Here is a 71,587-nt window from a genome sequence, read left to right as displayed (position 1 = left end):
AAAAGAGTATAAGCCATAAAGTCATAGCCTCATTTTGAGAAATAAGTTGGTGAGTTCAACGTGATTACCAAAAGCAAAAGATAGACCCTCGGAGTAATAGAAATCAGTATGGGCTAGTGAACAAGATAAACTAAACATGAATTAAGGATCGGAAGATTTGATAATAGTCGACATCGTGAGAATTTAAGAGATCGTGTTCTGACAATAATAGAATGAAAAACAGAAGAATAACCTTTAAAGGTCATTCAAGAAGACGCTTCCCTAAAACAAGCGTTGTGAGCAGAGTTAAGCTTAAGGGACTAAGTGTGCCAGTTACACTAGGTGTCACCCTCGTGTGAAAGGAATTCAGTTATCCTTGGTATAGAAGAGTTATCGTAAGGCGAGTAAGATGTCAGTGAAGATGTGGAAAAAAAAATGCCAAAGATGAAGAGGTAACTATGGAATAGTAAAGGAAGAATATGGTAAAAAGGCGAAAGGAATGAGATTGCATTTATTTAGATCCTACAGATATGTTACGACTCCAGAACATTATGTAAGCATGATGACGGGGAGAGGTAGTAAGGGCTCCATCACTAGATTTTATTGATATATAAGTGCAAACGAACACTTGATACATAAGGAGCCAGTATGCGGGGTAAGTTAAGACAAAGGATATAACCCAAGAGACATTACGCAAAATATAGATATGAGAATGGACTAACGAGTAGTTAGTAGTTGATTCAGGAAGAGCCTAGTCATGGCTAGACAAGAGGATATAGACAAATCAGCATATTGTGCAAGATAAACGTAGTGAACCCCAACATAGTGAATTCAGTCTCGCAGATATGATGTCGTAACCCTTGAGAAATATATAAATAGGAGTTGGGGTAATTATAGGTACATATAAGTATTATGGAAATAAAGGAAAGTGCCACTAGGAAGACAGTCAAAAATTTCATTTCAGAAGCAACCCTACGAGAACAAGGGCGCGGAGGTAAGTAACGAAGGATAATTATAGGCGAGTAACAATATCACAAATTCTTTCTAGTATACGATGTAATAAGCTTGCAGCTTTACAGGAGTCAAAGGGCCCCCCTATAAGTCTACAAAGAAAGACTAGCTGGGGAAATAAGGAAGAAGGCTTCAACTTAAGCATAGTGACATAAAGAAGAAATGGTTTTGTAACAACAGTCTCACTACAATATTGTATGCACTCCATAAGAAAGTGGGCACCTATCGTGGCAAATGAATGGGAAGAAGAAAAAAAATCAAAAGTTATATTTGAGATCATATGAGTTACTGGAAATTCCAGTATTCGTGGGCACTAAGGTAAGCCAAGTAATCATACAGCAAGTGGCAGAACGACCAGGAAAAGTAATTGCTTATGTTTAAAGGAAACTGAGAAGGCACAAAAGGAAATCTTTTGTGCTAGCAAGTTAAAGAAAGGTTACGAGTAGTATGAATATATATGTGTAGGTCATAAGCTAAAGTATCGTAGAGCGACAAGGTTTTAGGTAGATAGGAGTACGGATAAGAAAAGATGAGTGATAAGGTGATAAGAATAGGTAAGCCTGGGGATTAAGCCATCAAAACAAGAGAGCTGATGGTTTTCGAAAGTTGTAGAAAGCTCGGTACAGCCTGAATGAACTTAGAGGAGTCTAAGACTAGGAGCAATTAGAAGAGATGAAATGCCTCCCTAGTAGTAGAATAAGGGTGTAATGGTGATAGATAAGAGGATAACGTTTAGGTCTTTGATTGAGTAATAATTTAAAGAAAAGGGATTTCATGAATTGCATAGGATTAAAATATTCCCATAAGATGAATTACATTGGGATGCCATGAAATACAGTTATTGAAGTATAGTATCATCCCTAGGTGGATCAGGCAAATCACTTCAAATGTTCCCCGATGCAACGTGAGCCCTAGTGATAATGTATTACGTAAGAGATTTCAAGTTATCAGTGGTAGAATATATATATATATATATATATATATATATATATATATATATATATATATATATATATATATATATATATATCAATGTTAAGGTGAATCAACAATGGATGGATAAAAGATACAAAGTGTGAGATGAGATTAGGCCGTCATTATTAAGATGAAAAGTAATGAGGAAGCACTAAAGGACTTAGATTTATACATATAGATAAGCAGCGAGAGAGTAACCTGGAATTGGGTAGCAGACCCCGGTAATAATAAATCGAAGTAAGAGTTATGGTATAGTATGACTTACCTAGTTGTAGTAAAGACATAAGCATAGATAACCGAGGCTATGAAACAAGATATAGCAATAGTCGTAAGTTCGACAAAGTACCAAGTGAAGAACTTCAATATATCTATAGATTCCCATAGGGGCAGCTTGTCATAGTTCTGTATATGTTCACAAAGTGAGGCCTAGAGATTGGCTAAAATCTGGATAAAAAAGGAGAGAAGAGTCACATAGGCGCACATATAAGGACAAAGTCGTATAGGCTGCATGACAGAAGGTAGCAACAGTTAAGAGATTGGAAGAATTTCGATCACAAGTCATGGTGTGAGAAAGAGGCCTAAAGAGGGGATGCCCTGACCTTTGGATTTATTCTCAGAAAAATTACCTAGATGGCAAGGACAATATTAAAGTATTCGCAAGAGCTATAGGTTATGAGACTGTTAAGCACATCATTCAATATTCGAGGACGAATATTCCCAAGGGGGAATGATGTTACACCCCATGTTTTCTTACGTGAGAGTACATCATAAGTCAATTGATATAAGCTCAGAAATGAGATCATTTTTGAAAGTACATATGGTAAGTTAATCATGTTACCTTGGAGGTTACATATCTTTAAGATCATATATAACAAGTACCAAGAGGGTTGAAAGACTTAGAAGCAAAGCAAACTGAAGAATATAAGTTTCGTCGAATGTCGACAAGTTGGAAATGTTATAACATGTACTTTTGGGGTGATACTAGGGTTCTTACCATAATAAGGAGGTTATGTTATGAGTTATTTTAGTTGCATGATAGTCGTGTATTACATTTTTAAGTCAAGCGAGTTGTGGAACAAAAGTTGGCAAAGGTCATGACAAGTTAAATTCATAAATGTGCTGAAAATCAGGTCAAATGTAGTGGAGCGTTTCTCCCAATATAATTGGAATTACGGGATGGTACACATATCAAATTAAAGATATATGAGTCTAGTTTCTAACTCATTAAACCGTTTGTCGATACAATATCATAGTAGAGAGATATTTGCAGTTTCACAAGACGGCACAGACTGCATAGGTGACAAGTAGGTGTGTCACAAAAGCTTTTTAAGCAATAAATTTCGTGTGTTATATGAGGTATTTTTGGGACATATTATATACCAAATTAAAGGTCATGGAATGTAGTTTCCAACTTTCTTAACTGTTTATCCATACGATATCCGGATAAAATGATATAAGCATCGAAAGATGGGCCAATGAGAGGGTGCCAAGCTAGCACCTCTTTGACTTTTCCAAACTTGATATATATAGGTCTTAGGCCGTGTTTATCTTCATTTTGCCATAGAAAAAGACCTGAGAACATCCATAAGCTCTCTTCTTGAGTTTCAAAAGATATTAACATCTTGGGTACGAAATCAAGAAGCAATAACACTAGAACGATCCCTACGACGTAAGTATCACTATATCGCCTCTTTTTTTCTTTGTAGTTTGAGTTTTGAAAGGTACTTCATAGTTAAGAAAATGTATACTTTCTGTATTTAAGCTATAAATATCAAGGAAGGTTGATAAATTTATTTCCTAATATTTATAACTCACGGGACGGTGATCGGAAGCTGTGAGTTTGATTTATTTCACTTTTAGTGGACTGTTTTGTAGTCCACTCTTGTTTGCCTATTGTACTGCTGATTTATGTAGTTTGGAAGGATGAAGGGGGTGGATAAACGCCATATGTGGTAGGATAGTAGGCTGGTCGCTCATCGTTGCAATTTCAGGTTAATTGATAACTTATTGATTGGGTGTGTTATGGTATATTTGGGGGTTTTGTTGTATTGAAGGTCCCGAATAGTAGTTTGGTTGTTTTTGAGTTGCTAATTTTATTGTGTTTGTATCTCGCCTATAGTAGGCTTGAGGGAGTAGTGAAATCAGGGGAAATGCTGCCCGTTTTATTTTAGAATTGAGTTATTATTTAAGATATGTGATATACTACCGCCATCTAAGTTGTACATGTATTTCTTTGTTATAGGGTTGGCACGCTAGTTGTCATAAGCTTGTTGTTGAGTTGCATTGACGACTTGAGGTATGTCAAGGCTATCCCTTATTTTCTTTTGGCATGATCCATATAATACAAACGAAACGAGCAAGCACACAACTTTCATAAATGATTCTATTCTTAGAAGTACTAGGGTTGCCTATGTTCTGGATTCCCCATATGTCCTACTTTCATATCGTTTGTTCATGGGTCTCATGATATTCTGAGAGATCTTATTGACTTACTTCATTATGCATTGCATCCATTTATATATGTACACTAACCCATGACCAGATGGCATTATATACGCGTATAGTATATGTATATGGGATATGGGGAAAGGTTATGGCGATATATACGCACCACCACCTGATCAGCTGGTATGCGTTGATGATTTCGCCTACAGTGGCTGAGATGATATGATGGGATGCCCTCAGAGGATTGATGATGTTATGTACGCATATACCTATGCATAGTATGACATTTATACGCACATGCAGGACATTATAAATTTTTCATGATTCACAGAGCTATTCAGAATTACAGGTTGAGTTCTTTATTCCATGTTTCTTTCATGTCTTTTATATACTACCATCATGCCTTACATACTCAGTACTTTATTTGTACTGACGTCCTTTTTGCCTGGGGATGCTGCGTTTCATGATCACATGTCTCGATAGACAGGTTGAGAGTCCTCCTAATAGGCTATCAGCTCAACAGAAGGTGTTGGTGCATTCCACTTGCTCCGGAGTTGCCTATTTGGTCAGTATGATTTGGGCATATATTGATTGGTATGGTGGGGCCATGTCCTAACCTTTATGACGTTTATGTACTCTTAGAGGCTTGTAGACAGATGTCATGTATATGGATACTTGTATGGTCTTGTTGGCCTATGTTTTGAGTTTACAAATGATCATGTCGGCCTTATAGACCCGTATGTCACATGTATAAGTTTCTATATCATGCCGGGTCATCCTATGTCTAGTATTTCGTTATGTTTTATTCTAGTTATCTCATGACAGACCCTTTTGCCCATTTACCCATGATAGTATGATAAGAAAGATATATTATGTTGGTACTCAATTGAGTATAGTACCGGGTGCCCGTCGTGACCCTCCAATTTGGGTCGTGACAATGTTGGTGCTGATACTCCTACTATTGATTCTGTTTCGGTGGTGCATGATTTTTCTGGATGTATTTTATGCAGACCTGCCAGGCATGCCGCCGGACAGGGATATTGACTTTGGTATAGACTTGGTGTCAGGCACACAGCCCATTTCTATTCCACCGTATCGTATGGCACCAACTGAGTTGAAAGAATTGAAAGAGCAGTTTCAGGAACTTCTTGATAAGGGGTTTATTAGGCCCAGTGTGTCGCCTTTGGGTGCACCGGTTCTGGTTGTGAAGAAAAAGGATGGTACCATGAGGATGTGCATCGACTATAGGCAGCTGAACAAAGTAACAATCAAAAACAAGTATTCGTTACTGCGCATTGATGACCTATTTGACCAGCTTCAGGGAGCGAGGGTGTTCTCTAAGATTGATTTGAGGTCTGGGTATCACCAGTTGAAGATTCGGAACTCGAATATTCTAAAGACATCATTCAGGACTGGTTATGGTCATTATGAGTTCCTTGTGATATCTTTTAAGCTGACCAATGCCCAGTGGCATTCATGCATCTGATGAACAATGTATTTCAGCCTTATCTCGACTTGTTTGTCATAGTATTCATTGATGACATCCTCTTGTACTCTCGTAGCCAAGAGGAGCATGCCCAGCATTTGAGGATTATGGTGCAGCGGTTGAGGGAGGAGAAGCTTTTTGCCAAGTTCTCCAAATGTGAGTTTTGGCTTAGTAAAGTGGCATTCTTGGGGCACGTGGTGTCCACTGAGAGGATTCAGGTGGATCCAAAGAAGATAGAGGCGGTTCAGAGTTGGCCCGTACCATCTTCAGCTACGGAGATTTGGAGCTTTCTTGGCTTGACCGATTACTATCGTCGCTTCATGGAGAGATTCTCATCTATTGCATTGCCTTTGACCAAATTGACCCAGAAGGGTGCTTTATTCAGGTGGTCGAATGAGTGTGAGGAGAGCTTTCAGAAGCTCAAGACTGTCTTGACCACAACTCCAGTTCTAGTTATAGCTTCAGCTTCTTGTTCTTTTACCGTGTATTGTGATGCTTCTCGGATCGGTATTGGGTGTGTCTTGATGCAGGAGGATTGAGTGATCGCTTATGCTTCGCATCAGTTGAAGCCCCATGAGAAGAACTACCATGTTCATGATTTGGAGTTGGATGTCACCATTCATGCATTGAATATTTGGAGGCATTATCTCTACGGTGTGTCTTGTGAGGTATTTACGGATCACCGAAGTCTCCAGCGCTTGTTCAAAAAGAAGGATCTAAATTTGAGACAACGGAGATGGTTGAAGCTGCTAAAGGACTATGATATCACTATTATGTATTATCCCGGGAAGGCCAAGTGGTGGCTGATGCCTTGAGTAGGAAGTTAGTGAGTATGGGTAGCCTTGCATTCATTCCTATTGGTGAGAGACCTCTTGCAGTTGATGTTCAGGCCTTGGCTAACCAGTTCATGAGATTAGATGTTTCGGAGCCCAGTCAGGTTCTAGCTTGTGTGGTTTCTCTATCATTCTTATATGATCGCATCAGAGAGCGCCAGTATGATGATCCTCAGTTCCTTGTTCTTAAGGATATGGTTCAGCACGGTGATGCCAGAGATGTTACTATTGGGGATGATGGGGTGTTGAGGATACAGGGTCGGATTTGTGTGCCTAATGTAGATGGGCTACGTGAGTTAATTCTGGAAGAGGCCCACAGTTCATGGCATTCCATTCATCCGGGTGCCGCAAAGATGTATCAGGACTTGAGGTAACACTATTGCTGGAGGAGAATGAAGAAGGATATAATGGGGTTTGTAGCTCGGTGCCTAAATTGTCAGCAGGTGAAGTATGAGCATCAGAGATCGGGTGGATTGCATCAGAAGCTAGAGATTCCACAGTGGAAATGGGAGCGGATCACCATGGATTTTGTAGATAGGCTCCCACGAAATTCGAGGAATTTTGATGCTATTTGGCTGATTGTGGATCAGCTGACCAAGTCCGCGTACTTCATTCTAGTTGGGACTACTTATTCTTTAGACTGGTTGGGTGAGATTTACATCCGCGAGATCGTTCGCCTTCATGGTGTGCCGGTGTCCATCATTTTAGATCGGGGCACGCAGTTTACATTGTAGTTTTGGAGAGCCATGCAGCGAGAGTTAGGCAACCAGATTGAGTTGAGTACAGTATTTCACCCTCAAATGGACGGACAGTCCGAGCGCACTATTTAGATATTAGAGGATATTCTACGCACTTGTGTCATTGGTTTTGGTGGTTCTTGGGATCAGTTTCTGCCACTCATGGAGTTTGCCTACAATAACAGCTACCAGTCGAGCATTCAGATGGCTCCGTAAGAGTCTTTATATGGGAGACGGTGTCGATCTCCGATGGGTTGGTTTAAGCCATGTGAGGCTAGGCTATTAGGTACTGACTTGGTTCAGGATGCTTTGGACAAGGTTAAATTGATTCAGGATCGGCTTCGCAACCCACAATCTAGACAGAAGAGTTATGCCGATAAAAAGGTTTGTAATGTAGCTTTCATGATTGGGGAGAAGGTTATGCTCAAGGTTTCACCCATGAAGGTGTTATGAGGTTCGGGAATAAGGGCAAGCTGAGCCCGCGGTATATTGGGCCTTTTGAGGTACTTCATAGGATTGGAAAGGTGGCTTACAAGCTTGCCTTGCCACCTAGTTTATCGAGTGTGCATCCAGTGTTTCATATTTCTATGCTCCGAAAGTATGTCGGCGATCCGTCTCATATTTTGGATTTCAGCACTGTTCAGTTGGATGGTGATCTGACTTATGATGTGGAGTCGGTGGCCATTTTGGATCGGCAAGTTTGAAAATTGAGGTCAAAGGACATAGTTTCAGTGAAGGTGCAGTAGAGAGGTCAGCCAGTTAAGGAGACTACTTGGGAGACCGAGCAGGAGATGCGGAGCAGATATCCACACCTATTTGAGACTCCAAGTACGTTTCTAGACCTGTTCGAGGACGAACGTTTATTTAAGAGGGGGAGGATGTAATGACTCGGCCGATCTTTTCGAGAGTTGTAGCCCCGTTCCCCTATTTACTGCTCATTTTGTACTTTATATATGCTAATGTGACTCACCGGGATAGTCGGTTCGGGTCTGGAAGAATTTCGGAATGAATTGAGACACTCACTCTCAAGGTTGAAAGATTAAGTTGAAATAGTTGACCAGATGTTGACTTATGTGTAAACTACTCTGGAATGGAGTTTTGATGGTTATGTTAGCATCGTTGGGTGATTTTGGACTTAGGAGCGTGTCCGGATTGTGATTTGGAGGTCCGTAGTTGAATTAGGCTTGAAATGGCGAAAATTGGATTCTTGGAAAGTTTGACCGGGAGTGGACTTTTTTATATGGGGGACGGATTCCGATTCCGGAAGTTGGAGTAGGTCCGTAATATCAAATATGAGTTGTGTGCAAAATTTGAGGTCAATCGGACATGATTTGATATGTTTAGGCGTCATTTGTAGAGGTTGGAATTCCTTAGTTTCATTAGGCTTGAATTGGGGTGCGATTCATGTTTTTGATGTTGTTTGAGGTAATTTGAGGGCTCGACTAAGTTAGTATCATGTTTTAGGAGTTATTGGTATAATTGGTTGAGGGCCCCGGGGCCTCGGGTTGATTTCGGATGGTTTCATATCAAAGTTTGAGTTTGAAAGACTGTTGTAGCTGAAGCTTTCTGGTGCAATCACACCTGCGGAATATTGGTCGTAGGTGTGAGCTCACAGAAGCGAGCTAGGAAGCGCAGAAGTGGAGGATTAGACTAGGGACTGTGTAGCACAGATATGAAAGGTATTCCGCAGGTGCGGACTCGCACCTATGCTTGGAGAGTCGCAGAAGCGGAAAAAGGAGTGGTGAGGCTGGTCCACATAAGCGGATTGTTTGCGCAGAAGCGGCTGGTCGGCTTAGTGGCCTCCGTAGATGCGGATGATGGACCGCAAAAGCGGTGCCGCAGAAGCGGCTAAGGTGGCCACAGAAGCGGGAATGCTGGGCAGATTATTTAAAATGAGGGTTTGCGATTTTGCTTCATTTTAAACATTTCAAGCTCGGTTTTGGGCGATTCTTGAGAGGATTTTCGAGAGGTTTCTTGAGGCAAGTCCCTTGTGCTCATTTTTTATCAATAATCTTGTTTCCCCATTGAATTTTCTACCTAGTTTGTGTGTATTTAAGGTGGAATTTGGGAGTTTGAGGCTAGGGATTTGGAGAGTTTGATTGGGGGTTTTGGGTGCCGATTTGGTGTCGAGTTTTGGTAAATTTGGTATGGTTGGACTCATGGTTGAATGAACTTTCGGGTTTTGTGAATTTTAACGAATTTTGAGGTGTGGGCTCAGAGGCCGGCTTTTGAGTCGATTTTTGACTTTTGATTAATAACTTAGTATTTTCTTATGGAGTTGATTCCTTTAGCCCATGTCATTTGTATCGAATTGTTTGTGGCTAGATTCGATGCATTCGGAGGCCGTTTTGCAAGGCAAGGATGTGTTGGAGTAGAGATTTGCTCGGGTTGAGGTAAGTAACAGTTCTAAATTTGGTTCTGAGGGTATGAAACCCCGTATTATTTGTCATGTGTTTGGTTTTGAGGTGACGCACATGCTAGGTGAGGAGTGTGTGGGCGTGCACCGTAGGAATTATGACTTGGTCTATTCTATGGAACTATGTAGTTGAATAATCTGTTGTTATCCGTTCATTCTCCATGTATTAGAGAAATTGAACTATAAATCATGTTAGAAATCATGTTTAGACTATGTGTTGGCACTGTAGGGACACACAGAGGTCGTGTACATGTTGAATTATCTACTAAATTGTTGTTTTGTACTCAGTCATAGTTTTGCTTGCATATTACATCTCAGTCTCTATTGTTCATTATTGATGCATTATATCATTGTTGTTTGGGTTGATTATCATGATTTCTGAGAGCCTGAGAGACTGGAGAGGTTGATGACTGAGTGAGGCCGAGGGCCTGATTGTGAGGATATTTATGGGATCGGGCTGCACGCCGTAACATGTTTCATTGATTTATATCATGATTGGCTTGTTATAGCGCTTGGGCTGAAGGAGCCCCTCCAGAGTCTGTACACACCCCTAGAAAGTGTGGGTACCTACTGAGTACGAGTGCCGAGTGCTGAGTGTCGAGCGCTGAGTGATTGATAGGAATGAGTGATGGTGAGGTTGGAGTGAATGGGAGGACTGAGTGATTGTTGCTCTGAGAGGATGCACTTGACTTTCATTTTTGTTGCACTTCAGTTGTCATATATCACCGTCTTCTAATTTCTGAGAGATATTATATTCAGTTTCACCTGAACTTGACATGGATTAACCGTTATGGCCTAAATTGTCGAACTTGAAAGTATGTCTACTTTCCTATGTTGAAAAAACTGTAATTGAACTATAACTGTGAAGCTCGTCACTACTTTCAGTCCTTTATTTAGTCTTGTTACTTACTGAGTTGGTTGTACTCACGCTATACCCTATACTTTGTGTGCAAATCCAGGTATTTTCGGACACAGTAGGTGTTGATTCCTTTGTATAGTTGATCGTTTGGAGATTTCAAGGTAGCTGCCCGGCGTTTCACAGACATTGTCTCTCCTTCCCTATCTTTCCGCTTTATGTATTTAGTTTCAGATTATTATAGACAGTACTCCCAGATCTATGATGTTTAGATGCTCATGTACTCAGTGACACGCCGATGTTGGGAATTTCTGTATTGGTTTTGACTTTTTATCCATTTTGAGAGATTTGATGATTTAAACCTGTGCTATTCTTATTTTTCATTTTAAAATGTGGAAGTATTTTGAAGTGTCGGCTTGCCTAGTACCACGTTAGGCACCATCACGACATGATAAGTTTTGGGTTGTGACAATTAATCCAAACAACTCAAATCATAATGTGACTTGATTTATGACGCGCATCGCGCGGGTACTGATACTAGTTAAATGAAAGTGAAACAAGAGAATATTTGACAAGTATTTATCTTAAGACAAATTTTGTTCCAATTTTTGTTGTCTTACCAATGAGGTGAGAAACCTATTTTATTTATAGGAATAAAAACAATTTTGACCCCCTAGTAAACAACTTGATACCAAAGTAACTGATTGCTCATAATTTAATTAGATTGGTCTCCTAGTGTAAGCACGTAATTTTTGACCCACACATTAGAATTACCTTTAATAGTCCTAGTATTTTTTAGAATATTTATTTGAGTTTATTTCTATAGGATTTCACTTTATTATTAATTTTAATTCTATTTTTTAAAGCATAAAAATTGAAAAAATACAAAAATAGTTTCATTTTCTCTATTTAATTTAGGTATTAGTATTTTTACAAAGATATTGTTTTTATTATTATTTGAAAATACCAAAAAATAGTTTTTGTATTAATTAGTATATTTTGATAGTATTAGTATTTTTATTTTTATTTTTTGCTCAATGAGTAAGAATTGAATTTGGGCCAATTGGGAGCTCATTTTCGTATTTTGGTGGCCCAGCAAGACAAAGGCCTATTCTTCCTAATCTCTTTTAGCCCAAACCCTTTTCTCACCCATCAAACCCCTCCCTTAATCATAGCCATTGATCTACTTTCATCCAAAGGCCAATACTCACTCCCCACTACCATATAAAAACCAAATTAACATCCAAAAACCCTAGGCTAATTCCCCCACTTCAGACACAAAAAAGAACCAGCAGCCGCAACCTACACAAAAAAATAAAGCACCTGAGATCTAAAAAAATACAGAGGAGAAACGAGAGAAAAGGGGACTGCTTCTCCTTCCTCAAAGTAGCGGCTCCATGAAGTAGCTATAAACAGCTCTGAAAATCAGAGAAAACCACCCACCACCCTCTATTAAACCACTCTCCAAATCACCACAAATAACCTGAAATCAGTCCCCAAAATGCAGAAGTAAAGTGACCTTCAAATCTCCATGAAAACCGGCCATTTTCGTCCCTAAAAACAACCTTCAAGTCCAGCCCCCATCACCCATGAAGATCACCCAAAAACAGCCTTGTTTCCATACCAAAAACTCCAACAAACAAACACCAAACGCAGTAAAAAAATACCAGCAAAACGTCATCCAAATCTGCGAATTTCCAGCAGTAAAAACGCAGCAGAAAACTCTGTCAAAACCACCCAAAATTAGCTGTGTCTCAACACCGAACCACTGTTGAGTTTCGAGTTTTACCGGTAGGCTTCGAGGTCGCCGCTCGCCGCTCCGAGGTCCGGTTCGACGGTCTTCGCTCTTTTGTTCAGTATTCTTTTAGCGGCTGCCATTGAGGTTCCTTTCTTCCGATGTGCATTTAATTGAATACTAAGTTCATGGATATATGATTTTGTCTTTATGTGATTTGTGAGATTAAAATAATTCTCTTATTAACTTTTGTTCCATCCTATCATTGAGCTTTGCTGGTTTATTGCTTAAGTGGTTGATTTTTGGTACACAGTGGGTGTTAGATTTAGAAAAAAAATTCATGCTTGGCAATTGATAATTAGGAGCTAATTTATCCATTAATGGGACATATGGTATCTTTTGAGAATGAAGCTTTTAAGTTCATTTGGTTTAGGTAGAAACTGGCTTAACCTTTCAAGTAGTAAGTTTGGCTATTCAATTGTTTTGGCCATGGAGTGATCATTTTTCTTTTGGAAAATTAAACTTGGGTGAAATAATTTGATCTTTTTAAGGCTCAAAGTAATTGAAAAGGTTATTTTATCTCTTGTAAATTAATAGAAATAAGAATAACTTATCGAACATCGTAGCTTGCTTTAGGCGCGATTAATAATGAATCATCGTGGCCATGGGTACGGTTCCCGTGGCATGGTCCAGATACGTAAATCCCATTCGGGCGTGCATTTTATGTGACCCGACTACAACTTCTAATAATAATTAAAATAAGCATGTCGTAAATTGCGGGTCCATTTCATGTGGCGCGATTTGCGACGTGTGCCAAAATGACAAGTGTACGACATCGCGACTTGTTCAAACAAACTCCATAAATAATTAAAAGCGGTCAAAAGGCTAAAAAGCATAATAGGTTTTAAATATGTAATAAGTCAGATAATTGGGCCAATTATTAATAGTTGAGCGACCGTGCTAAAACCACGGAATCCGGGAATGCCTAACACGTTCTCCCGGGTTAACAGAATTCCTTACCCGGTCTCCTGTGTTCGCAGACCATAAATAGAGTCAAATTTCCTCGATTTGGGATTTAAAATAAACTGGTGACTTGGGACACCATAAATTATCTCAAGTGGCGACTCTGAATCAATAAACAATCTCATTTCGATTTATGTCACTTTAATTGGAAAAACTCCCCCTATCCCCTATCCCCTCGGGAAAAAGGAGGTGTGACAGCTCTGGCGACTCTGCTGGAGACAAGAACCCAGAATATCTGGTTCAGGGTTCAGAATTCGAGCTTAGAATAGCTGTTATGATTGGCTTTCATGATTGTCTTATTTTTACGTGTTTGAGCCTAATGTGCTAAATGCCATTTTTTTTATCGCTTTGATATTGTGTGAATTGTATATAAACTGCTACGAAACCCTTCTTCTCTCTGAGTCTTCTAAATCTTCTGGGAAGCGTGCGCTTCGCGTCGCTTCTTTTCTGTTAGAGTCATATCCTAATTTTAGAACGAGGTTCGGACAAGTTGCAAAGCCGGTGAAGCTTCTGTATTCCCGGTACACTGCCTCGCTTCCCCTCCCCCCTCCCCCCGGCTCGAGTTGTCCGCTCGGGTAAGCTAGGTCTAGAACAATACACCCAGGATTTAAACTTAGAATAACACAGCCTAATGCCGGATCCCTAGTAGGTACATTTGATTTCATCACGTGCATTTGACTTAGGGGACTCAACACAGGGGTTAGATCCGTCTAGAATAGGTGTACCCAAAATTAAAGGACCATTCTGATGCATTCTTTACGTGCTACTTGTGCATTAATTTGCTTGGCTTGTATGTTGACCGGCTTCTTGAGTTAGAAAAAAAAAATCAAAAAAAAAAACCAATAGAAGTGAAAAACCAAAGAGTGAGGTAGGATAGAAAAACGCCTGGTTTTGATAATCCCGGTATTCTAAAATCCCGTTACTCTGTTGAAATTTCAAAAAAAAAGGAGAATCATTTCAAAACAAATCATATTTTTCTGTGCATCAAAATTGGAAGAACTACGCGGGTCTGATTCTCACCGGATGTGAGATACGTAGGCAAACCTAATCGCTTCCGGCCCCTATTTTTTTTAAAATCCAAAAATATTTTCCTTTAATTCCTTCTTTAGGAGTTTTTCTTTAGAAAATCCCAAACAAATAAAAAAAGAAACTTTTTAAACCAAAACATATTTTATTTTGTAGGAGTCTTTCATTAGAAAAAGAAAACAAATGAAATCAAAATCCAAAAAAATATTTTTTACCTTTTTTTAGAAAATCTTTCTCCCAAAAATCTTAAAAACAAAAACCAAAATATCAAAAGCCAAAAAATATTTTTCTTTCTTATGTAGAAGTCCTTCTTTCGAAAAAAAATTAGAAAAAAAAAATCAAATTCCAAAAATATTTTCTTTCTTCTTTATAAGTCTTTCTTTCGGAAATTAAAAAAACAATCAAAATTCAAAAAGAGTTAGTTTATTTACTTTATTTATGATCTTTCCGAACTACGCAAGATCTGATTCATGTTCCAACATGATACGTAGGCAACCCACATCAGGTTCGATTGAATGATTTTGAAAAAAAAAAAAAGAAAAAAGTGACAAGAAAAAGAAAAAGAAAAAAAGAGTGTTCATTCTAACATGTTTGTTGTTTCGAAATAAAACCTAGTTTAAGGTGGTCGGTTTGTTGGTTTGCAATGGCGAGTCCAGGATCCCTCGGAAATAAAAGCATCTTCTCAACCAATGGAACAAGGACCACTGTTGTTGATCCAAAATCACGAAAAGGCAAGTAGGCAAATTGGCGGTGAAAAATAAAAAAATAGTGGCAAATGTGGGATTGACTTTACCAGATTTGAGAAATAAGACATGGCCTGCTCGGGATAATTTGATGATGGGGAGACATGAGAATTCTTCCAAGTCTTTTAGTAAATGAGTTGCTTTGAAATTTCACATGTCGTCAGTCCTGAAATCCGGCAACCAATATTGGGAATGTTTTGATCAAAAAGTCAAAATTTGAGTGCTGAATCAGAAGGAATAAAAAGGTTGAATGCCGTAGTAGTACTGATGTGCAAATTTGTGGCTAAGATGTCGCTTAGCAACTGGAAAGTCACTCCTCTTTTAGACAGGGAGGAGTCATGGTAGTTTATTTTGTCTTATTTTCTTCTTCTTTTTGTGCTATCGGACCCTTCTATCCTTTATTCTATTAAAAAAAAAAGCAGTCAGTCATTTTGTGTCCATTTTGTGCATAGTTCTTTTCACGCTAGTTCTAGTGACATGACATGCATGCGGAAATTTTAGCCAGACCTTATAAAACTGATTTAGTCTTGAATTGGATAACGTGAGATAGAGACACTTTTGAAGATGAATATAGACATGAAACTTTTGAAAAATAAATATGAGCCAAGTTTTCATGGAACCAAAGCAGTCAGGCTCATGGAAGTTAAGGATCTCTACCTTTTGAATCATTAAGAAGATCGGGCTTAAGGATGATCGAACGGGTTGAAGTCTGTTTAGCACTAAAAGACAAAAAGTGTTTTCAAAAGAAGGTGTATTTCAGACAACTTGAAATGGATCAGTTTAGTGGCAAAATGCATCTTCTACATCAAGATAAAATCCAAGAAAAAGTCACCTAAATTGACAAGAGTCATTCACTGCGAGGAAAGTATTGCTCATACAACTTTGCACTGAAAAGAGACCCAGAAAGCAGCATGTCCATCAATGTCGTGATTGTGAAGGGCTAACAAGATTGGCATTCTCGAGGCTGGAAGGCCCTTTTTCTGCTACCCAAACACTTTATACCCTTTGTTACCCTTTTTGAGCCTGTGTTATTTTCTTTGACCACCCTCTTTTGGAATCAAGTTTAGAGTTAAAAGTCCAAAAAAAATAGTCCATACACCAAGAGTACATACTGGGGCAACTCTTAGAAAATTCAAGTGAAAAAAAAGAAAAAAAGAAAAGAACAGTCAAAGGTCCATGCCCCCAGAAAATAAAAGCTGGGGCAACTTGTTTAAAAAAAAGAGAAGAAAAAAAAAAGAAAAAAAGAAGACAAAGAAAAAGAAAAAGAAAGAAAGATGAAAAAAAAGTTAGGTCAGATGTTTGAACTACGTTAGACCTGATTCCTTTAAAAAAGGGATACGTAGGCAGCCTTACACGGTTCGGTCCAACCAAATAAGAATTCAAAAAAAAAAAGAAAAAAAAAAGAGAAGAAAAAAAAGAAAGAAAAAAATACAAAAATCCCCAGTATCAGAAACTGGGGCAAAAAATTTATTTCACTTTTGAAAGAGTCGATTCCAAGAGTTGTAAAGTGTACAACCCATCATATTGAGTCTACTTAGAGCCTCCACGCCGACCCTTCTTTCCAACCCTCTCCAAAAATCTTCCAAATAAAGACCTCCCGATATGCCTTCAAGAATGCCAAGAGACGCATGCAATGAGCAACAGTTGTCACACGCATAGAACACTGTAAATTTGCTCACACTAGAAAGCAAAAGAAAAAGAAAAATAAAGAAGAAAAAAATGAGAGTCTTACTAGTGAAAACCCTCACGGGCACTGTAAGGCGACAGTAAGCAGAGATAAATAAATGAGAGAGGCTTGTTGGTGAAAATCCCTCGGGGCACTACTTGTCGAAAGTGAGTCATGAAGTTGATGCAAAGGATTGGCAAGAACAAGCCCGGCTTCAAAGTCATAAGAATGGTAAAAGGGAAGATTTGGTCAGTTTGATAGATCAGACTGTTAAGTCCAAAATGCATGTCATGATCATTAAGGCTAGCTACCGCAAAATAAAAAGAAAAAAAATTCTTCTTTCTGTCCTTCCGACAGGGGCATTTCTTGTTAATACTTGTTTTTTTGCATCATTGTGTCCTTCACTCTGAGTCAGTCCTTGTCAAAACAAGCAAGAAAAGATTTCAAAATCTGCTACCAGCTTTTCAGTTGTACAAAGTAAATTTGGTCAGCACACTTAGTCATTACTATCAACATGCCTTGAGGGTTCGTGAAAATGTTTGCCCCCAAAAGACTCTTGTCAACCTACTGGGCGCAAGAAAAGATAATTGGTGATTCTCTCTAACAGACAAATTGCTCAAAAAGTAGAAAGACATTCAAGACATTGAAAAGGTCACCTAAGCAAAGATCTCCAGTTGGGATAAGGCTGATTGAGCCACAAATACAAATGGTACTGGGTGTGAAACGATCAGGGTTGATGTAAAGCAAAAAGTCTCTTGAAACCGACTCAAGCTGATTGAGCAAAAGCCAAGCTGCCCAAGACTCAAGGCCACAAACCGACCACCACTTTTAAAACTGACAAAATTTTCTTTGTTTGAAACAGGAACAAAGCAGTGCAAGGAAAGTGGTTCAAAAGAAAAAAAAAAGAAAAAAGAGAAGAGAAGAGCCGACAAAGGGAAGTTTCTCAAATCTTTGCCTTTATTTGTCTTGCTAGTGTGCATAAAATATTGCCATTGCTCTTCACATTTTTCCTCCTAGGATAAAAAGTCCTAGTCTGATGGATTTTCTCCAAATAAAAATCTTAGTCTGATGAATTTTTCTCCTAAGATAGAAAACCTAGTCTGATGCATTTTTTTCTAGGATAGAAATCTTAGTCTGATGAATCCTTCTCCTAAGATAACAAAAAAGACCTAGTCTGATGAATTTTCTCCTAGGATCGAAATCTTAGTCTGATGAATCTTTTTCCTAGGATAGAAGACCTAGTCTGATGAATCTTTCTCCTAGGATAGAAATCTTAGTCTGATGAATCTTTCTCCTAAGATACAAAAAAAAAGACCTAGTCTGATGAACTTTCTCCTAGGATCGAAATCTTAGTCTGATGAATCTTTCTCCTAAAATAGAAGACCTAGTCTGATGAACTTTCTCCTAGGATCAAAATCTTAGTCTGATGAATCTTTCTCCTAAATCTAGTCTGATGAATTTTCTCCTAAGATAGAAATCTTAGTCTGATGAATCTTTTTCCTAAGATACCAAAAAAAGGAAAAAAGAAAAAAGACCTAGTTTGATGAATTTTCTCCTAGGATAGAAATCTTAGTCTGATGAATCTTTCTCTTAAGATACCAAAAAAAACAAAAAAAGAAAAAAAAAGAGACCTAGTCTGGTGAATTTTCTCCTAGGATCAAAATCTTAGTCTGATGAATCTTTCTCCTTAGATTAAAAAAAAAAAAAGAGGACCTAATCTGATGAATTTTCTCCTAGGATCAAAATCTTAGTCTGATGAATCTTTCGCCTAAGATACCATAAAAAAAATCTAGTTTGATGAATTTTCTCCTAGGATAATAAGTTTAAAAAAAGGGAAGTCTGGATTTAAAAAAAGGTTAATTTTTAGTTTTCTTAAGTTATCAATCTTTAATTTTCTTGAAATCAGGGGTCTCGCCTAGAGAATAGGGTCAGATTTTAGTTTAGTCAAGCTTATTTTATAGTTTTCCGCAAGCTCAATCTCAAATTTAGGAGACGCACTTCCTAGTATGGGTTTTTCAGATTTTTATTTCTTTAGGAGACGCATATCCTAGTTGAGTCTTCAATTTTACTCTCATCATTGCATCATTTATCAATAGCATAAGTGATTTATAGTTCTGCTAACAACTCACAAATCTTCCTAGTGCAAACTGGGGCAGAAAAGTTTCTTTTGTTTTGTCTATTTTATTGTAGTATCAGGCGCCCACCTGGAGAACGAGGGAATTCATTTCAAGTGTTAAGTCAATATCAGGCACCCACCTGGAGAATGAGGGAATTTATTTAAAGTTTTAAGTCAACATCAGGCGCCCACCTGGAGAACGAGGGAATTCATTTCAAGTTTAAGTCATCAGGCGCCCACCTGGAGAACGAGGGGATTTATTTCAAGTTTTAAGTCATCAGGCACCCACCTGAAAAACGAGGGAATTTATTTCAAGTTTTAAGTCATCAGCCGCTCACCTGGAGAACGAGGGAATTTATTTCAAGTTTTAAGTCATCAGGCACCCACCTGGAGAACGAGGGAATTTATTTCAAGTTTTTAAGTTAGCAGGCGCCCACCTGGAGAATGAGGGAATTTATTTCAAGTTTTAAGTCATAAGGCGCCCACCTGGAGAACGAGAGAATTTACTTCAAGTTTTAAGTTAACATCAGGCTCCCACCTGGAGAACGAGGGAATTCATTTCAAGTGTTAAGTCAACATCAGGCACCCACCTGGAGAATGATGGAATTTATTTCAAGTTTTAAGTCAACATCAGGCGCCCACCTGGAGAACGAGAGAATTCATTTCACGTGTTAAGTCAACATCAGGCACCCACCTGGAAAACGAGGGAATTCATTTCAAGTTTTTAAGTCAGCAGGCGCCCACCTGGAGAATGAGGGAATTTATTTCAAGTTTTAAGTCATCAGGCGCCCACCTGGAGAACGAGGGAATTTATTTCAAGTTTTAAGTCATCAGGCGCCCACCTGGAGAACGAGGGAATTTATTTCAAGTTTTAAGTCATCATACGCGCCCACCTGGAGAATGAGGGAATTTGTTTCAATTTTCAAGTCATTAGCAGGCGCCCACCTGGAGAACGAGGAAATTCATTTCAAGTTTTAAGTTAGCGGCAGGCGCCCACCTAGAGAATGAGGGAATTTGTTTCAATTTTCAAGTCATTAGCAAGCGCCCACCTGGAGAACGAGGGAATTCATTTCACATTTCAAGTCAAATGCAGGCGTCCACCTGAAGAACGAGGGAAGTTATTTCAGAATTCAATTCAAGTTAGAAGTACAGAAGCTCGCCTCAAGAATGCAAGTCGACAGTCCGAGATGACCAAAAGAAGAAGTCTCAATCCAGAATAAAAGAAAAAAAGTCAATTCAAAATGCAGAAGCAGATGAAAAGATATGGGCTGCTCAAGACATGACTGAAGTCGTAAGCTTTGCAAGCCCCGTCTTGATCCGAAGAAGCTGAAGAGATGAATCTGCACCTGCAACTAGCAAGCATCAAAGTTCAAATCAAAAGTCTGCATGAAGAACCATTCAAGACTCAAGATCAAGCTCCAGAAGACTTATAGATAGGAATCTTGTAACTCATAGCTGACAGGCTTAGTTAGTCTTTTTTATTTTTGATTTTGATGTAATAACAGGATCGCGGACCGGAACCTCGACGGAACGGTATCTCACTCGACTCTCTCATCCTCTCCACACACTCCATCACTTCTGAACTACACGTGGCCTGATTCCTTTTTAGCCAAGGATATGTAGGCAGCTCAGATACCAGGGCTCGGTCACAATCTTTTTGAATAAGTGTCGGGTCAGAAATTAATTACGTCTCTAACTTGTTTCTTTGCTCAAAAATACTTTGTGTTTCCAAGCAAAGATGGGCAGCTGTAAGCACGTAATTTTTGACCCACACATTAGAATTACCTTTAATAGTCCTAGTATTTTTTAGAATATTTATTTGAGTTTATTTCTATTGGATTTCACTTTATTATTAATTTTAATTCTATTTTTTAAAGCATAAAAATTGAAAAAAATACAAAAATAGTTTCATTTTCTCTATTTAATTTAGGTATTAGGCATTTTTAGAAAGATATTATTTTTATTATTATTTGAAAATACCAAAAAATAGTTTTTGTATTAATTAGTATATTTTGATAGTTTTAGTATTTTTATTTTTATTTTTTGCTCAATGAGTAAGAATTGAATTTGGGCCAATTGGGAGCTCATTTTCGTATTTTGGTGACCCAGCAAGACAAAGGCCTATTCTTCCCAATCTCTTTTAGCCCAAACCCTTTTCTCACCATCAAACCCCTCCCTTAATCATAGTCATTGATCTACTTTCATCCAAAGGCCAATACTCACTCCTCACTACCATATAAAAACCAAATTAACACCCAAAAACCCTAGGCTAATTCCCCCACTTCAGACACAAAAAAAGAACCAGCAGCCGCAACCTACACAAAAAAACAAAGCACCTGAGATCTAAAAACATACAGAGGAGAAACGAGAGAAAAGGGGACTGCTTCTCCTTCCTCAAAGTAGCGGCTCCATGAAGTAGCCATAAACAGCTCTGAAAATCAGAGAAAATCACCCACCACCCTCCATTAAACCACTCTCAAAATCACCACAAATAACCTAAAAAATCAGTCCCCAAAATGCAGAAGTAAAGCGACCATCAAATCTCCATGAAAACCGGCCATTTTCGTCCCTAAAAACAACCTTCAAATCCAGCCCCCATCACCCATGAAGATCACCCAAAAACAGCCATGTTTTCACACCAAAAACTCCAACAAACAAACACCAAACGCAGTAAAAAACACCAGCAAAACGTCATCCAAATCTGCGAATTTCCAGCAGTAAAAACGCAGCAGAAAACTCTGTCAAAACCACCCAAAATCAGCTGCGTCTCAACACAGAACCACTGTTGAGTTTCGAGTTTTACCGGTAGGCTTCGAGGTCGCCGCTCGCCGCTCTGAGGTCCGGTTCGACGGTCTTCGCTCTTTTGTTCAGTATTCTTCTCAGCGGCTGCCATTGAGGTTCCTTTCTTCCGATGTGTATTTAATTGAATACTAAGTTCATGGATATATGATTTTGTCTTTATGTGATTTGTGATATTAAAATAATTCTCTTATTAACTTTTGTTCCATCCTATCATTGAGCTTTGCTAGTTTATTGCTTAAGTGGTTGATTTTTGGTATACAGTGGGTGTTAGATTTAGAAAAAAAATTCATGCTTGGCAATTGATAATTAGGAGCTAATTTATCCGTTAATGGGTCATATGGTATCTTTTGAGAATGAAGCTTTTAAGTTCATTTGGTTTAGGTATAAGCTGGCTTAACCTTTCAAGTAGTAAGTTTGGCTATTCAATTGTTTTGGCCATGGAGTGATCGTTTTTTTTTTGAAAAATTAAACTTGGGCGAAATAATTTGATCTTTTTAAGGCTCAAAGTAATTGAAAAGGTTATTTTATCTCTTGTAAATTAATAGAAATAAGAATAACTTATCGAACATCATAGCTTGCTTTAGGCGCGATTAATAATGAATCATCATGGCCATGGGTACGGTTTCCGTGGCATGGTCACGATACATAAATTTCATTCGGGCGTGCATTTTATGTGACCCGACCACAACTTCTAATAATAATTAAAATAAGCATATCGTAAATCGCGGGTGCATTTCATGTGGCGCGGTTTGCGACGTGTGCCAAAATGATAAGTGTACGACATCGCGACTTGTTCAAACAAACTCCATAAATAATTAAAAGCGGTCAGGAGGCTAAAAAGCACAATAGGTTTTAAATATGTAATAAGTCAGATAGTTGGGCCAATTATTAATAGTTGAGCGACCGTGCTAAAACCACGGAATTCGGGAATGCCTAACACCTTCTTCCGGGTTAACAGAATTCCTTACCCGATCTCCTGTGTTCGCAGACCATAAATAGAGTCAAATTTCCTCGATTTGGGATTTAAAATAAGCCGGTGACTTGGGACACCATAAATTATCTCAAGTGGCGACTCTGAATCAATAAACAATCTCATTTCGATTTATGTCACTTTAATTGGAAAAACTCCCCTATCCCCTATCCCCTATCCCCTCGGAAAAAAGGAGGTGTGACACCTAGTAATTTTCATATTAACTAGACATCCACAAGTACTATTCTTATTTTACAACAAAAAACCAATTCTAACAAAAAAGCCCTTGCATAATATGTAAATTCGTTCGAAATCTTTGGTTTAATCCGCATTGAGTTCATCACAGATCTTTTATTGTTATAAAATTGTTCTTCTTTTCAAGTCTTTTAAGTATCATAATCGCAATTTTCTCCCTGCCCTCCCAAAATCCTCCATCTTTGGTTTGTAATTTTTTTAAATCTATTTTAATTGATCTATTCGACTTGGTGAAGAGCAATGTTTTAAAAGGCAGGGCATGAGGCGAGGTGTTTTACCTCTGATGAGGCGAGGCGTAAGCCTTGAGACATGGGCATAAGTCTCACGGATCTTTAAATTTTACTAATTTCAAGAATTTTAAGATAGTATAAGAAAATAATAAAAATTACATTAAAATCACAAAATTATAACAAGTTGTCTATTAAAATATTTATAAATTATACTTCAACTATGAATAATACGAAAAGTATTACATATATATGCAAATTAGTTGCAATGTCGTTACAACTCAAACATCAAAAGTAATGTATTCGATGTGAAATCTTACATGTATCTCTTAGGGAGTAATGAATCTTAAAAGAATTTCGATATTGTAATTTGATTTTTTAAAAATACTCCTTTTATTTAATATGCTTTCAATTTGAAAGAGAATTTATATAAAAATATAATTTACAATTTAAATATGATTCTCTAGCATCATTTATTTTTAAGTTTCAACAAGTTAATAAAGTGACACATAATTTACCATACTATACCATGATAACTAATTATTTGTAAATAGTTACTAGCTAATACTGAGCTATTAAATTAATAAGTATTGTATCTTGTAAACGTGAAAAACAATATTTAGGAAAATAATTATAAAAAAATTATGGACTATTATATAATAAAGACATAACAAAAGTTAATAAATAAATACTTTTAAATGAAAGATTTATTTAAAATTTACTATCATAATAGTCTTTAGTGGATAACGTGTAATAATTTTTGTTTTAATTATGACATAAAATACTCCCAATTTAATGATTTATGGTTAATAAAAAAGTAATTTTGAATAGTCAACGATTTATTAAAAAAATTTGAGGATTTACAATGTTAGTTACACACAGTTGCGTAAATCTCACGGAACTAAGCTCCACACATAAGCCCAGAGGTGTTTTACGAGTGTTCCACCCGTGGGCGAGCCCCGGTCGAGTCCCAATTCTGCCTTTTAAAACAGAAGGTAAGAGCATGCACTGTAGGGAAGATAGGAACTTATTAGGTAATTACATAATTAATAAGGTAATTACATGTAACTTTTTTAATAAATATTAATTGGTGATCTGGTAATTAAAATTATAATTAACCTGATATTAAAGGTTAAATTCACTAATAAAGAAATCTTTATTTCATCAACCAATATAACTTAAATTCATATTTTATTTTTATAGTTGTTGGTTAGGACAACTTGGAGGTAAAGGAGACCGGTGTAAAGGTAATGGATTAGCATTTAGTTTTATTTTATTGTTTTTAATAAATATTTTTAAATATTTTTTGCTAGAACTCGGCTAAAAGTATTTGTGCAGAATATTTTCTTCAAATTTGATTATATATTGCTTAGTTGGCCATTTGGCACCGTTTATCAAATTTTCATCCATTCATTAAATTGCTAGCTAGTCAATGATCATTAAGTAGAACTGGTTTTATCTAACCTTGGAAAAAAGATTCAAAATACTTAAGCCATAATTTCTTCTATACATTTTCATAACCATTCAAATTGGAAAGAGAAAAGACCAATCTCATGAACCCGACTATCTCGAAATTATGTTATTAAAAGAAAATCTAAGGTTGATTAGACTTCGCACATTCAATTAAAACATCTTTCAAAAAGCAAAATGATAAAATTTAATCTTGAAAACTAGACAACTCAAACTATTGTATTTGCAGGGATCAACGTTTCTGATATTATTAGCTTATTATGATTTGACACATCACGCAAGTCCAACAAAAGCCATAGACTGATAGCAACTCAAACTATTGTATTTGTAGGGATTAACGGTTCGGACATTATTAGCTTATTATGATTAGACTGACTGCATGTTTCGTCAAGTTTCTCAAAAGGTCAAAAGTAAAAAATATTTTTTTCCCAAGAGCAGAAGAAGAAGCAGTTTTGATTTTTTTTCTTACCAAAAATACCCTTAACAAAATATAATATATATCAAAATAACCGTTAAACCTAATACTTAGAATATTAATGTATAAATATTTTTTATTATTTTTAAGATAGCTTTCTAATATAGAGTGACTTTAGGGGTTAATATTTTTATATTTGTTGAATAATTTTTAATATATTTAGTTTATATTAAAAGAATTAAGTACTTTTAAATTTTATTTTTATATTTTACTTAAATAAAATGAAAAACTTTAATAATTGCATGTAATAACAAATTTTTAAGATTATTTATTTACTTATAATATTAACTATTAAGTAAATCTATTCATATCCTTATTCGTAATTTAATTATTGCTCAAAAGTATTTTTTAGAATAATTAGTCAAACATAAATTGTTTCTCTCCAAAAATATTTTTTCTCAAAAGCACTTTTAAGAAAAAATATTTTTCAAAATAAGTTGATTTATCCAGTTAGGCTAACCAGGCTATAAATGTGGATCTCTAAGAACTAAGCACGCTTTCTTCTAGGTTATTTAATAGACACTACATAGGAGTAATACAAGTTTCTTTTCCCAAGAAATTATTGTACAATATATTTTGTACTTGAGGTTGTGGCGTAAAGCTTCATTTTGAGCAGGTGGTGAATAATAGTAACGTGGACAAACGATTCCAAAAAACGTGGTCAAATTAGTACTATAAAATTCATGGTGCTTGGTGATACTAAAGACAGATTTTGAAAAGGATATAAATTAATCAGAATTTGTTTCTTCAAGAAAAAATAGATGAGGAGTTTTATTGTTTTTGGTGAAACACTGAATCTACCGTTTATATGTTTGAATTCTGTAGATCGTAACTTCGTTTAGTTTATGCATTTTGCACGTGAGTGACAGAGTGAGGCAGTATGTTTTATAAGTTCCTTGCAATGGGGATTAGAGAAGGAAAAAATAGGTAACGCTGTGGGTGTGGAACAAAATTTAACATTGGTAACTGAACTGACTGAAAACTTATATATAAAGTGTATAGATCTGTGAAATTTTTTGAAAAAATCATAGAGTTTGACTCAAAACGAATAATATTACGTCATATTTTAGAAGTATTCGTGGGACCATTTTAGCCCAACATAATGGTTATTAAATTCGAACCTATTGAGTCGAAAACTTTCACTCATGCCACTTGGCTATAACGCTTGGCGAGTGAGGCAGAGTTGATAATTAGGAGAAGCACTAGTCGTACTTTAGTAAACAGAAGTTTGATTTGCTTTTTCCAAAAATCTTTGTTTCATTTTCTGGAAAACAGAATAACAAACCAATAATGTTATAAAATAATAGAAAGTTATCATTAAAATGAAATTGAAACAAGACAATTGACAAGAATCTTAAAACAATTTTTGTTGTCTTACAAATAGGGGTGTTCATCTCATGGGATGTAATATTTAATAGTTGAAGTGCATCCATTTTTTATTCATTTAAAATGATGGATTGTATCATCACTTTCTTATCAAGTGCATGAAATGCGTCAATCTCTTTGTTCTTTCAAGATCTATTTAATTCTTATATCTTGTTTGAATTTAAAATGGTATTTCGTTAATTTTAAAATTAAATATAATATATCACTATGTAGGTCTCATATTGATTTTTATGTTTAATTATTAAATTCGGCTAACCTTAATAGCGTACATCAAGATTATTGTGAGACGACTAAGAAAATAACTATCATGTGCTTCTAAAAAAATACTCTCATAAGAATATATTAATAGAAAATATGTTTGTCATTTTTTTTAATTTTTACTAAATACATATTCACTTCTCAAAACTTTATCTACAACTTTAACAAAGCAAAATTGAAATAATATTCATGTAATAAAAACATTCGAGAAACCCGAAAAAATCGACAAAACCGAACCAATCCAAAACGATATATTTGGTTTGGTTTAGTTTGATAAAACCCAAACCAACTCGGTTTATGTACACCCCTACTTACAAATGAGGTGGGAAGCCTATTTTATTTAGGAAATTTTACCTCCTATATACATCTTATTTATTATAAATTAAAATTATTTTAAAATATTATTTTCGATAGCTACCTTTTATATTTTATAGCAAAATAAGTATTTGTGATATATACTATCATTGAGGAATGAAATAAGGCATGAAATACGCTATTTATGTTTTTTCTCTCTCTTAGACAACTGGACATACCTATTTTTAAGGTGATTGTCGTTACTGTATTCATGAATACATGTGAATACATGCGCATACAGCTGGACTGCCCTAATTTTAGGTGCTTTTTACTGATGTATTCATGAATACAGCAGCGTGAATACATGTGAATACATGCACGTACAGCTGGACTGCCCTGATTTTAGGCGCTTTTTGTTACTGAATTCATGAATAAATGGCACGCATACATGTGAATACATGCGCGTATAGCTCGACTGCCCTGATTTTAGACGTTTTTTATTGTTGTATTCATGATTACAGTAGCGCGAATACATGTGAATACATGCGCGTACAGCTGGACTGCCCTGATTTTAGGCGCTTTTTGCTACTGTATTCATGAATACATGGCGCGAATACATATGAATACATGCGCGTACAACTGGACTGCCCTGATTTTAGGACTTTTTGCTGTTTTATTCATGAATACATGGCGTAAAAATACAACGAATATACTACCGTAATAATTGAATAGTAGCTATAAAAAGTAATTATGTATATGCATAATAGCTATAGGAAGTTAATAACTACTAAACAATAGTGGTTTCTGAAAATTCGTGAGCAAAAATCAATTTTGTCCCCGAAGTAAACAATTTGATACCAAAGTAATTGATTGCTCCTAAATAAATTGGATTGGTCTCCAAGTAATTTTCATATTAACTAGACACCCACAATTACTATTCTTATTTTACAACAAAAATCAATCCTATCCAAAAACCCTAGCCGCTTAACCAAGAATCCGAGCCGCTGTGTCTACCATTAATTAAGTATTTGATGCAAATGGTTGGTCCTCCAATTAATGGGAGTACTTGCTTGGGGAGGCAACAGAACTTATTAACAAGACAAAGTCAAAAGGTGCATCTCTATTGCTTCCTACTGATGTAGTGTGATAACAGACAAGTTTGGCGCTAATATTAATACTAGCAAGGTTGTTACATTAGCATCATGATATCCCAGTCCCACGTACTCCCTCCGTCTCAAATTATCTGTCATGTTTCTATTTTACACGCCCCTTAAAAAATATTAATTAGGAGGATGGTTAGACATTTCACCCTTATTTACGTCGTCTTATGATATAATATCTCTTTATTGAATATTTATTCTATTTATGTGATATCTCCATCTTGAACTATTATTATTAAGGAAAATGGGAAAAATATTGTTTTGAACTTCTAGAATGACAACTATTTTGAAATAACTATGTTTAGAAAGCATGATAGCTAATATGAGACGGAGAGAGTAATTGAATAGGATATATTGAACCTGATGCTACTAAAAGTGCTTTATATGTAAAAGAAGCGTTTATAATTTATATAGTTGAGGCTTTTGGTCAAGCTTGTAGGAAAGCAAAAGCTGAAAAATATAGTTGCCTTTACTCGTAAGCACTTTTGGAAACCAAGCACAAATTGATGCTAGCTAAACAAAAATTACTTTCCAAAATCATTCTTTGGAAAGTACTGATGATAAAAAATATTTTACAAAACTTTTTTGAGTTTCACCAATTTTGTTTTAAACCCTGTACATACTGCTTTAGTAAATAAAATTCTTTTAATTATCAGAAAAGCTTTTTTTTTAAAGCTAAACCAAACAGGCTATAAATAACATTGGTCTAAGAAGCTCGAAGAACCGTTAATCGCTCAAGAAATTTTATTGCTCAACAATATGTCCGTACAACAACATTCTTGGCTCAAAAGGCAACTGCAGTACAAAGCATGAATTCGGGTCCAATTATTCTCCTAATTTCAAACAAAATCGAATATAGAGTAACTAAATTGAACATAAGAGAATGTTTGGAAAGTCCGATTAGTCCGCCAAGCCTGGCATATTTGATGTACTAGGAAGAGCAAACTTGAATGCGTTTTCAACATCCTGCACTCTAATATCAACATTTTGATCAATCTGCAAGAACGAATTGAATGTCATATATATTAGTAGTTCATTTGAGGCTTGACAACTTTAGCAAAGCCATTTTGGTTATCATGTAATATAATTTGACAAAGTATTGCCTTTCCACTGGGATGTACAAAGAAACCCGATAAACCGTACCAAACCGATAATCCAGTCAAATCAGAAGAAAAAAATCCCCAATTGTGGTTTGGTTTGGTATTGGAAATTGGTTTGGTTTGATTTTAACTAAAAAAGATCAAACCGAAACTAAATCAACCTGATAGTACATTTATATAATTTTTCATAAAAATATTTATTATAATGTAATTTATAAATATTTCTTAAACTTTTTCACAATTTTATCTTTTAACGTATTGTTTCAAGTTTGGACTTAACATTCTTGAATGGTAAATAAATTTTATAGCCAATAAATGTAGTAACTCAAACAAAGTTCAAATCAATACTAATGCTAACAAAAGAAATTCAATTCAACACTAGGAATGATGATAGTGTTGGATCAATATCTATTTTTTTAGTTTTTGCATTGATTTATAATGAAAATGCATAACTTAGTTTATCTTTTTCTTTAGTGCTTAGTTATGTAATTAATAGTACTTATTAGTTGTACTTATTTCAGCATGACCTATATAGTATTATTTTTTGGGGGTAAATAAAGAAATGTTATTATCAAGTTGTAAAACTGTACAACACAAAACTAAATGGCATATATAGTATTTTTAGATTATGTTAATTTTTATTAATGCCAATTAATTATTTATTTTATGCAATTTTATTATCCTTGTTATTGAATATTTTAGTATAATGCTATGACTTATCTCATATTATTGTGTTATTTTTTTGTAAAATACATTATATAATTGTCTCTTACTAGGACTAAAGAAATATTTATAGCACAAGTTACATATTTTGTGCTGTGAAGACTTTACTGGGAAAAAAACTCGAAACCCTCCCCCCCCCCCCCCCGAAAAACCTCGACTTTGTTGGTTTGGTTTATAGATTTAAAAACCCGACACCATTGGTTTGATTTGGTAATTGAAAAATCCGAACCAACCCGACTTACGTACACCCCTACTCTCCACAAAAGAAATATTCGATTACTTAATACCCTATGAGAAAAATCAAAGCTTTAAAAGTTAATTAGAAAACTACTTTTTTTAAATATAAAATTCTTTTTTTTCCTTGCCTATATTACTGTGTTCGAATAAGAAAGGTTTAATCTGCATAACCACAAAATAATTAAAGACTCACCTAGTCAGTCGAAGAAAGGCTAATATATATAAAAGTGAAATGTCTTCATTGGAAATTTGGAATATATAAAATCACGTTTTGATAGCTACAAACAAAATAAACAGTGAGAAATTACCTCAGCAAGAACGGAGATATAATGAAGAGCAATATGGTTGGATGGTGTAACTCTAATGTGGTGAATAGTAAGATGTAGCTTTTCCATTATTCCAGCAATTATTGTGAAAATACTCCGCATTTCTTTACTGCAATGGATTCCTATGAGTACATTCTTATCTAGAATTTGAACCTTGATATCATTCTGATCAGGTTTGGATTCATCAAAATTCTTAGCAAGAATAGAGTTGTCATCAGATGTAGTAGCAGCAAAAGAATATTGTTTTTGTACTGTGGAAGTTGATTCAATCAAGTTTCTACTCTTTGTCGTCCCAGCTTCCTCTAAAGCCCTAACACGTCCTTGAAGTTCTCCTATGTACTTGATTGAATCTTCAAGAATTGAAGCTTTGTCCAACTGATCAAGCAAATATTACAAAAGATACTTCAAGTGTTAGGTTAGCCATATATCCCATAAAATAAATAAAATAAAAGCCAGCCCAATGTACGAATCATTCCGCGTTCACATGATCGCACACTGAGGGGGTGTGATGTAGTCAGCCTACCCTAATGCAAGTATCAGTGACTGATTCTACGACTCGAACTCGTGACCAATATAGATCACGGAGAGAGCTTTACTTTTACTCCAATGCTCCCTTTCAACATATACCCATAGAGATGGTAGAATTTAAAATAAGCAGTAAACTATGTTACTTTTAGTTATAGTTGGTATTTCTTGTTTATTTTGTGTTCATTAGTATGCCATTGAAGAAAAGAACAGGCAAAGCAGTGAAAATAAAGGGAATAGCCCCACTCTCTCCAAATTTTTTTCTCAAAGATTATAAGCTTGGAATAACTTCCTCAATTTCAAAACATAGATCCAATGGAGTATTAATCTATTAAGAATATGAAAAGGGTAGCCTGATGCACAAAGTATCTCGCATGAAATTCATGTAGGGTCCAAGGAAAGGCTGCACCTCAAGTGATATGAGGTGGACAGCCTACCCTAATACAAGCATTAGTGACTGCTTCCACAGCTCGAATTTGTGACCTATATATCACATGAAGATAACTTTACGGTTGATTCAAGGCTCCCATAAATTTATCAAGAACATGAAATAACATAAATCATGAGTTCTAAGATATAAGTATTACTTTACCCTGTACGCATGGATTGGTTTAGTTTACAAATAGAACTGACTGCAGAATCATATATCTATTAAAACGTGACACTAGAGAACTACCCTAAACCTAGTTGTACTAGTAACCTATAAAGAGAGACTTTATTGAAATTAGAAATACCTTCTTGAGATCAGGGATACTTTTGGCCAAGACAGCAAAAAGTTGTGTAAATCTTTCTCGGCGTTTCCTTTCAGCCAAAAGATGATCTTGAGATTGCAAAGGACTTCTACAAATCCTCTTAGGCATTGATGTTGTTGGTGATGAAGACTGGCTTATGACCTTTTCAGATATCATATCATAATCTAATTCATCCCCTAGAAAATTAGAGTCTGGATTTCCAAATGAAATAATGTTAGGCGAAGAAGAAGAAGAATTAGTAGAAGTAGAGGAATTAGGAGAAGAAGAAAAAGCAATTTTCGGAATTTCCATTAATGAAGAACTGCTGGGATTTTGATTAGGGTAAGATGTGAACATTTCAGAGAGTAAATTCTTAAATTCAAAAGGTTCTTCTCCACCAGCTGTATTTTCAAGGTTATTGAAGCTTGCATTTTCCATGGCTAAATTTACAGAAGTAGAAGAGAAAAAGAGAAATATTGTCAAGAGAAAACGAACGCTAGCTTTGAATTTTTTTCAGCTGTACATTTCCAATTCAAAATGGATAAATTGTTTTCTTATATACTATATATAGAAACTGACCCTAACGTGTGAACAGTCTTTTTCTTATGGATGGCGTGTCGTCCTTATTAGAAGTTGAAGGAAATAATTCCTTGCTTTACATGCTGATTGAAAAAGATATATAGTTGAGGATGAAAGGCGAGGAAATATTTTTATGGGAAAAGGCCCAAATATACTCCTTTACTTTCGAATTTTGTTTACATTTAACCTCCGTTATACTATCCAGCCAAATTTACCCGCATCAACAGTAAACATTTAAAAATTACCCTTTGATGTATTAAGTAATCCAAAATCTCTCAAATTACTTTTATTTAAATCACTTATTGTTCTTCTTGTTCCACTATTTTCAGAAATTACTATTGATGTGAATGCTAAAGTTACTAGACTATATAAATTATTCATAAATATTTTTAATTACCAATGCACCCACTTCTCTTCTTGTAATGATGGGTTTGGAATTGGTTTAATTTTTTTTTTCAACCATATACACACGGTAGAATTCAGTGGGTCTATTTATTGTGAATTATATGCAGCCGATCACCATGTATGTACATGTATTATATTTAAATATATTTTATCATTGTCTGGTTAGTATAGAGTTCGATCAACTAACTTAAGAGTGCACAATGTGTAGGCATTTGATTAAAGTAAAGTTGAATTCGACAATGTAAAGTCTCCGAGGAACTTCAACTTCAATCACTAATACTTGTAAATTCTCCATACATTTGGTGCAACGAATTCATTAAAATTGGGATGTTGTAAATACTTTTAGAATTTAGACAAGCTACCTAATTTAGATTTTTCAAATAACTATATTTTGTTTATTAACTGTTGTATTATTTAATATTTTTTCTCTTATTTTTTTCTCCAATTCAGAGAGCATGTAAATGCCAATTATTTTGATATTAGTGGACCAAGAAGAAGAATCAGTAACTTAATTAAAATGATTTGGGAGATTCCGGGTCACCTGACGGACTGAGGGATAATTTTTAAAAGTTTGCTGATTGTAGGGATAAATTTGGCCCGATAGTATAACGATAGGGGTAAATTTGGCTGGATAATATAACGGAGGTTAAATATAGACAATATCTGAAAGTAGAGGGGTATATTTGGCCTGTTTCCCTATTTTTATTATTGGTTTGTTATAAATTATATACAAGGATATTTTTCATAATGCAAATGGTTTAGCAACAGTAGTGTACCTATCTTGGTTTGAAATATATAATTTGGATTAAAAGATAAAATTAGCCTTTGTCTTTTCTCAGACCCATCATTATCAGTTCAACACCGTGCATATCTCATTTTCAATACAAAGAATCAAATATTTGATGAAAAACAATAATCTCTGTATTATTATTAATTTGATACTACTAATCTCCATTTAACAATCCTTGCATAAGTGTAAAATGAAAATGATGGAACTAAAAACGTTTTAAATCTAAAAAAAGTGGCGTTCCTTTTTAAACAAATTTAAAAAAAAAAAAGAATTAAGATAGATAAATTGACACTAATGGAGTATTATCATCTGCACACTGACCGTGTAAAAAATATATTCCATCTGTTTCAAACAGATTGTTACTATTTCCTTATTAGTCTATTTAAAAAAGATTGGTACCTTTCAATATTTTTTTAATAATAAGTATTTATAACCACACAAATGCTATGGTAGGATTCAGTCCACAAGTTTCAAAAGTTTTACAACAACACAAATGTTATGACTTATTTAAGACCGTATACCTCAAAAGTCTTCCCTTATTTATTAAAGTTTGTATCAAGTTAAACTAAGACAATCTTTTTGAAGCGGAGGGAGTATACATTATACTACTAGATCAATCATTTAATTAGATATAATTATCTACAATAAGTGAAATTAGTAAATTGAAGAATAATATAAGACTATATTTCTTAAGCTGCCTCAAAGTTGGCTCCCTATTTTATTTTATTTTTGTTCCTTTTGTTTTCTCTCTTAATCTTTCACAAAAATTGTTAATAGCAGTTATCTTCAATTTTAAAAACAGATTCAGTTGGTCTATCAAAATAGATTGATGATGCTTAGAGATATACAGTATCTTGATGTATTTTTTCTCGGATCTCTTCCAAGATTTTCCATTTTTTGAGATTTATTGGGTTTGTTTAATCTGTTTTTTTATTATCTGAATATGGTTGTGATGATTTCCACAGGTTCCATAAGTCATATATAATTAATTAATTAGTTGGCATCATTGTGAATATATATTCATTTCTCGGATTATCGTTTCATTTCAGTATGGGATATCCTTAGATTATCCTTAATTTTAAGAGTACCAACTCCTTTTGACTTGAAAATTTGATGTCTTTGTGACTAAAAGTAAAGATCTACCCTTAAGGATTATTTGTTGATATTAAGAACTAAACAACTTGAAGGAGATTATATGGTCAAAATTTAATTTGCCACATTGTCCAAGTTGTATGCTCTAAGGTAGGGTACAAATGAAACCGACAAACCGTACCAACTCGATAATTTGAGTCAAACCGAGAAAAAAAACCCGATTATGGTTTGGTTTGATTTGGTTTGGTATTGGAAAAAAAAACTCGACCATATTTGGTTTGATTTGGTTTTAATTAAAAAGAGTCAAACCGAAACCAAACCAACCCGACATTATATGTATATAAGTTTTAAATATATTTAATACATAAAAATATTTATGGTAGTGTAGTTGATAAATATTTCTTAAGTTTTTTTATAGTTTTATCTTTTAACGTATTATTTCAAGCTTGTGCTTATAACTTTTGGATGCTCCAATAAGTTTTATAATCCATAAATGTATAACTCAAATAAATCCTAAATCAAAATCAAATCAATACTAATGCTAATAAAAGACATTCAATTCAATCGTACTATGAATGAAAATAGTGTTGGATATCTATTTTTTAGTTTTTTCATGATTTAGATAAAATGTATAACTTATTTTTCTTTTAGTGGTTAGTCATGCAAATAATAGTACTTATTAGTCATAATTTTAAATTATATTTGTTTTCATTATGGCTTATTAATAATATTTATTTTATGCGATTTTATTATCTTTATTGTTGAATATTTTAGTACAATGTCATGACTCATCTCATATTTCTGTTATTTTATTGAAAAATACCTTATATAGTTCTGTCTTACGAGGATTAAAGAAATATTTGCATCACAAATTTTACATTTTGTGCTATGAAGACTTTATGAAAAAAAAAACTGAAAAAACCCGAAAATCCGAAAAATCCGAGAAAAACCGATATTAAAAAACCCGACTTTTATTGGTTTGGTTTGGTATTTAGATTTAATAACCCGATACAATTGGTTTGGTTTGGTAATTAGAAAATCCGAACCAACCCGACCCATGTACACCCCTACCCTTAGGTTTATTATATATCCACGTCTGAAAAAGAAAGAAAAAAAAAACTTTGTAGGAAATGTAGAGGAAGTATTAGAGGATGCAAAAAAGTATTCTATCTTTTGTTTTCCCTCTTATAATTGTTTTCGCAAATTGTTAACAATTCTATTTATCAGCATTAATAATCTTCAATTTTGAAAAACACATTTAGTTAAGCTTACAAAATTGCATAGATGACGTTTATCATATGTATAATATCTGGATGTAGATTACTTGTCAGCTTCTTCCAAGATTTCGCATCGTTTGAGATTTAATCTAGTGGTTATTTAAATTTCTGATTCTTAAGCTGAATATGGTTGTGATGATCTTTCTCAAGATCTATAATTCATATCTTAATGTCCTGGTGTTATTGTTATATCATCGTTAATATTAACGTTTCATTACAATAAGGCTTGTCTTTTATTTATACAAGTGTATGTACCAACTCCTTTTGACTATAAAATTTTAGTATCTTTGGAGTCTTTGGACAAAGAGAGAGAGAGAGAGAGGGATTATTTGCTGATATAATTAAGACCTAAACAACTTGAAGCAGATGATATGCCTCTAATTTTAAATTGATGTTCTCCCAACTAGCAGATATATATAAAAAGATCTTTAGAAAATAGAGGATATATAAAACAGTTAGATGTATAATATTTTAGAAAATTGTAAAGGACATGAACAAAATTTGCAGTCTTCTATTTGGGGTATCTCTTTGCAGTTTAATCGAACTCACGCTCAGAGGTGAGCCTAGGATTTGAAGGTCGGTTCACCTTAACTTTAATATAAATTTGTGAATTTAAAGGCCGCGGGTGCACCCTACCTTTTAATGTAAATTTTGTCACTGGCGACTGAGACCGTATAAAATTCCTTCAGTAAATGCTTTACGCAATATACTTCCAGCTCAAATTTTGTATTCCTATGGGAGAAAATTTTCTAACGATACCCTGGAATGTCAAGTTGTTGAATTATGCACCCATTCCAATTTCAAATTGATTATTGTTATTATCATTAACATAACCAGGAGCGTATGTAATGTCATAGTACCCGATTTTGACTGTATACACGAAGCATAAATTTATGAATAAAAATCACTAAAATTGCATTAAATAATAAATATGAACCCATAACTTTAAAAATATAATAGGTTCAATACCAATTTTTTTAAAGGTTAAACTCATAAAATTTAAATTTTGGATCCGCCTCTGCTTATGCACTGGACTGCACCAAGTGGTAGCTCAAGATTATTTAATGCCATATAGAAAAATCAACAATACATGCCCTTAACTAATGGGGAACTTTAACACAGAAAACATCAAAAGAATACTTCTAAAATCTAACTTACAAATGGCATTGGACTTTGCCCATTGAATTAAAGAGATGCTACTTATTGCTTAAAATTAGGATCAGAGTTAGCAACAAGGTAATTAGACATGGGCGCCAATGGAGATACGTGCAATAACAGATATCTAAGAATACGACACTAAAAATAGAGTCAATCTTGCGGGAAATAATGACACAATGTGAAATAGCAAGGGACTAGGAATAGCAAAATCTCACTGGTCATGTCTTGTGTTGCTATAACTGAGTATAACATAAGAATCTAAGCTATATGGTTCCTCTTATGCCATCATTTCCCTTTGACTAGTGTGATGTTAATTTCTAAGTTTCTGCAGTTTCTCTCCTCATAATTAATTAATTACTGCTCGTTTTTTTATAACATTATTCTACAGAAATGTAGATCTAATTGCACTAATCTGAACATATCTGTCTTGTTCTGCTGATGGATACAAATACAATTGCACTTAGTGGTTAGTAGTGTAGTACATAGAATACCTTGCATTTTATTCACAGAAGAAGAACATTCAGCACAGTTAAAGGGTCAAAATCTTCTCTTGATTCATGTTCATTCTGTTTCTACTGAAATGGGTTGGGAAAAAGAGAAAGATAAAGGAGGAAATAAGCAAACTGGCGCTTCCATACGAAGCATCAGAACAAGGAAACTATACAGTTAAAAATAATTGAACTTTTCCTATCTGATTTTATCAACTATGTATATCTCAACTTACACTAGCCAGTTGTGCTTGTTGTCAAAGAGCACGTAAACTCTAATTGGTTAAGGCAAAACTAATTCTGCTGTCTACTCAATATCCTTCATAGCATCCTGCATTCAACAAAGAACAAGCAAGTTACAATCAACCATACCAGTCGTCCTTTCAAGATAGAAGAGGAAAAGCATGCTTAAACATATGCAAGTATCCGAATATAAGTTCAGTACGAGTATAATGTAAAAGGATCGGAAATGATCTGTGTTACCTTAGCAAGCCGTGTTACATAGGCTGCAGCAACTGCTGTAAACAATAAACCTATTCCAAGGGTCAATAGCTGTTGGTTTCCTCCTCCTAGACCAATTTTAGATTCCTCTTGCTGGAAATCAAGAAAAGTAAGATCTAGTGAGTTTATAATGATTTACTTCCTTTTCACACTAAGATGTAAATCAGAAACTTCCCAACTGAATAGAACTTAAAAGGTATTAATTTCGGAGAATAGTAAGGCCAAGAACTACAACATCTGAATCCAACACAAATTAGCACCAGATGAAGAACTACTTCATTGTCAGAAGGGAAAAAGACCATTGCCAAATAGCACAAGTCAAAATTTGTTTGGATCGCAGATGGCCAGAACATCATTTTTGTTTTCTTCAGTTACAGACTGGATTAGAAAACCTCTCCCCGTTCGAGTATTAAAACCAAATCATAATAGTTGGTTCTTAATTATGCAACTACTGTTAACTTGTCGTGAATAAATCATACACATGCCTTGTCTGTACAGAGACTGCAACTTGCACTATGTCATTCAACAAAGCAGTTTGTACTGTTTCTAGTAGACAGAAACTACTATAATTTGGAAAGTGAACACCATGTAAAGTTATTATCAACCAAAATTTACTTTGCCAACTTCTCTTAACAAGAATCTGCAACTTCCACTGCAGGATTGAGAAAATAGAATCACAGAGTCATGACTGACGATAAGAAGGGACAAGATTCACAACTAAGAGCACAAGATTTTTTTTAAAAAAAGGAAAACTCACAATAAATGCGCGGCCAAATGCACCTGCACTCACGTACGCCCATGTTCCAGGAAGCATTCCTAGCCAACTATATACAAAGATAAGATTTTATCAAGATGAAGAGCATGCCAGACAAGTTAAAAGACAGTCCTACGCAAAAAGTTTTGATGCCTTAAATGAAGTTGGCGCACGCTGCAACTTTTCAGTAGCTAGAGCATTGCAATACCTTCACATGATACCTCTATCAACATAAAGAAATGTATATTAAAGGCTATTTCCACAAGATTATGATCTGTTCTATAAAAGAATAATTTTCTTCAACAAATTTTGCGAACTCTAAACATCAACGGGAGATCAAAGATGACGGTTACTGACACCTCAGTATCACTTTACAAATGGAGAAAAAAGAAAACGGTAAATAACTTGACACTGCTTTTTTCATCCTTCAGTAGATAGTTTGAACACGGTTAATCAGCTAGCTAATTCTATTGATAAATAGCACACATCATAATATTGCTGTAACTTGGTTTCCTCTCTGAACCAATAAAGCCAAAGCCAGATAGCAAAGTAAGTAGTTTATGCGAAATACGAGTCGAAAGCACAACGAAATTGGAAATCTGACATTAGCCAATGATGAAGAAAAAAGTAAACATAGAAAACTGAGTTAACCTTCCTAAAACATATGGCACAAACTTGACCGAAGTCAGCCCGTATAGATAATTCCCAAGAGAAAAGGGAAGCAAAGGGCTCAAACGGAGAAGGGTAACAACTTTGAAACCATTTTCTCCAATTGCTTTATCAATTGCAAGAAATTTCTTGTTCCCTTCCACCAGCTTAAGAATACGTTCACGAGCAAAATATCTGGCAATCAAGAACGCAACAGTAGCAGCCACCTGAATGCATATCAAACTTTTGAGAACTTATTCTACATCATCATGCCACTATTGAACCAAATGAACAGCTTACCGTTCCACTAATGGACACAATGATGGTTCCAGTTATGGAGCCGAATAAAAGACCGGCTGACATCGTCAATGGAATAGCGGGTATTGCAAGGATCTACAAAGGCGTTGCAGCGAAAGTCAGTTCAATGTAGGAACTCTGAAAAATGACATCTCATGACATTAAATATGTTTGGAAGAACTAGAAGATTGGTCAAGTAAAGCCCAAAAATGCAAGTGTAAAATACATTGGTATCCCTGTCAGTGATAATAAGAATATGAAATCTTGCTACTTTATTTTAGTTTACAGTGCCAGCATCCTATGAGCATCTTCTAAGCCAAAAAAAAACTAGGCAAGCACCACCTTTAAGATGCGAAAGGACCATCTAACATATTATACATCCAATAAGTTACTAGTGTTTCCACACCAAAAAAACAGTATGCCATTAACAAGTACTTCGCTGGAAGTTCTTGCAAGATTTTAAGCCAACAAAAAAATAGAGTATAGTTCTTACTTCTAACCCAGCATAAACTGCAACGAAGAGTGCGTATCCAGCTGCTCCATAACCTGCCGTGTGAGGAGCCTCAGTCAAGCTGAATTTACTTTTATATAAAAATTAAAAGAAAAACTTTACATGTGATAAAACTGATGAAAGTTCAGAACATTCTTGATCTCTCAGCTTTGTTCAAAAAAGACCATCCAAAACTAAATTACAGAGCAGAGTGTAACGACCCGGCCGGTCATTTTGAGTATTATAACCCCATTCCCCCATTTACTGCTCAATTTATGCTTTATAGTTGTTTTATGACTTACCGGGTTAGTGGGTTCGGGTCCGGAAGGAATTCGGAGTGAAATAAGACACTTAGTCTCATAATTGAAAATTTAAGTTAGAAAAGTGGACCGGATATGGACCTATGTGTAAACGACCTCGGATTTGAATTTTGATGATTCCAATAGCTCTGTATGGTGATTATGGGCTTAGGAGCGTGTCCGGAATATTATTTGGAGGTCCGTAGAGGAATTAGTCTTGAAATGCCGTAAGTTGAATTTTTGGGAAGTTTGACCGGAGGTTGACTTTTTGATATCGGGGTCGGAATCCGATTCTGAAAATTTGAATACCTCCGTTATGTTATTTATGACTTGTGTGCAAAATTTGAGGTCAATCGGACGTGAATTGATAGGTTCCGGAGTCGTTCGTAGAAACTAGAAATTTCAAAATTCATTAGGCTTGAATTGGGGTGTAATTTATGGTTTTAGCGTTGTTTGAGGTGATTTGAGGGTTCGACTAAATCCGTATGATATTTTAGGACTTGTTGGTATATTTGGTTGAGGTCCCGAGGGGCTCGGGTGAGTTTTGGATGATTAACGGATCATTTTTGGCCTTGGTGAGGTTGCTCTTATATGCTGCTGCATTTTTCTGATTTTTCGCGAAGAGTGTTTTCTGAGTGTGAGGTTTTGTTCTTCGTGTCCGCGAAGGGGAGGACGCGAACGCGAAGGTATGGTCAGTGTGTGCATCGCGAACGCGTGAGAGGTGTCGCGTTCGCGAAGAGGAGTGAGGCTATTGGGGACCCCCGGGTCCTTGTTCTACGCGTTCGCGAGGTGGCAGTCGCATTCGCGAAGGTCTGAGCTAGTAAAGCTTCGCGTTCGCGAAGCCGTGGTCGCGTTCGAATCCATGGTTGTTTTTATCATTTAATTGGTGAATTAAGTTGGAAAAGTTTGAAAACCCTCTTAGTTTAAATTGAAGATTTGAGGGTCGAGTTGGGGTCGGATTTTGATAAAATTGGTATGGTTAGACTCGTGGTTGAATGGGCTTTCGGATTTTGTAACTTTTGTCGAGTTCCGAGACGTGGGCCCCACAGGCGATTTTTAAGCTAAAATTCGAATTTTTATGGAAAATTAGCATTTTCTTATGGAGTTAATTCCAATAAATTTTATTGACTGAAACGAATTATTTGTGACTAGATTCGAGGCATTCGGAGGCCGATTTGCGAGGCAAAGGCATAGCAGAGTAAAGAATTTCACTCTCTGAGGTAAGTAACAGTTTTAAATCTGGTCCTGAGGGTATGAAACCCCGGAATTTTGTATCATGTGATTATTTTGGAGGTGACGCACATGCTAGGTGACGGGCGTGTGGGCGTGCACCGAGGGAATTGTGACTTGGTCCGTCCCGTGAAACTGTAAAGTTGAATAATTTGTTGTTAGCTATATGCTCTCTATGTGTTGAAGAAATTTGACTATAAATCATGTTAGAAATCATGCTTAGGCTATGTGATATAGTACTGTTGGAACCCACAGAGGGCACGTACTTATTGAATTAATTGCTAATTTCTATCTTGTTCCCAGTCATGATTTTACTTGCGTATCATACCTCAGTCTTTCTTGATATTTGTCGATGCATTATGTTATCTTTGTTTGGGCTGATCTTTGTGATTTCTGAGAGCCCGAGAGACTAGAAAGGTTGAGGACTTAGTAAGGCCGAGGGCATGTCGGTGAGGTAAGGATATTATGGCACGTGAGTTGTCCGTGCAGGATATTATAGCACGTGAGTTGTCCGTGCAGATTATGGCGCTTGGGCTGTAGGAGCCCCTCCGCAGTCTGTACACTCTCAGTGAGCGCGGGTACCCATTGAGTGTGAGTGCTGAGGGCTGAGAGCCGAGTGATGAACTGAGTGACTGTTGCCTGAGAGGTTGTTCTTGCTTTGCATTTGTTATTGCACTTGATTGCTATCCGTCATTGTTGTGAAATCTCTGAAAGATTTTATATCCGGATTACATGAAATTGAACTGTATAAAAATTAATTTGACTTAAACTGCCGGATTTGAAAGCATGTATATTCTTTGCTGGAATTACTGAAAGTGAATTGTAACTGTGTAGCTCGTCATTATCTTAAGTTCCTTAGTTATTATTGTTACTTGCTGAGTTGGTTGTACTCATACTATACCATGCACTTCGTGTGCAGATCCAGGTGTTCCCGGACATAGCGGGTGTTGATCATTTCGCGCAGTTGATTTTCAGGAGATTCAGAGGTAGATGCCGTGTTTCGCAGACCTTGTCTCTCTTTCCCTATCTCCTTGTTTACTGTATTTTGGTCTTAGACTATTATAGACCTTATGTTCCAGATTTGTATCCATATTAGATGCTCATGTACTCAGTGACACTAGGTTTTGGGGAGTGTTCGTATCAGTATTTATGGGATTTTGTATTGTATTAAATTATTGTATTTTCAAACTTAAGAGAAATTGTGGTTTATCGAGATTATCGAATTGCCTAGTATCGAGATAGGCGCCATCACGACAGATTGGGATTTTGGGTCGTGACACAGAGATTATCAGATTATTATGAATCAAACTAGCACCAAAAACCACTAAGAAGACAACATTTCAAACAGGCCAACGAAGATATAGAAACCTTGAATTGGCAAGCAGTAACACTTGGCAAGAAGGGGAGGTTGGAAAGGGAAGAGGGCAAAAGGTAGAAATTCGCTTAATAGGCTCATTCTATCCAAGACAAGAATACCGTCTAGTATAGGATACAAAAATGGTCAGTGTATCATTCTAGAGTTAAGGTCTTTGTTGCTTCAAAGTTGGAGCTAACAAAAGATAAGATTCGAAAGCCAAGAGCCCTACAGTAAAATGGATGATTGTTTTCATTTAACATTTTCAAGTAGAAGCTTATCATCATTCAGTAAAACAAAACTCTCAACTACCAGGGAAACCATTAACTCAGACAGGATTGACAGGTTTCCAGGAGTATTTAAAAACTATCACTTTCACTATTATGCTCGATGAAGTTCAAAATGCAATAACAGATATTCCATATCTTTTTGGATCTTTCACAGTTTAAGCAAACTAATAATGGCTTTCTATCTTCACTTTACGTTCATTCCTCATTACAATTGTCTTGCCCTTGATTTAGATAGAGCTATAAAGTGGCAGCGAAAGGTGTCTGACTATCATAACAAGTCGCCCGACTAAACATTCGTAATGCGTTCAATTACAAGAATCCCAAGTAAGAAATGCAGATGAGGGATAATATTTAAGAGTTAGTCCACTCATTTGACGGGAGAGCCTTGGAGCAACGGTAAAGTTGTATTCGTTTGACCTATAGGTCACGGGTTCGAACCGTGGAAACAGGCACTAATGCTTGTATTAGGGTAGGCTGTATACATCACACCCCTGTTGATTAATGCTTCAAAGTGACAGCTTATTTAGCTCCTAGTTTTTAGCATCTGTAAAGTTAGTACTTGTTCTGTTAATTAGCATGATCATTTAGTTGGATGATAATGGTAGAAGTAGTGGGAGCATTTTATCCACTTTGTTTATTAGTTGCTTATTTTTAGCTTAAGTCAGTTGGTTGTAAGCCTATTTAAAAGGCTTCTACTGTAGCTTTTCTTATGCAATTTGATAGACTTCAAAATACTCTCTCAACTTTCCTTCTGCGTTTAATTCCCAACAACCCCTTGGAGTGCGGCCCTTCCCCGGGCCCTGCGTGAATGCGGGATGCTTTGTGCACCGGGTTGTCCTCCTCTAGTCTACTCGTTTCCTCTTAGTAATACTTGGCCATTCATGTGAAGATTGGAAACAAACTTATTTTTCACCATAGATGAACTTGGATTTGGACTTGAGTTTGGGATTAAAATTAAAAGGATCCTGACTCAAATTAATTTTTTGTTGAACAGTTATTAGCAGAATGACTTATCTGTTCTAAATGATGGCAACCTTTTGAAACTGTACAACTGTTTAAGGTAACTGTTCACATTCTTCAAATAAGAATGTGTTCCACCTCAAACACTAGTACTTCTCTGATAACCGTAATGGGCTTCATGTATCCTACAAAGAAAGTTCATTTGCTTATCCCAGATGTCAAGCAATCAGTATTTTGAGAAAGTATTTATATACATCTTGAACCTTCTCTGTTTTCAATGGGGCTGAGTGTTGGCCAGTCAAGAACTCCAATGTCCAGAAGATGAAAGTAGCAGGGATGATGATGCTGAGATGTATGTGTGGGCATGCCAGGAGAGATAAGATCAGGAATGAAGTTATTCAGGACAAAGCGGGACTGGCCCCGTGGAGGACAAGATGCGGGAGTTGAGGCTGAGATGGTTCGAGCACATTAGGAGGTGTGAGAGGTTGTCCATGGCGGATTTGAGAAGAGGTAGAGGTAAGCCAAAGAAGTACTAGGAAAAGGTGACTAAGCAAGACATGGCGTTGCTTCGGCATACTGAGGACATTACCATTGATAGGAGAGTGTGGAGGTCGAGAATTAAGGTAGAAGGCTAGTAGGTAGTCGAGAATTTTCCCTTTCCTTACCTCTTGTATTTTCATATTCTTAGATCTCTATTAGGTCCGGTTGTTTTGTTCGCTTCAATTATTCGTATTTCCTGTTGTTACTGTTTGGTACTACTTCTTCTTTTTCTTTTATCTTTCTTCTTCTTCTTCTTCCTTCTTCTTCTTCTCACCTTTTCCTAAGCTCTCTACCCTTACTATGTAGGGGTAATGTCTGTGTACACATTACCCTCCCAAGACCCCACTGTAGTATCAAACTGAATTTGTTATTGTTATTGTTGTTAGCACCAAAACCAGCTGAAAAAAGCTCATTAGCTCAGACGAACTTAATACCCTGAACCATTATCCGCTAAATGGGATGTGCTTGGGAATTTTGCAAGCTTCAGACTTTAATTGGTTCATGCAATCCATATATATTTTCTGTTACGATCAACTTTAGTTGTTGTGCCTAGTGTCCGACACCTAATATCCACAACCACTAAGGGAAAGACAACACCAATACCAAGAATATTGTTACTTATCAATTAAAAAAAGAAGGAACAATAACAAGAATTGTTGAAGTAAATGGTAATATAACAAGGTTCAAATACTGGTGCTATGCCATTAAAGGTGGAAAACTAATAGGAAAATTCATATGAAATTACCTTCAATAAAGCCAGAAAACTGGTTCAAGAAAGCATTGATCTGGTCCTTGTATATGTACCCAACAGTTCCAAATCCACCAATCACACCCACAATCAAAAGACCAGCCAAAATGGTACCTTTAATAGCAGTATTATCATCATCTCCTAATCCACTATCCCTCTCACTCTCACTCTCATAATCATCATCATCATTTTTGGGGTTCAAATTAAGCAGCTTCCTGAAGCTCTGGGGAGATTTATTTGGTGTTTTCAAAAGGGTCTGCTGTTTCTTGGTTTCCCTTAGGGAAGAACATGGTTTCAAGAAATGAAAGCGTTTGGGCTTAAAACTATACAGAAATGAATTAACAGATGAATTTGAAAGGGAAAATTGAATATTGGTTCCTTGTTGAAAAGGAGGCAAAAGGGTAACACATAGAGGTGTTCTGCTCAAATCAATGGTGGGCATTTCAGATGATAAATTAAAGGGACTGGAAAGTTGCTTCCTTTTTGAATTTCCTCTTCTTTTTGTTCTTGATTGTTTTTGCTAAGGTTGTTTTGAGTTCATTTAAAGTGTTTTTTGAGGACTGCTATCTGCGGATTGTGAAATTTGTGTTGGTTGTGCCATGTAAGAATGGAAGATTGTAGAATCTACTATTGGTTCTGTGCTTTGATTCGGTATAAGATTTGTGATGTGGGGAATAATGATATTGACTTTTGGTGATTGAATGAAATCTGTGTTTCTTGTTGAAGCACGTGTTTTTTCTCTCTTTATTCTCAGAATATTTTTCTCAAGACTCTTTTAGTTAAATGAAATGCTCAATTTCCTTAAGGCGGAAAAAGGGGAAAAAGGAAGCAAATTTACTTTTCAAGTGGGAGGAAATAAAAACATTGTTTGTCATTTTTTACTTTGTTTAGAAGAATAGAATAAAATTAGTAATGAAATTATTCGGGATAAAGTGGGAGTGGCTCCCATGGAGGACAGGATGTGGAAAGCGAGATTAAGATGGTATAGACATGTGAAGAGGAGAGACACAAATGCTCGAGTAAGGAGGTGCGAAGGTTGGCCTTGGTAGGTCTGAAGAGAGATAGAGGTAGGCCAAAGAAATATTGGGGAGAGGTGATTAAACATGATATGATACTGCTCTAACTTACTGAGGACATGATTGATAGGAGAGTATGTAGGTCAAGAATTAGTGTTAGTCTTGTATTTTCTTATTCTTAAGTTTCTATTAGTACCTATTATTTCTTTCACTTCGATTTTCTTATTATCTTCGTGTTGTTTTTTCCGCTTATTATTAATGCTTCTTTTTCATCTTTACTTGAACCGATAGTCTAAGGCTGCATACATACTATCTTTCCCAAATTTTACTTGTGAAATTATAGTGAGCTTGTTATTGTTATTGTTAGAAAAGAAGAATAAAATAATGAAATATTATGTTCGAACAGGATAATAAATTTTACAAATTAATTATAATTCAACTATTATTATTGAACATTTTAATAGCTTGCTTTTAATTGTCTTACTATTTTCTTTGGAGTCGATATATAATGCCCCGTTTGTCCATAAAAAAATTAATTTTTTTTTCAAAAATATTTTTGTCGATGAAAATTTTGCAAGTTTTTGAAATTTTTTTGAAAATGAGTTTTTCAAAAACCAAAAAGCGGTTTTTATCACTTTTTCAAATTTTCAAAAATTTTCTCACTCACACAACTACAACATTTTTTCAAGTGAAATGCATGTCCAAACATAATTTCAAATTTCAAATAACAATTTTCAACTTAACTTCAAATACTACCTTTTTTCAAAATTTACAATTTTTATGTCCAAACGCCTACTACGTTATGATTTTCTTCTTGAGTTGTTACCACTCCTCTCCAGTTTTCCTTGAAAAGCATAACATTCCATCAAAAATGCCTTCGTATGCTATGAATCTGATGGGATAAAACATTTTACTACTTTTCTCATGAAAATTATTTACTATTTCCGTAAGTAGAAACGTTTTTTCTTACTTTCAATTTTTCTCTTTTTCTTTTGATTCTACCAATGAGTGTAGAGGGATAAACTTTGATGAAATTGAGTGCTCTGCACCTAAATAGTGAAGTGAAGTTACACTAAGCTATACATAATTCCAATTTTTTTTTAAAATTAACTTATGTTAAATTCCAATAAGTTCCAATGTCCCAATTTCCTTTGCACTATTTAAAAATATTTTTAAATAAGATTGTATTTCTAGACTTAGAATGGACAATTGATACATCAGGAGCTAGTGGCGAGAGATAAGTTAAGACAAAGGATATATCCCAAGAGGGATTATGCAGAATATATATATATATATATATATATATATATATATATATATATATATATATATATATATGTTTCATTCTTTTTGCCTTAATGAGATATTCTTTTAGTGGCTACGTAATTAAACATTCTGATTTAATTATTAAGCTCGACAAATAGTGACAAAAACAAGACAAATTTACATACCGTAGCCGACCTCAAAATAATAGTTGAGAAATGTATATTTTTTATATTTAACCAAATATTTTAAAAGCCCAACAAACAAGGTAGGACAAAGGTACACAAAAATGGTATAGAAATAACACCAAGTAGCCATTCTAGAGGGCTGTTATCTACGAATTAGTCAATGTATCCTGAATTTCAGTTTATCAGTTTAATTTTTCAGGACACAAAGTCTTGAAACTAAGATTTTTAGTTCAAATTCTAAGAAAAAATAAATATTGGCTAATCCCTAAATAGCAGCCATATGAATGACTATTTGTGTATTTCCCCCAAAAATGGTTGGTTAGTGTGATGAGAATGAGCAATTATAAGACGCGAAACTTGAACTTAACTCTAAGCTCTAATGGAGGAAAAACGGAGGAGGTGTGAGAGAGAGAGACATCTGGGAAGCTTCCAGAAAATGGAACTATGAATAAAATGAAATCCTCAACAATTACAAGTACCCTACTCCTATATATACACACTGATAGCTGGACACAGCTGGACTGGGCAAGTGGAAAGCAAAAACTGCAACTAACTACCGGAAATGTAACTAACTATCTCTAACTAACTAACTAACTATCGGAAGCATAACTAACTACCTAACTAACTGATTCATACAGTGCAGTAGTGCAGTCTGCTATCTTTCCAAAATAAATACATATCTCAACACCCCTCCCTCAAGTTAGAGGAGAGGGACTCACAGCCAACTTTCCAAGAAGAGATGAGTGTTTGAGCCCTGTGAGTGATTTAGTAAAAATGTCAGCCAATTGTTTATGAGTGGATATGTAATGTAGATCAACAAGCCCTTTGTTGAGCTTATCCCGCACAAAATGACAATCAACTTCTATGTGTTTGGTCCGCTCGTGAAACACTGGATTTCTTGCTATTTGCATGGCGGCTTGGCTATCACAAAAGACTGGTATTGGCAATTGTAATGGGACAGTCAACTCTTGAAGCAATTGGGACAACCAAACCAGTTCTCCCACCGCCTTTCATGCTGATCTATATTCAGCTTCCGCTGAGGACAGGGATACAGTCAACTGCTTCTTGGATTTTTAGCTGATGGGGGTACTCCCAAGCATTATGACAAACCCACATACTGATCTTCTAGACTCGAGGCAAGCTGCCCAATCTGAGTCGCAAAAGGCTTTAACTGTGTAGTCTCTTGTGCTGGAGAAAAACAGTCCTAAAGTGGGATTCCCTTTTAGATATCTTAGAATATGAAAGGCAACTTTCTAATATGTGTCTCTTGAGCTCTGCATGTACTGGCTTAGATGCTACACACTGTAAGCAATATCGAGTCGGGTGTTAGTGAGAAAATTCAATTTTCCTATCAATTTTCTGTAGTGAGATGGGTCATCTAGTAAGACCCCATCATCTGCTCTAAGTTTGATTGAGGAGTCTAAGAGGTGAGGACATTAGAGAGCAACTCAGACAGCCTGCAGAAGTATGCAAGAAAACTTAGTGAATATGACAAAGCAATATAATTGTACAGTCAAGGAATGTACAGAAATCAGGTTGAACTTGAAACTAGGTACAAAGAGGACCCTTTTAAGGTAAATTTGGGACTTAGAACTACGTCACCAATCAAGGTTACTTTTACTTTATAGCCATTTGGTAAGGTAACAAGAAAGGGATACATCAAGGTCTTGGTGTTGGTTAGCGAAGATTTATTGAATGTCATATGGTTTGTGGCTCCAGAATCTAAGATCTATGTGTGAGCAACAGTTTTAAAGTCTTTACATGATTGATATCTAGGTTCAATAGAGGAAGAACATGCAACTATACCTGTAAAGTTTACAGCTCCACTGGCTATATTGGCATTCCCAAAGTGATCTCCTATGTTGTTGTTGCTATTGGCTTGAAAATTCTCCAGGATACTGAGGAGTTGCCCATATTGCTCATTTGTCAAATTGTGCACTGCTCGACCTTGCTCCAGAGTAGTGCCTTCAATATATTCAATGTTTCCTCTTTCACTTGGTGCACCAAACAAACACATTTGCAGCATATCATTTGCCTTTATTGAATCTGGACTGCTGTGAACTCTGTGGTGAGTTTTGTGGATAACCATGTAGCTTGTAACATTTGTCCTTGGAATGCCCTGGCCTCTTGCAAAACTCACAGTACAAACGAGATCTATTCTGAGGGTAGCTCCCCCTAAACACACTACTCCCAGTGTTGTTATTTGCATGCTGATTATAGTTCATTTTGAAGTTGTTATATCCATTTCCATTTGTGTTCCTGAAATTGTTGTTACCAGCTCTACCTGCATTTAAGGTTGTGGACTCCATAAGCAGTTGACTCTGTGGCCTCATCTCCCTTTGCTTTTCTTCTTGAATGAGGATGGAAAAGGCTTGTGCTAAGGAAGGCAATGGGTTCATCATAAGAATACTGCCTCTCACTATTGTATATAACTCATTTAGTCCCGTCAGAAATTGAATTAGCCTCCTATCTTGCTTTGCCTTATGCATACTTGCCTTAGCTCCACATGTACAGTTGCAAGTGCAACGTGCATTAGCATTCAAAGTACTGAGTTCTTCCCACAACTTCTTCATCTTTGTATAATATCCAGTAATGTCAAGTGATCCCTGAGTTAAGTCATTGATTTTCTTTTGTAATTGATATAATTTAGCTCCATTCGTTTGATCATATCTGTCCTCCAGCTCCTGCCATAGTTCTTCAGCATCTTTCACATATTGTAGACTATCTTCTAGATCTTTGGACAATGAATTTAGTATCCACGAAGTAACCATATCATCACATCTTTCCCATTGATTGAACATGGGGGAATTTGGATCTGGCCTTTTACGTTTTTCATTTATAAATCCTGTTTTGTTCTTCACAGATAGTGCTCTTAAAACTCCTCTCTTCCAAGACCTGTAACCAGATCCATCGAAGGCCAATGGAACCAGCATAGATCCAACATTCTCTGAAGGATGCATGTATAACGGATTGGTCGAATCCATAGCAGTTTGTGAATTTGTGTAGCTTGCGGTGGTTGAATCATCTAAAGGAGCTTGATCTCCAGCCATAACTTCAAGCAATTACTTAACAAACATAATTCAATCAACAACAAAAAAAGAACAAAACTATCACAGCACAATCAAACTAATATAATAATTTTGTAGAAGGACAACAGGCAGATGAACTTTGATTTTGAGTTGATTTCACAATTAAATGAGCCCTAGATCTCAGCAACTGATCAGTATCGAGTAGTCCATGATCGAGTGTCAATAAAACACGAGAGAACAGTGAGCGCAAGGCTCTGATACCATGACGAGAATGAGCAATTATCAGACGTGAAACTTGAGCTTAACTCTAAGCTCTAATGGAGGAAAAACAGAGGAGGTGTGAGAGAGAGACATCTGGGAAGCTTCCAGAAAATGGAGCTATGAATAAAATGAAATCCTCAACAATTACAAGTACCCGACTCCTATATATACACACTGACAGCTGGACACAGCTGGACTAGGCAAGTGGAAAGCAAAAACTGCAACTAACTACCGAAAATGTAACTATCTGTAACTAACTAACTAACTATCGGAAGCATAACTAACTACCTAACTAACTGACTCATACAGTGCAGTAGTGGAGTCTGCTATCTTCCCAAAATAAATACATATCTCAACATTCGGGGCTGGACCGAAGTATAGCCCAGGCCCATTTACCCTCAGCCCAAATGGCCCAAAATTCGGAGGATGGAGGACTATATATATAAGCCAGCTTACGAACTCAAACAGAAACGCATCATTCTCCATAAAAGCAGCGATGAGTCAAGGAGGATTCGGCGGTTCGATGCCATTATCAAATACTACAAGCTTACCGACTTTATGTATTTTTCTCATTTCCTCGAACTCTTTTACAATATATGTGTAAAATGGAGCAGTAATTTGTTTTGCTTAAAAATAGCTATTCGTATAATTTTGAAATTTTGATGTGCTAAGTCTGAAGAATGATAACTGACTTTTTTGTTATGACGAATTTTAGTTTTTTTTTTCCTCTGTTTTTGTTCGAATTTTGAATGAAATACGTCTGTGATTTACTTAGTTTCGAATTTTCGAATTTGATTTAACGTATTCAAAGTAGAATTCCTGAGTAATAACTCAATTTTGATGCTTTTTTTTTTTTTGTCAATTTTACTAGAATAACTTAAATACATCTCGAAAACGTGAATGTATAGTTCCTGTTATGAAAGTTCAAAAACTGCCATATTATATTTATTGTACGTATCTGATATATTTAGTTCGAAAAGTGGTGGATCAAACTTTAATTTTTAAATCTCCAATGATCTGTAAGGTTATATTCACTTTGTACATGGTGAATTTTGAACTTGTGATATGCAGATTAAGAGGCTTGATAAATAATGCATGTATAATTATAAACCGCCTTAAGTTGCATTTTAGAAGTTTTTGTCTTAGTATATGTTAGGATGTTGTTGTATTGAACATTAGCATCAATGTTTATGCTTAATTGTTTAGAGGAAAAATATTTTAACAGTTTATATAAGCAAATTGCTTGAATGTCTTCATTTGCTTATTCTTCTCTTTGAATGATCAAGATCTACAGTTCTCATGTCCTGAAGGAAACCTTTATTTGCTTACTTGCTCGTTCCATGTAAAAAATATCTATACTTCAACTGTCTCTGATGTTAAGGAGAATATGTATTTCACAAATAAGTTCTTGCAAGGTTTTTGCATTTCTTATCCCTAGGGAACAATATTTGTAGATTATTTTTGACAAATAATATTTCCAGATGTTTTAACTGTTCTAGATTGCTATTTTAACTGTAAGGATCAATCACACTGCACTTTGAAAGTAAATGTCTTACGTTACCATCGATCATCAACTCTTGCAGGTAGCAATGGCGTTTGTGTGATGAGTAGCACATGGAGAGATGCACAGAACCCGTCCTTTCTCAATTTCATCTCTCGCTTTCTCAATGAAAGTTCTTTCCGTTTAAATATTCTTCCAATTGCACCAGTAACTACTCTTTTCAGCTGTGGTGGTCTTCATATAAAGTCTTTCTTTTGCAAATGGCAGTAATAACATTTCCTATTCACAGGATTTTATCTTTATCTTTGGCGGTTTGTCGGTTGCTTTCATGTTTGTGACCAATTGGGATGTCGTCGACAAGGAATCTATCTTTAGAAAGTAAACGTGCCCTATATCTCTCAAAATCCAATTTTGCACTTTATCAAAAATTGATAAGTTTGTGACTTGATATAGAGCTGAGAAAGTGAAGGAGCAGTTTGCAAGCTTCTATGTGGTTATCACCCTTTCTTCAAAGGAACAGAATGATTCTTTCATACACTCCTATTTCAAGTGAGTCAAATCTAACTTCGCCTTCTATCTGTAATCTCTATATCAAGGTGTGGCGTAATATGAAGCACTTGGATAATCTCTTGATTTTCTTGAAGGTATGTAGTGCAACCTGGAGGGCCAACATTTGTTCCTGTGCAAGACTTTGAGATGGGCTTTGAAAAAATTGTGAAGATAGCACATGCTCGTGGGGGTAAGATATCAATTCTCCAAGCTGAACAAAAGAAACTTAATTGTATATTTACTGCCAAAAGTATCTGTTGCAGTGTGCAAACGACAGGGTGTATTGGCAAAATTAAAAGCTGAGGTAAAGGGTTGAATAGTTTTCCAGTCTTCTGACTGATAGCCAGGTGTTTTCTTGTGAACCTGAGACATTCTGCCTTGCTGTTAGAAGGAAAAATCAGTACAGGCAATGGAGATTTACCAACAAGTGGTTACATCAATCCCTGGTGTTGACAGCCATGATGCAAATGTGGTATTTTATTTAATGCTTTTCCCATCTATGGTCCATCGGATGTCTTGTACCATGATAAAAACCTTATTATAGCGAATCCCTTTCTCGATTACCTGTAAGTTTGTAAAGAATCATAGTATCACCTTTTGTCTCAATCTATCACTCATATGTTGAACCACAGTAATTTGGCAATTTCAGAGTTCTCTTCCATATGTTTGCTTGCGGACTGTAGGGTCAGTTTTAGGTCAACAAAATCGAAGATGTCATTTTAGCTATGTGGTCATTTACTTTGTATGAAAAGCCTGAGCCAAATCGAGGATTCTACAATATCTGTACCATCCAGGCGCGAGACATGCAACCTGTATTACTTGACTAATGAGGTTTGAGTTATGACAACCTTTGAAATAAATCACAATTGTGGGTCAAATAAAGTATTTAGTTTTTGAAACACCTGTCTTCCTGTCTGTCTTACAGATTCTGATGCAAAAGCCTGAAAGTAATTAATGTTGCTGCATTTTCACATGATGCTGATACATGAATGAACACATCATACTGCAAGCTTTCCCACTAATGATCCTTCTTGTCACTTCTATTTTGCATATATATTCCTATGACATACCAAAATCATGGCACCTTTTCTTGTTTATAATGTGTGCTTTAAAGGATGACAGCGTCGTATTATCAATTACACGCATTTATCTATCCAGACAGTTGTAGTCACTTCTTTGTCTTCTTTTGTCTGTTTCAGCTTTATCAAACTATTGGTTCAATTGAAGCAATAGCTAAGTCATCAAAGGAGTACATTCTGGAAACGACTGACCTCTCACCCACGACAGCTGAGACAATCACAAGGTTTTTCAGGGATCCAAAGTTTTATCTGGGTCCCAAAATTGGCTGAGTTATTAATTCTAGAGCATTCAGAGTCATGCACCCTGCAGAAGTGACTTTAGATATCTCAAAAACAGGTGGAAGTCGAATGAATAGAAATCAGAAGGCTCTTCAAAACTTTCTTCTCTTGCTTACGGAAATATGATTAAATATTTGTGTAAGTTGCTCCAAGTTTTACTGAAGTCCATTAAAGAAGATCAGAATTGCATCTGTAATCTGTATGTTGATGTTTGGTTTCTTCTGTGTTTCTTGTCGGAATTTCTCGTCCTTTGTATGGTTAAATCCCACGAAAAACCTGGTTTTAGTGACAGGTCTCCAGCATTTATGATTAAGTTTCCCATGATACTGAATGATCATCTGCAAAGGAAAACTGCTGAACTTTTGGTTCTCTTCTTTTGAAGGGGTAAAATTCTGAAACCCCATGTGAATTCCTTTATCAAGAGTCACCTCCACAATTTGTAATGATATTTTAACAATTATAACTCAGTGCATGACTTAAAGAATGATAGAAAGGACTCATTGCTTACTTTCCAGCATGTTTTTGAAGAACAAGTGTATTTGGCTTGGATGTTTGTCTGTAAAATTGCAATTACGCTTTCATCACTCAAAAATAGAAATTAAAAATTACTACTAGGATAGAGTATGTGAATATTTTTCAGACAGAACAGAACAGAAAGCACGTCAAATAAAATTATACACGTAGTTAATTCTCCGTTCTAGACCAGGCATAGGAAGGAAAGAGAGTAAAATATAGGAATATTAAAACAAGGTAGTGGTGCCCAGGGCTGTTCATAATATGGAAAATACGAATTACCGTACCGAAATAGAAAATTTTGGTATATGGTATTTGATATTTTGGTATTTGGTTTAAGTTTTTAAAATAATTTAGCATTAGGTATGGTATTTGATATTTTAAAAAATAATATCGAAATACCGATACCGTACCGAAATATATACTAAATTACACATTACAGATATTATTGATTATCATACTAAGTTACACAATACTTTTCTTTGGCATTCATATTGAGGTTGGCAGTAAATCCCATGTACTTCTTTAGGAAAATGGAGGAACAAGGTAAGATGCAGATTCTAATTCTTACTCTCTAGGTTGCCAAGCAGTTTAATGTAATATTTCAACGGTTTTGGAGTATTTCTTACTTCGTTACTCTTGTATTATTGTTGCATATGTTGGATTCTCTAATTTTAACAATTAATTGTAAGCAAATGAAATGATATTTCCAATGATTAAATGTATTCTTTTATGTACCTTTTTTCTCTTAGTGGATACTTGATGGTTTTGGACAAAGATTTTGCCAACAGTCTGGTGAATTTAGAACGTTTTCATTTATTACTTTAATTAAGAATATTGCGGTCTATGACTCTATGCATTAGTTAATATTCAAGCCGAATAACTCGAAATTACCGAACTGAATAAACCGAAACTGGAAGGAGAAAAATCGAACCATACCGAATATAATTAGGTATGGTATCAGTATAGCATTTTAAGAAAGTGAATACCGAAAATATCGAACCGAAATGACTAAATACCGTACCGTACTGACCGACGAACCCCGTAATGGTGCCCTTTGAAAAATTCACTCCTCCAAACAAAAAAGTTATTGGTCTTAAATAGATTAATTCTCCTCGGTCACTTATTTTTTAAAGGCAGAATAGCCTGACATGCACTTCTACTTGTTCGGGTTTGACACTTGATCAAAGTGTTTTAAACCCTTCTGACAGTTAACCGAGCTTATATGACATTTATTTTAGTGTGTCGGATAATTTGCGTGCTTACACGCTCTCAAAAGCGAGTTAATGCATCAAATTTGATGAAATTACTACAATAAAATTTATTTTAAAAAAAAAAAAAATTGAAAAGAAAAGAAAAGTAATGTTAAACAAAATATCTCCTCCCCTGCCCCATTCTTTTCTAGTTTCTGCGCCTCCCCACAACCCACCAAGCACAAAACCAAACCAAACTCAAATCAATTTGAAGCTTCTTCCCGTCATATACAATACCAATCCATTCATTCTTCTGTCCAACACCATTTCGTTCACAAAATTTATTTAACAATTTGATGTCGACTACAATTACCTTATTTCAATAACCATCAATTTCAATCAATTCGCTGAATCCACCATCAATTTACCAATTCATTTATAAACCTACCATCAAATTTAAGCAATTCATTCGTAGCCACCATCATGTCTCTACTGTTCCTTTGTCGTAAGCACCATCACAGTGTACCGTTGTATACTCGTATCCCCCGTTGTTGTTTGCTGCATTGCTTACAATTTCATTACCCCTTTATTTCTATTGTTTGTATTCAGAGTGGTCATGTGGTGACCTTAATAGGGGTTGTTGGTCCTCTTTTAATGAGAGGGAGAGAGATCTGAATATTGCAGGAGATAGGTTTGTGTGTGATTATGCTGGGGTGTATGGTTGGGACTTGGGCTAATGTTATCTCGTCTTTGATCGGTGTTGTAACAACGGCTTGCCATTGATGCTGCCGTGAAAATGGAAGAAGAGATTCTTTTGGGGGAGGCGGGGGTGGCGTTGTACAATATGAAAATAAAAAATGATGTGTAATATTTTACCTGACTTGGATATTAATATCAGTGAGCAGAGGGGTTTAGTATATTGTGTATCAACAAGTAAAAGTGTTAACTTGACAAAGTGTTTGAGTATAGGGACCGGGATGACAAAAGTGTCAAGTTCGAGGATATACTAAGTTATTCTGCCTTTTTTAAATAACAAACAAGAACGGTAATCAGTATCTAGAAAGCTCCATAAGAAAGTCTCGCGACAAGTTATGAAGCAAAAGAATGCAAAGATGCGTAATAATCAACAGCAGTGGTGGAGCCGCATGCACCCAAGCGGTGTCAACTGACACCCCTTCGTCGGAAAATTATACTGTTTAACTCGGTAATTTTTTTCAAAATATGTATATATACTATATAATGACACCACTTGACTTCAGGTGAGTTTATTTCTTTATATTTTGACCCCCCTTAATGAAAATCTTGACTCCGTCACTGATCAACATTGGGCGCGCGCACCCACACAAACACACAAAAGGAAACAACGCCTTAAATAATTAATCGCGCGCCCACACAAACACACAAAAGGAAACAATGCCTTAAATTTTTAATTGCATTGACATACATCAGCAACCTGCTTAACTAACAGTATATCCTCTACGGGTACAGGATATTTCTATCATGGACCAGTATACAGCTTTAGTAGTATCAGAGTTATTCCTAAATAAGCAACCTATGAACTCTCCAATAGAAGTGAAGAGCCGTGTTACAAAGTGAACAACACTATCAGTTGCTAAAAATTACATTATGAAGTAATCATTTAACTCTATAACTGCTACCAGGAGCAGGGGATGACTGAACGAAACGCGGAATTATAGGAGTATGGGGCAAAGCAGGATACTGGTTTGCGGTCCATGAATTATGAAGGAGCACCAAGATATGAGGCAAGTCGCAATATATCACTGAATATTCCACCGGCTGTCACTTCAGCTCCAGCCCCTGGACCACGCACTATTAGGGGTTGCTTACAATATCTTTCAGTAGTGAATGCAATTATGTTGTCCGATCCAGAGAGTTGCGCAAATGGATGTTCCTTATTGTATCTCCGCAATTCAACAGTGCCTTTGCCATTGACAACATCCACTGCTCCAACGTACCTCAAGACCTTCATGTATATCCACATTTTGAAGATGGATAAGCATAAATACAAGTACGGAAATATAAGCATTACACATGTTCTGCAGCTAAACTGGATTGAGACAACATAGAGTTGATGCTTGTGACCTACTCCAAAAGAAATGAAGCACACTTCATAAATCAAAACTTCTCTTAGCATGCTTCACAAAGACTTCAAAGAATCTATTTTTGGGAAGTAAGCGTATTTTGTTACGGAGCATTGCCATGCATTAAGATAGTGCTTGACATTACTAGTAGAGAAGTCCCCAGATGCAAAAAGATTCTATTGCATTGAGTATCTATCAGTTTATCACATAGAGTTCGATCAAAAAGACCCCCCCGGTCTCTCTCTCTCTTTCTCTCTCAAATGCACACAAACAGAGCAGTCAGTTATTTGGCAAACAAGAATAAAAAAGATTGAAATCATATCAGCGGTCAATAATTAAAATGTTTTACCCTAAATGGGTAATCCGGTTCATAACCAGTCACTAAACAAATCAGTGATGTTCCCATACAAGATTTAATTGAGCAAAATGAACAACTCTTCCACACTGGGATACTAAGGGTTGTGGTTCCTATATATTATATTACTCCTATGCAAAATTAAATGTTGGGAAAAGGGCCAAATATACCCATCTACTTTCGGATATTGTCTACATTTAACCTCCGTTATACTATCCGGCCAAATTTACCCTTACCGTTATACTATCCGGCCAAATTTTCCCCTACCATCAGCAAACTTTTAAAAATTACTTCTTAGTCCGTCAGGTGACCAAGAATCTCCCAAATCATTTTAATTAAGTCACTTTATTCTTCTTTTTTATCCACTATTTTCGAAATAATTGGCATTTTCCTACTTTCTTAAATGGAAAAAAATAAGAGAAAGAAATATTAAAATAATACAACGGTTAGTAAACAAAGTATATTAAAAATCAAAATTAGGTAGCTTGTCTAAATTCCAAAAGTATTTACAACATCCCAACTTTAATGAATTCGTTGCACTAAAGGTATGGAGACTTTGCAAGTATTAGTGATAGAAGTTGAAGTTCCTTGTAGACTTTACATTGTCGAATTCAACTTTGCTTTAATCAAATTCCTACGCATTATACTCTCTTAAGTTAATTGATCGAAGTCTATACTAACCAGATAATAACAATATATATTCGAATATACATATACATATATGATGATCAATTGCATATAATACACAATAAATAAGACCCACTGAACTCTACTGTGAGTATATGATTGAAAATAAATAAAATTTTAAACCAATTCCAAACCCATTATCACAAGAGAAGTGGGTGCATTGGTAATTAAAAAATCCATGAATAATTTTTATAGTCTAGTACCTTTAGCATTCACATCAATAGTAATTTCTGAAAATAGCGGAGCAAGAAGAACAACAAGTGATTTAAATAAAAGAAAATTGAGAGATTTTGGATTACTTAACAAATCAAGGGGTAATTTTAAAAGTTTGTTGATGGTAGGGGTAAATTTGGCGAGATAGTATAACGGTAGGGGTAAATTTGGCCGGATAGTATAACAGATGTTAAATGTAGACGATATCCGAAAGTAGAAGGATATATTTGGCCCTTTTCCCTTAAATGTTTCATGTTACTTGGCAAAGGTACTAAGATGATGCTTGGAATTTTATTGTTTGACATGAAATGGGGCAATATGCAGAACGTAAAAAGTTACATTTGGTTGCTCAAAATATTGAGGAAAATTCCAGACGAATTGTAAAAGTGGACTTTAAATTGCTATATAAGCGAAAGCTTGCATCAATCAACATATCAATCAACTATGCATCGACCCAAACTAATTTTAAAACTTGCATGCTTAGGAAAATTAAATTAAACTTCAGCGGTCTAAAAAGGTATAGAAAACATCAACTTCGATGGAGGGAGTATAGCAGGGTTCATTCAGACAACATTACTATCACAACACTCAAGCTTAATTTTATAAATTCGGAATACTCACTTCCCCCGCATCTTCGGCCTCTTGCCTCTGTTTAGACAACTCTTGATCAAATTGTGGCAGCTGCAGCAAAAAGTCCTCGGCAGATGCAGTAGCCTGAAAAAAACACCAAATATCACTTCACAGAGAACAAAATACCTTTCCAACTAATGTTGCATGTATAAGCTAAGCACTCACCCTTAATGGTTCGGGGACAAGGCTCTGAACTGGGATATCTGAAAGCTCTAGCTCTAATCCACTTTCTCTAGCAAGAATTATCACCTGGATCAGGAAGTTATTGCTTATTAAGAAGTCATTAAGCCGTGATTTGTGTAGCATCAATTCCCAGGATGTTGGTTTTCTTGTGGATCTATTTAAGAGAGCAAATTGGCAGGGGAACCAGCAAACTCAAAATAAAATGTCTTTATTTCTATGATGAAAGGTAAATCTGCACAAGTTAGCAAACACATCAAGGTGGGACCAGGATAGAAGTAAATTGACAGATGCTGTTTTGCAACACTAAGTCATAGTAGGGGTGGCAAATGGGCTGTTTGGACTGTATTTGGGCGGTCAAGATGGTTTAACTCATTAAATGGGTCATTGCCCAACCCTGCCCAAAATTTAATTGGGTTAAGATGTGTTGGGTCAAGATGGGCTAAACAATGGGTTGTAACTCAACCCGCCCAAATTGATCCAAATATTTGCAATATTCTCAACTTTTAAACAGTCAAATATATAAATTATCTTATATTTTGGAATAATGTCAATTCATGCCAAATAATTTTTTTCCTCAATTTGGATTTAGAATTTTATTTGATAGATGATGATTTTTTTTCCCTGTATTCTTTTGGAATAAATATCAATTCATGCCTAATGGTTATCCTCAATTAAGATTTTTAGGACTTTATTTGATAGTTTTTTATCTTATAATACTAACAAAGATCAGAATAATAAAAAATAGTAAAAATAGAACTTTCCACCCACCTCCCACCACCCCAACCCTACCCTCGAACCCCACCCCCACCCTAAATAGAAATATTATTTAGAGTACTTTCTTTTCATGTTTGTAGATAGAGTATTTTCTTTTTATGACGTAGAAAAAATAGTTTCTTTTTCACAAAATGAGTACTTTCTTTTCATACTGTAGAAAAAGTATTTTCTTTTATTTCAACAAAAAGAGTATTTTCTTTTCATATCGTAGAAAGTGTACGTTTGTTTCAAAAAGAAAAAGAGTATTTTCTTTTCAGTTATGAAGCTCAATTTTTAAAGTTTTTCTTGTGTGAAAAAGTAAAGCAGCACATTTGTTTCTTTGAGTTTGTGTTAATTTTCAAAAGAATAATTGAATTCTTGAATGGGGATTTGGGTGGAGGGGGGTTGAGGAGAGTAGCATAGAAAATTATTTTCGACTCCCTAACCAAACACTAAAAAATATTTTTTGGAAAAAGTTTTCCACTCACCAACCAAACATGTAAAATTAAGTGAGAAAATCACTCATTTTCTAGGAAAATATTTTTCAAGAAAAACACACCCTTAGAAGCACTAAAGGGCAATTGCTATTCATAGGTCAGTTTGGACTGAAAATCATGGGCTGATTTGGGCTACTGAAATTAAATGGGTTTAATTGGGTTGTGCCCAAACTTAGCCCATCATTAAAGTAGCTCATGCCCAACCCATTAAAACTTGGGCGGGTCAAATGGGTTTGGGCCACTTTTGCCACCCGTAGAACATATTAATGAAGGAACACAAGCGCTTCCAAATATTAATTTCAGCTTCATGCAAACACTAAACTAAAGCAGTAAACATATTGAAACTGAAAATGAGATCTCGTGTTGGGTTAACACTTATAGCAATGAACGAAACTTATCAGCAAGTACCTTTCTGGCAACATCTGTCCCGGCTAGGTCATCCCTCGGATCTGGTTCAGTATAACCCGCCTCTTTCGCCTCCTTCACCACTTGGCTAAAAGCTTTTGTCCCCATGAAGTTATTGAATATGTAACTCAGAGTTCCACTGCCAAAAAAAGAGAAAGAAAAGAATAAATGTAGGAAATGAATGCAAAGAAATCGAATTAGAGAGAAAATTTTGCCCTCCTTGGTGCATGTGGTAGCGAAGAAAACGATAGCGTCATTTCACCAATTTGCCACTTAGGATAGATGAAATTTATCCAATACCAGAAAATGTATAATCTCGATCCTTCATATCAGTGATACCAACCTAAAAATACCCTCAATCCGCAAAATCTTGTCCCCGGTTTCAAGAAGACCACGTAAGGTGCTAATGATTGGTAGACCAGCTCCAACAGTAGCTTCATAGAAGTAATGCGTATATGATTGTCGTTGTAGAGCTCTCATCTTCAAGTACTGGAAAAAATAGAAGGAATATATGCAATGAAAAGGTACGACAAGCGTCCTTTACCAGCTACTTATATAATTATCGATGCCTTGCTTGTCTTGTTTTGAGGTATTTTCCAATTAGAAATAAAACAACAGTTTTAAAAAGGCTGACATTTTTCCCATCTTCGATGGACTGGAAAGACGTGGAAAGCAAAATATAATTAGGAAATGATGAAAATTTGACGATTGCAGTTGATCAAAGTGTTTTTTTCCAGAAAGTTCACAAATGTTAAGCACTTTTCAGATGAAAAGAAAATCAAACATGAAAATAATTAGCAACCTGGTCAAGTGGTCCTGAATTAGCCTTTTTATTTGGGGTAACCACATGGATGCCTCTGTGCAACCAGTCATAGTATTGGCTTGCGATATGAGAGTCTGCAGTGCAATCCACCAAAACACTGTTTGGGATGAAATGATTTTCACCCACATGCTGAACAAACTTATTCAAGTCGGGCATTTCTCCGTTTTGACTTAGTAGCTCTTTCCATCTTGACAAATCAATACCCCTATGAACATTAACAAGAATGTCTAGTCATCGAGACCCCTGAAGACAGTTCAATAATATCTAAATGACAAAAAGCAGCAGTAACCAGCTGTAAAGGCTAGTGTGGCTTTTGGAACACAAAGCTTTCAACATAGTAGCTAGTTGACAAGTTCTATAGCAAGAACGATGTAATGAACATTGGATAGGTGATAGTGAAAATTTGGGAGAAGGAGAGACCAGAAATTAAGTTCCTCATTAACTTTAATTTTTCAATCTCATTCATCGTCAAGAACAAATATCTTTAATTTTTCAATCTCATTAGAAGATCTACCATGACTAACAGAAGATTGACACTGATTGAACCTCTAACTCATAAAAATCAGCAGCACAAAAGAAAACTTAGAAGTTCCTTGGTCGCATTGGAACAGGCTATAACCAAAGAGGACATGGAATCAGCTTAAAGGACGGGAAGAGAGGGAATAAATATAGCAGGTTAATGTGAGAGAGAATGATTGGCACTCTCCCTCATTTCCAATGATTTCATACAGTGTACTATTCTACTCAAATGCAATTGTTAATTTTATAAAAGAAATTCAAATCAAAAGTTTCCAATTAGCAAGTCCACCCTCCATTCCAGTTTCTATGACTAACATCCCCTTTGTCACTCAAAGAAGATTTATCCCTACAGGTAAAGTTACTTGGAAATTCATAAGTTGAAAGAAAAATAATTATCTCTACAATGATTCAACAGATTCAGATAGTTGTCCATTAGAATAGCAATTTTAAAAACCTTAGCTTAAGTTTCTCTGACTTTTTGCACTTTATTGTTTTTTTCTTCATTCTAAGCAGAAAAAGACTCAATCGAAAAATTCAAAGCGGCTAAAGAACGCATCTGTCCGATATACATGACTGAGTTTAGAAGAAAGATGGATTTTCAAGACTTACGAGCCGCTCAATATCATTGAATCTATTCCAATTATACCCATCACACGCAAGTCAATGTTGAACTTTTCCTTTAAGATAGCTGTCTGCCAATGAAAACAAAAGGTGTTAAAGTGTCTGTTACAAGAATTTCATTGAACACTTGCCAAAAACTATTTTTTTTTCATCATTAAACAGAAAAGAAAACAATTATTAAGAACATTGTTTCCCGAACATCAAGAACAATCATCATATTACAGCAATAAAGTATCTGAAATTATAATCAACTTTACCAAGCAAGACGCTAGAGCTATCAGGAAAAAACGAGAGCACAAAAATTCAACACTGAACTCCAATCAATACATAAACAACTTGATAAAATGATATACTTATGGACTACTGGGTATGCACTAAGCAATGCAAGGGTGGTAATAAAGAGTTTCTTAAACTTCCACAATTTAACCCACAAAAACCATGCTTTATATATCCTGAAATTATTATTTCTGATTTTACAGTTCATTTCATTTTCATATACCCTGTGGTCAGAGACTAGTTATCAGTCGGTGGATAAGTCTGAGATCTGGAGAACCACTAGCTTTAGTGAACCCTAATTCGTCTTTAAAATGACTACTAAGAATTGGAATGAGAGATACCTGAATATATCAGAGCAGATACAAGGAACCCAACAAATTAGGGATTAAGCATGTTAGCTGATATTCTTTGTTTTCCTTTTCTCCTTTTCCTTTTTTAAGGAAGAATCGGAATGCATCACGAATTATAGTGCATCCCTTTGACAGCAATAAGTGGTTAAGCATCCAAGTTAGCATTATTTACACGGCGAAAGAATATGAGTGCAAAAATTCCAGTATTCTGTGTACTTGGTTTATACCACTAGTGACAAAAAAGAATGTGGCAACAGAGGAAAGTTCTTACATTACAAGGAGATGATCCATGATACAGGCAAAGAATCAGAATAGCCGACAAACATCATATATCATATAAAACAGGGAAATACAAATGCAAGATGGCAAAATGTAAATGAATTTCTAGCAGCAAGGACAGTTCAAATAATTCATTTATCCATTATAAGTGGTAATTAAAAGTTGAAGGGGACACCTAATTATATCCTGAACGTTTTACCAGTGTGATGACTCTAAAAGATTGTGAAATTGAACTTAGGCTTTGCCTGGAGATGACTGCATACTTTGCTCAGAAAATCTACCTTTCAAATTGTGAAGGATAAGACTACAACTATTTAAATTTGGAAGGGTGGGAAATATTAATATGCTCTTCTTAATTTAATTTATGGACTTTAATAGGAGATAATAAATGATACCCAATAGAAGAAAGCATATTTAAAGTTCAATAGGTGTAGAGAAAACAAAATATAGAGATCGAAATAGCATTAACTTGAATTGACAGACCTGATCCTTGAGCTGGTCTAGCAAAGTACCCCCTATCAACCCTGGTCCAATAATGCCCACAGCAATAGTAGTTCTTGACAAATAAAATCTTGAGTGCGCAGCACGTAAAGCCCTCACACAGTCTTCACGTTTAACAACTACAGTGACGTTGTACTCTGAGCAACCTTGAGCTATAGCACGGATATTGATATTAGCCTGCAAATGAAGTGTTGAATCTTGAAGTTCTTATGAAATTCAAGTAACTAGAAGAAGTTGAATTCTATACTCATATTCCCCTCGTCATCTTTCTATGACTCTCGATTGACTTTTATCATGTCCTTTTTTGATGAAAAGCATCATACAAGTTGCCAAAAGCAGCAGCAATCAAAGCCAAGTTAAAAGCTCATAAAAACTGAAAACCAATTTACATACTAACAAGAACAGTATGGTAGTTAGCTAAGAAACCCACCTATGTGAGCTTCACATAGCTGGTACCAAACCTGCACAAAGGAAAAAGGGTTGCAGTAGGTTGACAACCTACGTAAAAGTAGTCAAAATATCATAATCCTCTAACGGTGAAGTATTCAAATGAAATCGGCCCTATAGAGTGGAATGGATAAAGAGATCAATGTAGTGGACCTCAACTAATTTGGTAATCTAAAGGAGTAGTTGATTGATTGATATGGTAATTAGAGAATCCATATGGCATAGATCTAAGCATTCATAACAGTCGGAAAATAACTGTAGATGAAAAGCAGGAGAACATTAACTCCACAGAAGATACAACCAAACAAATAGTCAAACATAAACCCTTTTTTAGAATTTAATGTGGTTTGAAAATTTACCACTTAACTCTACACAAGACACACCTATATACAGTATATAAATTTCTCTTTTTTCAATTTAAAAAGACTGAAAATTACCAAACCTTAGCAAGTGCACTAAAAAATGTAGCACAAACTCCAGGAGTGCTTGCCATTCTCTGACCAACAGCAGCCAAAATGCTACAGTTCGGAATCACCGAAATCTGGGAAGAAATGAAGCCATTATCATGGTGATCAAAGAAGTTCTTAATAGGGTAGATGAAAATAATGTTAAAACACCAAGTAAGTGACACAGAGAAGCAGAAATCAATAAGCTAAATACGATATCTGAAATTACGATTAACTGTACCCAAGATCCAACAACTAATTTTCGTTAAGTATATAGAAAGAAGCACATCACACTGCCCCAAAACCAAGTTCAAATTTCATAAAAACCTACACCAAAACTGGCGGAAAGTTTTGAGATTCTAACAAATGGAAAGAGTTCTGAGTTTCCTTATTTGTCTAAGCTATGCCTTTAACAGAGGGAGGTTTGGTGAAGCAGTATCATGTGCAAGATTAGTTTCTTTCCTGGTTGCCTTTACTTGTATAGTATTTTAAGATGGAAATACCTATGGAGTGTTTACATATGATGGCAAAGTTTTTACAAGAATTAGCCCAGACAAAATGTAGCAGTACTGCCACGCGTTCATTTCTGAGATGTCTATGGGATCTGAAAGTAATTACCATACTTTTCCTCATTTCTCCTCCTCTTTTCTGCAAATCTAAGTTTCACACAGTTCATGATTTCAAGATCCTCTCTTTGTTTTCAATTGCCCGATCATCCTGTCTTCATTATAGCAGCATCAAGCAGAATTTAATGATTACATCACTGCTCAATGCTCATCAGCACCCTAAAGGCTGTTGTTCCAGTCATTCCTTTCTTATGTGCATCTAACCACCACTAGACTAATACGACTTTACTATCTTAAGCTTTCTTGATTGAGCTTCTCAAGTTTTAAGTTGGAAAAACTGGAATCTACAGCCCCAAAAGCCGTCTTTTCAGATCTGCTAGTTACCTAACTTGTTTGGTGCAACAAGAGGAACAACTTTCACGGATGTTCTATCTTGGATGGAGATAAAGGCTCAATCACAATAAGTGTTTTTCTGCTCTTTCCCATATAATTAGCACCATAACTTTTTGTGGAATTCTTCTTAAGTATACAACTCATTATCCCTATAACTCTGAGCTACATGATGCGTACTGATCATCAACATATGCCCTAAAGTCTCCTCAGAAACAACTTCTGACGCTTTGTCACAACACATCTTTATTATGTATTTTTCTGTTTGCCATTCTGATCTTATACAACATCTAAAAGAAACATGTTATAAGATAACAAGTATAGCAGAGCGTATCGCAATAGGGTTGACCTTGCAACCGCAATCAGGAAACAGAAGGCGCAATACATGCAAAATGTTAACTATAAGATGGTGACAAGAACTCAATATAACATCATTCCTGCTTTTTTTTCCTTTTGCTTATGCAGATCCACAACCTTTATAATTAACTATACAAACGAATCAGAAAAGGCAGAATACCTGAGAAAGGCGCCCGGCACTCAAAGCCTGACCAAACCTAGACTCTAAAACATCAGCAACAGCTTTCACTTCTTTTTCAGGCACAGCAAAGCACACTGAATGCTCACTACTAGCCTGTATCATAGCACTTAATTCTATGTCATGAAGTTATAAGCATCATAAGTTTAACCCGATATCAAAGAATTAATTTACCTGGGATATCATGATTACGTTAGCACCAACATCTTTTACTGCAGCAAAAATATCACTAGCTGTACCAGGAACACCAGTCATTCCGGTTCTGCAGAAGGTAACCGACTTTGTGTAAACAAAGAAATTTGTGAATATTGTTATAACAAACAGTATGACTGGATCCAGTGCAGTCCTAATCCTCCACATTTCTTTTTGACAAGTAAACTAATAGTCCTACCCCTCAACATTCACTAGAGCCAGATTGTCAATTGTTGCAAATCCTTTGACCGGGAATACTGATCTCTGTCCATCCTCATATTCATTATCAGTGGATCGGCAGATCATTGTTCCAGGTGCAGCGAGGTTAAAGATATTTTTTATAACAATCGGAATGTCATATTGCATCACTGGAACAATTGTCCGTGGATGCAAGACATTTGCACCGAAATATGACTGCAAAAAGATGAGAAATTTGATATTAGAAAGTGCCCATGACAGTTCTTGTTAACTTCAGCAATCACATAGAATCACGACTTCACCATTTCCCACGCCTCTTGATAAGATAGTGTCTTCAGTATTACCGCCTCACTTACTGCAAATGTAGTATTGTTTTAGCTGGCAATCATCGTAAACTTCATTGTGGAAGTTCATCATTGATTTAAAAGTAAAAGGGAATATTTGAGCAACAAATAGAGAACAATAATACTTGATATAATATTTAGCTAGGGGCACGTCTTAATATGTTTCAGATCGGGAAAAGCATGCAATGAGTGAGGAAAACCTTTTCTTGGATCAGCACTATAGACACCATCAACATCTGTCCAAATTGTGACTTGGCGTGCTTTAAACAATGCCCCCATGATAGCTGCAGAGAAATCACTTCCATCCCTTTTCAAAGTGGTGGGAATATTTTGGGGAGTGCTAGCTATAAAACCAGTTGCGATGATAGTCATTGATGGATTCTTAGAGTACCATTTCTCAAGTCTTTCCCCTGACTTTAGATAATCTGGATCAACTTGATTAGAGCTCGTTGGGTTCACAATGAGCACCTCTCTTGTGTCCATCCATTTAGACTCTACACCATTCTGCAAATATAGGAATTTGAAAATTTGCATCATAAACATACAAAATTTTAATTTGCATAACTAGCAGATACAAAGCTTTCTTAAGACCGGAAGAGATCAATGTGAGAATCACCATTCTGACAACGGATGACAACAACTGAGCAGACCATAACTCCCCATGCCCAGCAACAAAATCAGAGAAAGATTCTGTTGCATGACCAGCTGCAATACAATTAAGCTATTTTGTGTCAGTTGAAAGCAAAAGAAAGAGGTTTGGTTCAAATTCAGATACTTCAGGAAAAAACTTGTCAACTGAAGGAACTTTAGCATGGATACAATTAAGTTCTAGCAAAAACAAGAGACTGAAGAATGACCATTAGGCCAACATTAGCTTCATAACTACAGCTCTGACAATAACCAGAGAATGAAGCAAAGACCATATTGCACCATTCGGTGTCCTTCTTACCCGCATGCAAAGTAGTGGAGGGAAAAGACAATTCAAAATACTCCAACAGAATCTTGTTTCCTTTCAAATATTATACAAAAAATTAAGAATATCTGACAATGGAGTTTTCCGCGAGTAGTCCCTGTTAATAAGTTCTTTTTCTATTGTTTTTTCCATATTTATGAGCACAGAGGCTCTGGCAAGTGTTTTTGTTGAGACATTCTACAAATAAGGAGGGAAAGCACAATCTACCAATATATATTGCACGGAGCATGGCTTTTAGGTTGTTGATGTCATGATGAAGACGAGATAAGAAACTAGCAAGCTCATCCCCATCAAGTAGATCAATAGCAGTTACTTTGTGTTTTTCTAGTACAGCATCCAATGCAGTTAGGTACGAGTCATCTCGTGACCGGGCCTTTTGAATCAGATCATACATCATATCTGTGACTTTTGACATTGCAGACACAACCACCAACTTTCTTTCTGATTGGTCCTGAATTATTACATTAGCAACATTGCGAATTCTTTCAGAGGTTCCCACACAGGTACCACCAAATTTATGAACAGACCAGCTGTCACCTCTAGGAAGCTGAGAATTTTCTATAGCTCCATCCAATAAGTATTCTGCCAAAACATCAAATGGGAGAATGGGAAATCAATAACTGAAGAAAATCACACAAGGATGATATTTAAGGTTTCAACATATATTAACCTTCACTTGTAACAGCAGCACGTATGCCGAACTTCAACTCTCCTCTTTCCCATTTTGAACTAAAAATCATTAAAACAAAGAAAGGCTTTAGCAGTATAGAAAACATTAAGCTATAAGAAATTTCTCAAAATAAAAAGAAAAATTGGCAATCATATCGTGGGATACCCATTACTCACGGTTGAATCGTGTGATCACCTCACAATTGTATGATAGTTGAAAAGGAAACAGGTTATTATTCATCAGTTGCTCTGGACTCAAGAATATGCCCAAGCAAAATCTTGGTTCTACGTCACAAAAAACAAATCTTTGTACTATCACATATGGAACATGGAATTAGGATAATTGAATATGTCCATTCTCATGCCTTAGATACCTCAGACCTTAATAAGATTACTGTTGAGACAACTAATTAGCTTGTTGACACAATTTTTGTAACACTTCTCATTAGTTGGATGAAAATATGGATCACTTCATATAGCAATAATTCCATAAACATGTTCATATACAATATTACAAAGTGTAATCTTGAAGCCTAAAAAACTTCCGAAAAGCTTCAAAAAAACAAATAAAAACTTTTAACTGAAGTGTAACAGGGTAATTTTAAAGTATAGTCAAAATTAGAGGGATAAATTTGGTAGTTTTTCCAAAGAATTTTTGACACATGATAACTACAGCTCCCCAGTCGATGCTGGAGCTCCATTAAGTTTAACGGCAAGAATTGCTAATAGCAAAGGTATCAACAACAAGAAAAAACTCAGTGTAATCCTACAAGTAGGGTTCTCTTTCTGATAGACCTTGGAAAAGAAATACTGTAGTGGAGAAGCCCCAAAATATAACAAAGTTAAAAATTAAGATACTTCATTTGGACCTTTTTC

At 35.7% G+C, this 71,587-nt stretch overlaps 5 protein-coding genes across 6 annotated transcripts in view; 1 reads left to right on the top strand and 4 right to left on the bottom strand.

Annotated features, from left to right (window-relative positions):
- Nucleotides 1–29,244: 29,244 nt before the first annotated feature.
- On the bottom strand, nt 29,245–32,506 carry LOC107760833 (transcription factor bHLH18-like). The gene is made up of 3 exons (XM_016578935.2): nt 31,990–32,506; nt 30,713–31,105; nt 29,245–29,340 (listed from the first exon to the last, which is right to left on the bottom strand). Exons 1-3 carry the CDS (start codon nt 32,422–32,424, stop codon nt 29,245–29,247), a joined length of 924 nt encoding a protein of 307 aa, XP_016434421.1. The 5' UTR covers nt 32,425–32,506.
- Nucleotides 32,507–37,765: 5,259 nt separating this feature from the next.
- LOC107760834 (uncharacterized) lies at nt 37,766–46,542 on the bottom strand. The gene is made up of 7 exons (XM_016578936.2): nt 45,884–46,542; nt 40,469–40,521; nt 39,979–40,071; nt 39,682–39,905; nt 39,034–39,100; nt 38,259–38,369; nt 37,766–38,106 (listed from the first exon to the last, which is right to left on the bottom strand). The coding sequence occupies exons 1-7, from the start codon at nt 46,326–46,328 to the stop codon at nt 38,083–38,085; spliced, it is 1,017 nt and encodes a 338-aa protein (XP_016434422.1). The 5' UTR covers nt 46,329–46,542; the 3' UTR covers nt 37,766–38,082.
- A 3,838-nt stretch (nt 46,543–50,380) lies between these two features.
- Nucleotides 50,381–51,403, bottom strand: LOC107785573 (uncharacterized). The gene has a single exon (XM_016606908.1). The coding sequence runs from the start codon at nt 51,401–51,403 to the stop codon at nt 50,381–50,383; it is 1,023 nt and encodes a 340-aa protein (XP_016462394.1).
- Nucleotides 51,404–52,089: 686 nt separating this feature from the next.
- LOC107785575 (protein PARTING DANCERS-like) lies at nt 52,090–55,340 on the top strand. 2 transcript variants are annotated; one of them, XM_016606912.2, is made up of 8 exons: nt 52,090–52,203; nt 53,227–53,351; nt 53,434–53,522; nt 53,598–53,693; nt 53,789–53,883; nt 53,957–53,997; nt 54,085–54,165; nt 54,893–55,340. In XM_016606912.2, exons 1-8 carry the CDS (start codon nt 52,140–52,142, stop codon nt 55,040–55,042), a joined length of 741 nt encoding a protein of 246 aa, XP_016462398.1. In that variant the 5' UTR covers nt 52,090–52,139; the 3' UTR covers nt 55,043–55,340. The 2 variants fall into 2 exon arrangements, with proteins under 2 accessions (XP_016462398.1, XP_016462397.1); XM_016606911.2 differs by having other exon boundaries at nt 54,082–54,165.
- Nucleotides 55,341–58,154: 2,814 nt separating this feature from the next.
- The window catches only part of LOC107785574 (bifunctional aspartokinase/homoserine dehydrogenase 1, chloroplastic-like), a 13,804-nt gene continuing 371 nt past the window's right edge, over nt 58,155–71,587 (bottom strand). The window contains exons 2-18 of the mRNA XM_075243738.1: nt 70,713–70,771; nt 70,250–70,624; nt 69,686–69,774; nt 69,270–69,573; nt 69,028–69,080; nt 68,727–68,941; nt 68,510–68,597; nt 68,318–68,431; nt 66,841–66,939; nt 65,934–66,128; nt 64,534–64,616; nt 63,385–63,610; nt 62,926–63,071; nt 62,586–62,721; nt 60,910–60,993; nt 60,736–60,828; nt 58,155–58,741 (exon numbers count right to left, since the gene is read on the bottom strand). Coding sequence (XP_075099839.1) covers nt 58,496–58,741; nt 60,736–60,828; nt 60,910–60,993; nt 62,586–62,721; nt 62,926–63,071; nt 63,385–63,610; nt 64,534–64,616; nt 65,934–66,128; nt 66,841–66,939; nt 68,318–68,431; nt 68,510–68,597; nt 68,727–68,941; nt 69,028–69,080; nt 69,270–69,573; nt 69,686–69,774; nt 70,250–70,624; nt 70,713–70,771 — 2,605 coding nt within the window. The 3' untranslated portion in view covers nt 58,155–58,495. The remainder of the gene's footprint in view (nt 58,742–60,735; nt 60,829–60,909; nt 60,994–62,585; nt 62,722–62,925; nt 63,072–63,384; nt 63,611–64,533; nt 64,617–65,933; nt 66,129–66,840; nt 66,940–68,317; nt 68,432–68,509; nt 68,598–68,726; nt 68,942–69,027; nt 69,081–69,269; nt 69,574–69,685; nt 69,775–70,249; nt 70,625–70,712; nt 70,772–71,587) is intronic.

Source organism: Nicotiana tabacum, chromosome 22 (assembly GCF_000715075.1).
Source record: "Nicotiana tabacum cultivar K326 chromosome 22, ASM71507v2, whole genome shotgun sequence".
NCBI lineage: Eukaryota > Viridiplantae > Streptophyta > Magnoliopsida > Solanales > Solanaceae > Nicotiana > Nicotiana tabacum.
The sequence above is the reverse complement of the archived record's forward strand: the minus strand, read 5'-3'. Positions and strand labels throughout refer to the sequence as shown.

Bases quoted from the DNA above. Each gene is read 5' to 3' on its own strand.
- LOC107760833 (XM_016578935.2), bottom strand. From the start codon at position 32,424: ATGGAAAATGCAAGCTTCAATAACCTTGAAAATACAGCTGGTGGAGAA. The intron at 31,106-31,989 runs GTATTTCTAATT...TTGCTTGATCAG, and splicing joins GTATCCCTGATCTCAAGAAG to TTGGACAAAGCTTCAATTCT. The intron at 29,341-30,712 runs GTAATTTCTCAC...TCGTTCTTGCAG, and splicing joins ATATCTCCGTTCTTGCTGAG to ATTGATCAAAATGTTGATAT.
- LOC107760834 (XM_016578936.2), bottom strand. From the start codon at position 46,328: ATGCCCACCATTGATTTGAGCAGAACACCTCTATGTGTTACCCTTTTG. The intron at 38,370-39,033 runs GTGAGTTTTCCT...CTTGATTTCCAG, and splicing joins CATTTGGCCGCGCATTTATT to CAAGAGGAATCTAAAATTGG. The intron at 38,107-38,258 runs GTAACACAGATC...TGTTGAATGCAG, and splicing joins ATGTAACACGGCTTGCTAAG to GATGCTATGAAGGATATTGA.
- LOC107785573 (XM_016606908.1), bottom strand. From the start codon at position 51,403: ATGGCTGGAGATCAAGCTCCTTTAGATGATTCAACCACCGCAAGCTAC.
- LOC107785575 (XM_016606911.2), top strand. From the start codon at position 52,140: ATGAGTCAAGGAGGATTCGGCGGTTCGATGCCATTATCAAATACTACA. The intron at 53,352-53,433 runs GTAACTACTCTT...TCCTATTCACAG, and splicing joins ATATTCTTCCAATTGCACCA to GATTTTATCTTTATCTTTGG. The intron at 53,884-53,956 runs GTAAGATATCAA...TATCTGTTGCAG, and splicing joins GATAGCACATGCTCGTGGGG to TGTGCAAACGACAGGGTGTA.